At 35.5% G+C, this 72,089-nt stretch overlaps 2 protein-coding genes across 4 annotated transcripts; both read right to left on the bottom strand.

Annotated features, from left to right (window-relative positions):
• Positions 1-54,123: 54,123 nt before the first annotated feature.
• On the bottom strand, positions 54,124-63,451 carry LOC133797583 (ADP-ribosylation factor GTPase-activating protein AGD1-like). Of its 2 annotated transcripts, none has more exons than XM_062235533.1 (21): positions 62,889-63,451; positions 62,592-62,694; positions 62,098-62,174; positions 61,902-62,002; positions 61,511-61,581; positions 61,291-61,353; positions 60,687-60,731; positions 59,965-60,030; positions 59,790-59,837; positions 59,605-59,700; positions 59,476-59,517; positions 58,150-58,365; positions 57,946-58,074; positions 57,640-57,861; positions 57,420-57,509; positions 56,995-57,333; positions 56,430-56,575; positions 56,263-56,356; positions 55,653-55,821; positions 55,397-55,576; positions 54,124-55,006 (listed from the first exon to the last, which is right to left on the bottom strand). In XM_062235533.1, the coding sequence occupies exons 1-21, from the start codon at positions 62,945-62,947 to the stop codon at positions 54,909-54,911; spliced, it is 2,454 nt and encodes an 817-aa protein (XP_062091517.1). In that variant the 5' UTR covers positions 62,948-63,451; the 3' UTR covers positions 54,124-54,908. The 2 variants fall into 2 exon arrangements, with proteins under 2 accessions (XP_062091517.1, XP_062091516.1); XM_062235532.1 differs by having other exon boundaries at positions 55,330-55,576; positions 62,889-63,445.
• An 854-nt stretch (positions 63,452-64,305) lies between these two features.
• On the bottom strand, positions 64,306-71,841 carry LOC133797582 (probable alpha-mannosidase At5g13980). 2 transcript variants are annotated; one of them, XM_062235530.1, is made up of 28 exons: positions 71,525-71,841; positions 71,352-71,435; positions 71,161-71,249; positions 70,879-71,053; positions 70,658-70,777; positions 70,440-70,529; positions 70,271-70,342; positions 69,967-70,080; positions 69,754-69,854; positions 69,585-69,678; positions 69,327-69,494; positions 69,164-69,253; positions 68,760-68,825; positions 68,607-68,663; positions 68,145-68,364; positions 67,905-68,044; positions 67,607-67,732; positions 67,446-67,517; positions 67,315-67,362; positions 67,100-67,219; positions 66,904-66,969; positions 66,319-66,431; positions 65,917-66,001; positions 65,726-65,836; positions 65,553-65,645; positions 65,371-65,418; positions 65,142-65,210; positions 64,306-65,046 (listed from the first exon to the last, which is right to left on the bottom strand). In XM_062235530.1, the coding sequence occupies exons 1-28, from the start codon at positions 71,720-71,722 to the stop codon at positions 64,849-64,851; spliced, it is 3,027 nt and encodes a 1,008-aa protein (XP_062091514.1). In that variant the 5' UTR covers positions 71,723-71,841; the 3' UTR covers positions 64,306-64,848. The 2 variants fall into 2 exon arrangements, with proteins under 2 accessions (XP_062091514.1, XP_062091515.1); XM_062235531.1 differs by lacking the exon at positions 69,967-70,080.
• Between the last annotated feature and the right edge of the window lie 248 nt (positions 71,842-72,089).

Raw genomic sequence — 72,089 nt, 5'->3', positions numbered from 1 at the left:
TTTAAAATAGTGAACCAGTTTTTATTAAAATTATATACAATATTTACAATTTTAAAACTATGCAAACGTGCATTGCACGTTACTTTTACCTAATATATATATATGTATGATATTTCCTTACACTAAAATTTAAAAAATTTAGCTATCATATTTTTTTTCCATTATAATTTTAATACCAAAAATTATACTTAAAAAATATATTCTTTATTATTATATTATTTTGTCTTATATATAAAATAATATAACATATATTTATTATTAAATACTAATATAAAAAACAAAATAATAATGCTTTTTGTTTTTGCCATTGCTACAATAACCCCACCAATACTTGACAGCATAATAATGAAATAAATGAAGTTAGGTTGGATATAATTTTACGACTTTTTAGCATTATATTTACTGTTTTGCAGTTTTGTTGGAGCTGTCCTAAGCCAATCTCCAACGCACCATCATGGACTCCAAATTTTTCTCCCACCAAGCACCATTAATTATACATATCCACTTCCCCATCTCTCTATATATATTTTTATTATTATTATATTATATTTTATAATATTTAAATATATATATTATTATTATATATGTTAATAAAGTTTAAAAATTGGTTTATTTTGAGTGGGTTAAATTATGTATGAAAATGTTGTTAATTTTTTCTTAATTAATTTTTATATAAATTTTAACTTTTTACTTAATATTTATATTTATAGGAAAATGAAAATTAACACTGAAATTAATTAAAGAAACATCTAACAAAATTCAATAAAACATTACAATAAAACCTTACAAACTTTAACATGCATTAAAAGTTAAAATTAAACACACCAAATCTCAAACCGAAAGCAATAACATAATTTTGAAATAAGTGAGATAAACTAAGACAATAATTTAATAATTTGGAAAATTATTTTCAGTTCTGCCGAGATAATCATAATATTAACTATAACTATAATAATGTGGGACATTTTTAGATGTTTGCCCTTGATCTTGAGATGGTTGGTCTTCTTCTTGAGCTCTTTTTCCTTGATATTGAGATGCTTGATATTGAGATCTTTCTCACTGTTCACCATGTTCAGATGTTCTTTATCTGTAAATTCTTTTTTTTACTTTGAATATACTAACAAAACTCTAGATCGGATATAGAATCCATATTCGTAAGTAAAATCTTATCATCAGCCTTTCTTCTATGATGTTCATTTCTATCTGCGTTACCCTTTTCAATAACTTGAACGAGTTCTTGACTTTTTTCCATTAGTTTTTTAAATTATTCATCACCTATTTGTTTTGCTTTTGCTTTTTTCACACCCATAGGTCTTTCAGTTGAATTAGTAGTGATTTCCTCATCATTCATATTAAGATCAAATGAACTCATATCGGTGGATGCTGATGCCGGTGACTCGAAATTGTGAGAAGATGATTTGGACGAAGTAAAATTACGACCTTCTTGTTGCACTCTAGTTGGTGCATTGGTATTGTCATTTGTAAATTTCTCAATATCTTTAAAGATGACCCACACACGATCAAATTTGAAGCTTCGGTTGTATTTTGGATCTTGGGCTAACTACATCTTTGCTTGATTTAACTATTAAAATATAATTGAGAGAATGATGTTAATAAATTTTGAAAACAAGTTAATAACAATAAGTAAACTATAATAATATACACTGACAGTATCTTCTTGTGAAGCACCACTTAGATTTTTGTTTTTAATTTGGTTAACGCATTTTTCTAATTTCGCAACAACATATTTGGTGTTGGTCAACACCAAATTTGGTGATATAGTTGGAGATGGTCTAATATGTCCATTTACAAGTTTTAATTGTATTTTCTCAAGCAATTCAAACAATTTTAAGTTAGTTCGAATTGTATTTGCTCGAGTAATTCGAACAACTTAAGTAAACTTTGATTATTAAAAATTATGAACTAGTTGGATAATGTTTCAAACCACTTAATTTAAGAGGTTTTTTTTTTTTATAAAAATATATATATTTTTTACTTTTTTACAGTTCGTGATTTTTTTTTTCAAACATACTACCATAAGTTTTCAAAAATATGATTTTTAAAGTTTTTTATTTACGAAAAACATGACGTCAAAAAATAATAATTGGACAACAACTAGAAGTTAACGTGTAACGCCCTACTTCCTTAGAGCCGTTACTAAGTGAGTTTTTAAGACAAAACAGTGTGCAATGAACTCGCTAACCGAGGTTTTTGAAACAAAAGTGTGACTAATTAAAAGTTAAGGCTGTAATCTTTGAAAATGCATCGTTTCATCAAAACTTCTATTATTAAACAGTTGGGATCCCAAAATAAGGTTTGAAAACTAATTACATCTTGAAATAAGGTTACAGTTGAGAAATCATAAAATCGTAGATTATTACAGCCATTTTCGAATAAACCCCCAACCAAAGCAGTCGGGCAGACCAAACATGTACACGTCGCTTCACGCTCTCCGTACTCATGGTTGGTTGACTCAGTCATTGCCCTTACCTGCAACACAGAGCACCCGTGAGCCGAAGCCCAGCAAGAAAACTCATGCAGAACATAACATATGCAATGTATACAGTTTTATCATAACAGATAATCCACAAATAGATAAGTCAACCATTTAGACTAAGCAAACACATGTATCCACCGGGCCCCGCCCTGATTATAGCATAACACATGAATCCACCGGGCCCCGCCCTGATTATAGCATCCCATGTGCTAGGTGTTACTTTCGGCCCACGGCCGCCCCGGCTTACGCCGTACTCGGCCCTTGCCGCTCATTTCATCATAATCACACATATAGTACATTTGAAATAATCATTCACACACATCATGGTTCATTTAAGGTTTAAACATTTGCACATTAATACAATCTGGGGCCAAGCCCTAACCTCGGGTGCTATAGTTTTCTTACCTGCATTCCGAGCCTCCTGATGCACTAAAGCCACGAGCACGGTCCTCAAGCACGAGCCTCACCAACAACCTAGTCACAGCACACAAGAAACATCCCTCATTACTAATCAACCCAAAACCACTTCCCGGGACCAATCCCGCACTCTCGGGACTCCCAAATCCCTAAAACAATTCATCGGAAACATCCCCCGAACCCCCGGAGCAAAAGCTGAAAAATGCAAATTTCCAACCCCTGAAAATGGCCTAGCGCCGCGGCACTCCCCTCAAGGGCCGCGGCGCCCAGCGAGATGCCCCTCTCCTGATGCAACCTCGCGCCGCGGCGCCCAAGAACAGGGCCGCGGCGCTCATACGCGAACCTAGAAAATCTGGGTTTTCTCTTGCGTTTTTCCCGAACTTAAACCTTCCAAATCACACCAAACCAATACCCAAACCCCAAAATCAATTTAAAACCTCAAATGAACAACTTAACAACCTATAGGCACTATATACAAGATCAAAACATCAACACACCCAAGAATCCACCCCTTGATTCCTATTTTCAGCCACCCAAACCAAAACTCAAACAACTAACTCAAAACTTCAACAAAACAATTCAAGCTCTAGATTTTACCAATCAAAACAGAAATCAAAACTTAGATGTGTCTAAAAACCTTACCTCAAATGGAGAACCCACACAAAGTCCTTGATCTCCTCCTAGACTCCCACTTCTCCTTCTCTTCTTCTTCTTGCCCTAACCTTCTTTCTCCTTCTCTTCTTCTTCTTCTATTTCTATCAAGCTTCAAGTGGCATAAATGCCCCAAACCGTATACCCCTAAATCCCAGCTGCCATTTATCTATTTCCCAACCAAATGACCATTTTGCCCCTCCTTGCCTACCCTTTCCTACTTAAACCTCAAGGGTACTTAAGTCTTTTCATTTCTATTTCATTTCTACCATTTTCTTTCTAAAACTTGTTACTCTCAGCAGTAACTAATGGTTACCCAGGTTACTAAATCTCCAATAACCATTACCCGCTAAATCTCAACTTAACCATAAAATTCCCGAGGTACCCCTAGGCTCTTCCCGAGCCGGGTATAGAAATCCCGTTGTGACTCTTAAGTTAAATTGCTCACTAGGACCGTCTCGGCACGTGCATCACCATAACAACACCACCCTCACGTGGTACAAATCACGGAATACAATTATCACATATATGCCCTCAGCGGGCTAAAATTACCAGTTTACCCCTATCATGCAAACGGGGTCCACATGCGTAATTATTCACCTAACATGCATACTAACCACGTAGTCATGCATCTCAATGTTCAATTAGTCATATAACATGCTTTAAATCATAACCATGCATTTAACTCATAAAATCACACATAAATCCCATCGTGCCCTCCTGGCACGCTAATCAAGGCCCTTAAGCCTTATTAGCGAATTTGGGTCGTTACATAATGAATTGCATACTAACACATTTTAAAAAAATTAAAATATATTTGAAAATAACTAAACACCAATTAAATATCAACACAACAACAAAACAACTATACATAAACTTAAACAACTAAAAAATAATATGTAAACAACTAAACATAAACTTAAATAACACAAAAACAACTAAAAAAATGAAAAAACAGGCAAAACCGTAAAAATTTATTTAAAATCATAAAATTGAAAAAAAAATTTGTTAGTCTGTAAAAATATAATTTTTCAGCGAAATTAAGTATATTATGTAAATTTCTCTTAATTAACTCAACTTGGTGGTATTAATAATTGTATTTCTTTTATAATCAAGAATTAAAAAAATTATAGATTATATTTTTCTTATTTTTTTTAAAAGAAATATCAAGTTTATTTAATTTATAATGATATTTTTAAAAGAAATATTATAAAAATAGAATGAATCAACTCATTTAATCCGACTTGTCAGATTATTTATTTATTTTTACTTTGGAGGAACTATAGGTTACAAGATAACAACTTGATCATTCAAACCCACTTAAACTAACTCAAGGTCACCTAATACCCAATTTAAGTTAACCTCTTTAATTTTTACCCACCTTTTAAAACTCTTTGATTAATACCAAAACTATTAATGACTCTACCCATTATACAGTGGTCTAGTGGAACTGACAGTAGAATATTATTTAAAAAGGAAAGTAAATGACACGATAGAGGCAAAAATTGAGATTTTTACATTGGACTTCTAGTAGTGTTTTAAGGGTAATATGGGAAATGTGCTTAAAAAAGTGGGTAATATTCAACTAAATATTATTAGTAGCTATTTTTAGTTAACTAATCCTAAAACTGGGTATTTTTCAAGTTATCCCTTTTTTTCTTCCTCTTTTATAAATATCAATAAAGTACTACTCTGTATTGTAATAACTCTCGTGTAGTCATAAAATATTTTAGTCTTATTTTGGGTCCAGTTATAAATAGTAATAAACTCTATATTGTAATAAGTTATAATATTTATTGATCCCACCTTTTGAAAATATATCTCTATAAAGTAATAGTTGTTTTAATATTAAATATATTTAGACTTCTAATACAACTATTATCAATTTACAAATAACTATTGGGACCGTTATTAATTATCAATTTAAACTTCTAAAATAATTTTATATATTTTCAACATTATATAGATATGTACCTTATAGCTATACATTTATATCATTTTTTTTATTATTATACATTGAATTTGATATATTTTATCAATTATTATTTAATTTATATTTAAATGTGTATATTTACAATATTTTTTATAAACATAATTCTATTAATTTATAACCTCCTTATAATAATAAAATATGTTGGTACCAACATTCTTACTAAATATTAAAAATACCTTAAAAAAACTATACTAAAAATATACATTTAACTATATTATAAGTCAATTTTAGAATCCATAAACAAGAAAATGTACAACAACAACAAAAAGTACAATTAGCATTATGATAATATGGGGAAATTTGAGCTTTTACTTAAAAGACATCTTATTATAAAATTATCCCCCCTAAGTCATTTTTAAAAAAATATGCTTGAAATGTTTGTTTTTGACCAAAATATGAATGTCATTTTTCCCACCATTTAATCCATCTTCTTATCATATCTCACAAAATGTTAAACCCTAAACTCGAAACACAAATCTCACATTCATTTCATCAATTTTTTTTCTTCATTTTCTTGCGAAATAACACAAAAATTAAAATATCCACGTAATAACGCAAAGATTCAGCCCCTTAAATCTACAAAAATACTAACATTTTACATTCTTGAAAGAGAAAAATCACAAATAAGTACTTCCAGACCTACTACAGTAATGAGTATAACTTTAAAGTAAACTATATATATTTCCAATAGTTTTGTATAAACTTTTGTGGTCATATTGGCATTTTTTAAAATTTGGATTTTAATTTATTTTTTCAAGAAATCGATGCAATTTAATGATAATTGATGAGTTGTTTGATATTGTCTGATGTACATTCATAAAGACCTAATTTCGATGCTCGTATAAGATTTTAAAATTCGATGAACTTAGATAGTGTTTTCATAGGAGTTCGATGGCTAGCTTAATTTTACAAAAGAAAAATTTGCTTGATTTTAAAAAATATAAATTTGATTGAACTTGGTGAGTTTTTTAATGGTAGGCATAGATTTTTTTTTAATGAATTTTAGTGTATTTTAATGTTAATTCGATACCATTCGATTTATCACTTTAGTTGTTTTCAATGCATTTCCATTCTTTGGACAAATTGCTAATTTTGGTGTCTTTTTTTTTTTTTGCCATCGAAAACTATAGAATCTCATCAAATTTTATACTCCTTCAAGAACATTGATATCTAGGTACTCATCAATCCATCAAACACTATCAAATGTACCATCGATTCACATCTAATTTTTTTTTTTTAAAAAAAAGTGCAACAAAAATATAGATTTGAAAAAGAAAATTGCCAAAATCATAAAAAAAATAAAAGTAGGAACAAAATTGCTCAAGATATATATATTTATTAATGCTTTGAAGTTATACCCATCACTATATAAGGTCGCGGGGAACTTATCTATGAATTTTTATTCTAAAAACGATAAAAAAATAGTATTTTTCTTGAGTTTTAAGGTGCTGAATTTATGAGATTTTAGGTATAATCTTTGAATTTTTGTATTGCTTCATAATAAATATGTAAAAAAGAAAAAGGAAATGAATGTGAGAATTGGGGGTGGGAGGATCTAGGGTTTAGGGTTTTATTTTTGTGAAGAAGAAAGAGAAAAGAGAGTAGATGAGAATTTGGGTCCAAAATAAAATTTCAAGCATAATTTCTATTTTTTGACATAAGGGGTACATTTTTTTACAATAAAGGCGCACTTTAAGCATGATACATCAAATTTCTCTTAATATATTTAGTAAGTTTTTTTTTTTTTTTGGTAGCACTCTTAATATATTTAGTTAAGTGTTGCAATGGCACGAAATAATAGCTATTTGACAAAAATACCAAAATTTGAAGTGCTCATATAAATGTAATAGCAAAATATTTAAAGTGCTTTTATATTGGGTTTATGGCTTTTTAGATTTGTGTTTTGGCTAATTATCTGTTTGGACCCTGTCTTTTCTAAAATAGTTTAAATAAATCCCTAAATCCGATTTTGATCAAAGTTTTTTGAACTAAAATCACAAATAATTCATCAAACTAATAACTCAGAACAAAAAATACAGTCATTTTGCCTAAGAACTATGTTGTTATATTCAATTTTTTATTCATCAAAATCAGGTTTAAGGACCTATTTGAACCATTTTACAAAGCACAGGGTCCAAAAAATAATTTGTCAAAACACAGAGTCCGAACAAGTAATGAGGCAAAACACAGGATCTAAAAAAGTATAAACCCTTTATATAATAATGAAAAAAGTATATACAAATTAATATTAAAAAATGATAATTAACTGTAAAAGATTTTTATTTATTTATTTTTATAAAATATTATTTGTGAATAACTGTAGCTCACCCAATATGGGTGTTTATTGGATCACATCCAATGTTTTTAGACCTATCCAATCCGATCCAATTATCTATTGGATGTTTGATTTTTACAACCAATCTAATCTAATTAACTTGTCTCAATCGATCCGATCTAATTATCTATTAGATGTGTCTCCATGTTTATGTATTTGATTGGATTGGATCCATCAAATATTTTTTAAGACTTTATTTAGTTAAACTTTTTTAAATAATTCATAATATTATAAATAAAAAGACTAATTTGATCGAAATGATACAACGCCGTACAAATACAACATAAATATTAAGCATAATCCTAAATTAATAAATATATTTTATATAAATTAATATATTTATATATATACAATTGGATCAGTTCGGTTGTATTAAATTCTTGCATATATTTTCCACACAACTAATCTGATCCAATTTGGATATAAAATCCAATCTGACCTGATCCAATTATAATTGGATATACAAATTTTGGCAGTTAGTTGTAATTGGATCGGTCGATTCTAATTAGATTGGATAATTTTTGCATACCCTTGTCACTAAGTAACTAAACTAGTTAGGTTAGACAATGAAGACAAATTTAAACAATAATTATTTAATTAATTACACTAGAATGCAATGAGTATTTCGTGGTCCCCTTTATTGATGAAGATTAACCAAAATTAGTGGAAATACTACTCCCACGTACAGGGTATGGCTTCCATTAGAGCAATATGGAACGATTATATAGTGATTATTACATATTTTGTCAAACTAATTAGCATTATAATAATATTATTATAAAAAATAATTATTATTATCATATTTATTTTATTATTTATTCTATCAAAGTGGTAACTAAAGTCATTATTTTGAATATTTGTAATTACATTATTACACAACGCGGCAATTATAATCCATTCAAGTTATTCTAACAAACAATTGAGAGTAGAGAAGTTAGATTACAATTCTTGTCTATACACTTTTTTTTATTGATAAGTCGTATGCACAGGGGTGCTGATTCGATCATATTTTGTTTATCTCTAAACTTAAATTTTAATATTAAAATAATTAACAAATAAAAAAATATAAAAAAAAATCATACAAAATACTAACGATATTTAGTAATAATATTACATTAAGACTTTAAAATTATCACATTAAGTCCTCAAGGTGATGAATTTACAAGTAAAATATTAAGCTGGCACCACAACTATTAAAATTTAAAACTAGTAAGTCTCAAACTAATAACTAAAACACTAATATAACATGAAAATAACAATAATAATATCTTCAAGTGCTAACATAGCATCAAAACAACAACAATAATAGTATATACTAAATGACAACCAATATAAACTAACATAATTAAATATATTTATATTTAATATAATATATATTTTTTAATTAAGGTTGGATTTGATCGGTTCCTAATTGGATTTTCAGAGTGTCATCCAACAACCGATTCGCCAATCCAATTAACATCCAATTTTTCAAATCCAATCCAATCCAATTGTAATTGCATATTCAATATTTTGTAATTGAATTGGTTCAGGGTAATTGGATTGGTTTGGATCCTGAGCTCCTACATATGCATACGCGGAGTTGAATAATTAATTATTCTTTTTGTTTTTTAAAATTAAGTTTTAGTTGTTTATTATATATTTTTTTTTCATCTTTAACATAAATCACATATCATAAAAAAAAAATGCTAAATTGTTGTATTTTGTTTTGTTTCAAGTATTCAATATTTTTATTATATACTAGGTAGAAGCAATGTGCAATGCACGTTTGTTTAGTTTTAAAGTTGTAAACATTGTCTATAATTGTAATAAAAAGTGGTTCACTGTTTTTTTTAAAATCTATATATAATATAATGAATTATAGTTCTATAATATATATAAATATTTATATCAACAATATCTATATATATATGACATCTAAATACAACATTGACATAGATATATATTAACATGGATACATGACATAGATTTAAAATACAATAATATTTAAAAAAAAATTAATAATAGAAATGAAATAAGAATAGAAAAAATCATAGCGTAGACAATAGTATACAAGTATCAACTATTTTTAGTTTCTAATGTATCTCACAATGTCCTTTAGTGAATTTGATGAAGAAAAAAAAAAGCTCAAATCACTTAATAAAAAACAAACTATCACACAAATTTATAAGATAAAAAAATGATATGAATGTCTTTATTATTTTTTAATAAATATGATTTAATTATTTAGATTATTATAAAATATCTTAAAAATATCTCATTTTAATAAATTAATTAATTTATTTTTGTTTAAGTTCATGTTTGTTCTAGTTTTTGAATTTGGCAGCGGCAATAAAAAATTATATATTATATGTTTAATATAATATTAAGTTTAATTAAATTTTATTTAAGTTATAAAATTTACGGTTTTATTATTTTTAAATAATTATCATTATAAAATATCTAAAAAAATATCTTATTTTAATTTGTTTAATTATTTATTTATTTAATTTCAAGTCATATTTACAATCTACAGTTAAATATAAAAATATTCTGTTAAATATAAGAATATTCCGTTAAAGTTAATAGAAAAAAATAAAAAACCGTTAAAATCAAGAATTTTCGTTATTTACACACTTTTTATATTTATTATATATAGTGTGATATATCATTTAAGGATAGATAAAATCAATTATGAAATGAGATATTTAAGGGTTATTTGATATGAATTATTTGATTAATGAGAATATTAAGAATGAGATTATGATTGTCCGAGAACTTATAAATTGTGTTTGGTAATGTGAAAATATTAGTTATACTCTTTTTAAATTAAATTACATTATTTGGTTGAACAATTTTTTTTATTTATTTTTAAAAATTATAAATAAATATTTTTGATTAATAAATATAAAGTTTTATTATATTTCTTGATTAATAAAATATAGTATTAATTTAATTATTTTACAATGAATTTGTACGAGGATCCCACATTATTGTGATTGAGAAGAATATTTGAAACCCACCCATTTCTTAAGATTTTAGATTACTCTCTTATGTAGTAAATTAATTCTCACTACACTAATTAACATTCTCGAGCTTAATGAAAGATAAACATCCCACTAAACATGAGACTATTGAACATTGTCTTTTTCCAAGCAAAGATTACTCTACACCAAATAGCCAATTGTAGTAAAGTAGCTAAGACCCAACAAAGTAGTTTGAATCTAAAGTCTTAAGTTAACAAATAACCCATCCTCCCATGCATCTCAAAAGCTCTCTCCCTAATGTTAAAATTTGGTATTAGAGCACACAAATATCTTCACTTACGAAATGCCATATTTAGTCTCAAATTTTGACCTTTGGTTTGGTTGTTATTTTAGTTGACTTGTTGATTTCAAAATTGCAATAACATTATGTAGAACTAACAATGTGAATGTGACAACAATTATAGTTGAGCATTTTGATATATTTTAGTGCCAAGCATGGCATTGATTTTGACATCTGCCTTATAAGTAGTCTTTATTAACCTACCACATGTGCCTTTAATTATACAAACATAAACCTATTTAACATAAACATAATCATAATTTTATGTTACCATAATCTAACTAATTACCATCCCAAGTGTTCAGTTGGGTGTAGTGATAGACCCAATAATTTTGTTCTATGGGGCCTAAAAGTAAAATTATATGTATTAATTAATATTAATAAACATAAAAATTATAATTGTCTACTTTCAATGAAATTTATAGTTATTTGTAAAAATATATTATGTATTTTGTGGGGCTTAATTAGTGTTAAAAAAATCATTTATAGGATTTTTTATTAATAATTTGTAATAAATAAATAAAATATAATATAATTTTTTTTTATATTTTTCTTTGAGTGCCCAAGTGGGTCCCCGTCCTGGACTTCGGTGACAACAATGATTTAATAATCTTATTATCATTGGTCGTACTACAACTATCTGGCATTAGGCATTTCATTTTTGGTGTCATAAATAAATAATTAAAAATATTAAAAGTAACAAATATTAATGAAAAAGGGTAAATTTTTTAAACCACATGTGCCATGATTATGCTTCTTTTTTTTTTTTTAAAAAAAAGGTAATTTTATTTCAATAATTAATGTTTTCATTAAATTTGTTTGAGAATTTGAATAAATAATAAAATTGTGTTTTAATAATTCTCAAAGTTGTTCTCTTCAAGTCAAGTGCCTCCAAAAACTATAAAATCCCTCTAATACAGAAGTTACTATTGAGTAGGGAATAAATGGAATGGTCAAATTCCAAAGCCACTAACTATCAAAATATGGACATTTTAGTCTCATTATTTCTTGATTTTGTTGGGGGGGTTACACTACAATGCCAATTAAGGGTATTTTTTAGTGGAATCAAACAAAAAGAAGTTGGTGATCAAAATAAGGAAGACATTAGACAAGGGGTTGCATAATTCAAAGGAACAAGTGAAGGACTAAAAGAAAAAAAAAGAAGGGGGTTGGAGGACAAGACAATAACTTAATATGTATTTGGCATTATTCAAAAGAATCATTTTATAATTAAAATTAGGTTTAGTGGAATAAAATATTTTATCCACTTTATATATGAATTAAACTATACTAACAGACAAAAGCTTGCACGTTTAGTGTTTAGTCTAAGTAGTCTAGATTTTGTGGAATTTTTTATATGAATAATTAAAAGTGTATATATAATTACCATAAGGTGTAAATATAGTGATTTGGTATAGTAAATTACCAACAGTCATAATTAATGTTGTTTCTAATAAATAAGAGACACTAGCTATATTTATGCATTTGAAAAATAAAAAATTTATAATATTATATTTTCATAATAAATACACGTTTTTTATCCAGTAATCCTTTCAAATATTTGAAAAAATAAAAAATTATTTTAAAAAATATTAATTAACAACTATAAATATAAATCATTGATTTTAATCCAATATTTAATATTAATGTAACTATTCATGAGTAATAACTATTAAGATTGCACCCAAATAAAATTTGTACCTCCAAAAATAAAAAATAAAATAAAAAAATCCCAATACATATCCCTTTCCCTACTTTTGGTGGGGTGAGTGGGAGTGGGAGTGGGAGAAATTAGAGACAAGGGATGACCAAGTCATAAAGTCCTACAAAATTCCACACCCAATTCTTTGTCTCCCTCTCTTTCCTTTCCTATTGGCCTATCCCAAATGCCCACTCGTGGGGTTTTAAAGCAGATCTCTTTTTTCTTCTACTTCTTTCTTCTCCTCCTTTTAAATTAAAAAAATCAAAAAAGTTCATGTATGTATATTCTAATTGTACAGTTTTAGTTTGTTTGGTTGCATATTCTTCTTTCTACTTTTTTTTTTCTCCCATCAACTCAACTTTCTATGCTTGTTATTCCATTTGGAAAACTATATATATGCATGCTATTAAATTGGTGACTTCTTCTATTTGATAGCATGCGAAAGAGAGAGATAAAATTGAACAAAAAACACAAGTAATCATATAATCAATAGTAATAGTACATTTTTTTTTTTAATATCAAGTTATATACAGATCAATTATACTATAAAGGTCTAAATCAAATTGATGGAATTTGTTCCTAAAATCATGGTAGAAAGAAAAATGCAACCACTAAATGTTAAATTAAATATTTAACTTTTTTTTTATATATATAGATATAATATTTGTGTAATTGGTCTTTCTCTTCTAAATTTTTATGTAAGTCTAGATACTTTGAATTAAGGGTGTAGCGAAATCATTTTGGTAAATTAATTTCCGGAGAAAAATTTACAGTGGGGTTGTTTGTGTTTGTCGACATCTACCACATGTGAAAAGTATCTAAATCGATAAATGAAGCTTTTTGACAAAATGTAGACAAGTGTGATGTGGTGGCCAATTCTTTGCTTCTTTGGCACCCAATAAGTGAGAGAGAGCAAACTTAATTTTTACTTGGCTTGGCTTCATACACATATATATATATAATTATATAAATATATGTATTTGATTGTGACTGTTTTTAAAGCCACACTACAAAGGGTTTCTGGTTCCCCTAATAAATGTAATGTACATAACAAATGCCATAACACTTTTGAAATGTTTGTATAAAATTATTTAAAATCACTATCCTAATTATGGGTATGGGTTGATGAAATGAAACACAAACCCCACTACCTTTTTTTTTTTAATTTTGTTATATATTTTCTACAGCTGGCTGAGAAAATGTCATGTCTATTACAAGTATGTACATTTTTTTTTTGGTTTTAGTTTCATTTCAACTAAATTACAGTGCATGACTAAATGTTAAAACAAATGTGATTTGAAAAGCCATTTTGAGGACAAATTTATAGTCTATATTCGGTGCTTTATGAAATATGGAATGTGTAACACATTTTTGAATACAACATTAAAAAAAAGATACATGCATATTTTGCTTTGACCATTACTAACAATCAAATTAAGCTCTAATCCTACTTTATAATTATTATTAGGGTCAAGTAGCATATGGCATGATAAACAATTAAAATATTAATTAAAATTGTTCACATTGATCAACTGAGTAAACCCTACGGTTACTCGCTTAATAATATAATTTTAGTGCGCTGCAATTATGTCCAACAAATTTTCTTACTTTGAAATTAATTGCACATAATTTGTAGTTAAAAAAAAGCATTTCTTTCTGAAATGGAAAAGTGAAGGAAACAGTATATTGCCCTTTTTATTTAATGGAAATTCATCGTTTTCATTTTTTAGTTTTATTTTTAATGCACAATAACAAATTTTATATGGAATATGAGACATTTTGACATAGCTAGAATTTTAGGGATCCGGTTTTATATAAAATTAAAAGTGAGGGGAGCATTTGCATGTGGCCTACGCCCATGTCTAGGCCGTATGTGTATGTCTATACTATTGATCTCAAAAAAAAAAATTATAGTAATGAGTTGGAGAGATCTAAATAGATAGACCAACATTATGCAAAGCTTACAAATTTTCTCACATAAAGCTCACTCATACTCATGGATATGTCTATTGATGTATGTACATATACAGTAGAATATTATAATAGGTGCTACTTTTGCTTAGCTTGGCAGGACTTCGTTGTTTTCAGTACATGAATAAATTATAACTATGTCGACAACAAATTTAGTTAAAAATACTGAGTCAGATAAACGATCTAAGAGTAGAGAAATTGAACTGAAATAAATAAGAATCATGAATTTTATAGTGATCTGTCCCCAAGATTTGGTAATGACCTACATCCACTTAGACACTTTTATTAATATAGATTATCGCAAACTCATGATCAGATGAATAAGATTCAACTAAGTTTCATAAGTTTGTGAGGATACAAAACTCTGTGTATAAAAATGCACAAATGTCAGCCTGAAAAATAGTGATTCATTAAGGGCACTTACATTGGATGAGTTAAAATGTGTTATTCTTTATAATATAGAGAAAAAAATAGTTAAGTAGCCTTCCATTGGATGATGTAAAGTTATATTTTTTTACCTAAATGAATAGTATTTCTTTATATGTAGTGAAATACTATTCATCAAGCTATAAATATTTTATTATTTTTTTTATAAACTTTTGTATATATATATGAGTGTGATACTATTATGTTTAATTATTTTATTTCTTAAAATGAATAAAATATTTTTAAAAATATAATATATAAATAATGTAAAGAAGCAGATGTATGGTATAATGTAAAAGTTTTGAGGTAAATTATAAAAATGTATGTTTTTGTGATATATTTTATAATACACTTTTTTTTATAATATTTAGCTAAAACTCATAAAAACATCTTCCATCAGCTCTTTTATATATATATTTATAATAGCTATGCACAAACTCCAATTAATTCATCTCTACATTTACATATCCTTTATATAATATTTTAATATTATTATTTTTCTTTATAAGCTTTCTCTCTCCATTTAGTATATATTTATTATTTCTTTTTTATTTTTCAATTATTTTATTTTACTTTAAGTAATAAAATATGTTTAAAGATATAATATTTAAATGATGTAGAGAAATATATAGAGAAGCTGATGTATGGTATAATGTAAAATTTAGAAGTAAAATAGAAAAAGATGTGTTTTGATGAGATATTTTAAATGATGGAGTAGAGCACCCAATGAGAGTGCTCTAAGCCCTATATTTATAGGCTTGAGGATCTTACAAAATGTGTCATGGGTCTTACAAAGCTTGATAGCCACACAATAACAAAATAATGAGTAAATAATTTATTTCAAAATAATAAATATTTACTTGAGCTGGTTGTTCTACGTGTCTTTGCTGATACACCCGGCCAGGTTGTTTTGATCACACCACCGAGCTGAACAAGGTTGAGACCCGACCATAATTGATGATGTCATTTGGTCTTTTTTATTACCACATGTCGATATTGTTAGGAATGGTTCCTAGTGCGTAGCAGAAGTTGCGGTAATGGTATACAACAAAAACTTTCATATAAACAACTTTATATGATGATATTTTAATATGCAATATGTTAATCAATATATATATATAATATGTATTTGAAAAAAAATACGAAATGATTTACCTCTTATAGCTTATCAATAATCATTGAATCTTTTTGTATGTATGATCTTCCTATCCTTAATAAAGTACTCACACCTACATCTTCCAAGACGTTCTCTACACCTCAAGATGTAGGTAGGGACATAGAGAACAATGATTAATTTTGTGAATCAAAAGTATTATCAACATATGAGACTATTAGGCTAGAGAGAAAAAGTTTTTTCTTTTGTGAAAAATATGATAGTTTTTTCATCTCTGTTTACAAATTTGTTATTTCTATTTTTTATCATATAAAATATATATGCATTATTACCATATCCACCATCACCATCTCGGGTCTCAACCTTGTTCAGCTCGGTGGTTTAACCCTAGTTCTCCTGAGAAACCTTGGCTGTAGTGGTCAAGCGGCCGCATATGTACACGTCGCCACCTAAGCTCTCAAACTCCCGCTCCAGACGTCCCAGCCAGTCAGCCCGGGACTCGGATAGATTAAGACGTCCCTCCTCCTGTGATCGGAGGAGAGATATCCACCATCTCTAGAGGTCCGCACATGGCTGGCACGAGCAGAGGCACCCAGAAGAGATACGTGAACGAACTAAAAGCTCACAACGGAGTGGAGTTCGTCCCGGAGCAGCGTCAGTCAAAACAGCAACGATTAGAGAAGCAACCGATCACTTTTACGGAGGAAGATGCAGGCCATGTCCAGCTCCCTCACAATGATCCCTTGGTTGTAACGGTCCAGCTCGCCAATCGGAAAGTGAGAAGGGTGCTGATAGACAACGGGAGTTCGGTGAACCTTTTATTCTGATCCACCTTAGAGAAGATGGGTCTGACTGTCGCCGATCTAAAGGCAACCTCCATGATGCTGTATGGCTTTTCGGAAGAAGGATCGGCAGCGATAGGGACGATCGAGCTGGTGATCCCCCTAGGAGAAGAATCTCGGACAGTCTCTAAACTACTTGAGTTCGTGGTCATTGACTGCTCCGCTGCCTACAACGCCATTTTGGGCCGACCTACGCTCATAGCTTTCGAGGCTATAACTTCCATTCGACACCTCGCCATGAAATTCCCGACGTCAACAGGAATCTGCACCTTCAAGGGCGATCAGCTCGCTGCCAGGGAATGCTACAGCATTTCCATGAAGGGAAAGTCTAAACCCGGGCAATTGGCTATGGCCATTCTAAGTGAAGAGGAATCCCAGGAGCCCTTGGCGGCTCCTGAGATTGAAAAACCTCAAAACGCCAAAGGGGAAAGTGTCGCCCTTAGTGAGGACATTGACCCCCGAATAGGCGAAGACAGGTCCGAGCTCCAGGCTATTGAGGAGCTCGAGGAGGTGAACATCGATCCACAAAATCCATCACGGATGATCAAGCTCGGGAAAAAACTCTGTAACAAGAGGAAGACTGAGTTGATTATATTTCTCCAGGCTAATTTAGATGTATTCGCATGGTCGCACGAAGACATGGTAGGGATCAGCCCGAGTGTCATCATGCACACGCTCCATCTGGACAAAAGTGTTCCTGTCAAGTCTCAGAAGCAAAGACGTCTAGGAACAACCCAAGCTGAAGCCCTAGAAGAAGAAGTGGCCCGACTCAAAAAATGTGGCTTTATCCGTGAAGCCAAATTTCCAATTTGGGTCGCCAATCCCGTGTTAGTTCCAAAGCCCAACAGAAAATGGAGGACCTGCATTGATTTCTCCGATCTGAATAAAGCCTGCCCCAAGGATTGTTTTCCACTACCAAGGATCGATCAGCTGGTGGATGCCACGGCGCGACACGAGCTCATGTCCTTTATGGACGCGTACTCAGGGTACAATCAGATCGCGATGAATCCGGCGGACCAAGAACACACCAGCTTCATGACCTCGACTAATGTCTATTGCTACAAGGTCATGTTGTTCGGCCTGAAGAACGCCGGAGCTACCTACCAAAGGCTAGTAAACAGAATGTTCGCGGACCAGCTTGGAAAAAACATGGAAGTGTATGTCGATGACATGCTCGTCAAGTCAAAGACTGCCGACAACCATGTTTCCGACCTGGAAGAATGTTTTAAAATACTACGAGAATATGGCATGAGGCTCAACCCCCAGAAATGCACTTTTGGTGTCGCATCCGGGAAATTCCTGGGGTTCATAGTTAATACCCGAGGAATCGAAGAAAACCCCGACAAGATTAGGTCACTGCTCGAGCTTCCTTCGCCTAGGTCGCAGAAAGATGTCCAGGGCTTGACAGGAAGAGTGGCCGCACTGAACTGGTTTATTTCCAAGTCAACCGATAAGTGTTTGCCCTTCTACAACCTGCTCCGAGGAAACAAGAAGTTTGACTGGACAGTAGAGTGCGAAAGCGCATTCCTCGACCTGAAGGTGCATCTGGCTGAACCGCCTGTGCTATCCAAGCCCAAGGCCGGCTTGCCCCTTTTTCTCTACCTAGCTGTCACTCAGGATGCAGCTAGCGCCGTACTAGTACGAGAAGAGGACCAAGCTCAGAATCCAGTCTACTACATCAGCAAAAGACTCCTCGGGGCAGAATCCCGATACCCGCTGATGGAAAAACTGGCGTTCTGCCTAATTACGGCCTCGCAAAAGCTCAGGCTGTACTTCCAATCTCACTCGATACACGTCATGACCGATCAACCTCTAAGGCAGGTTTTGCAAAAGCCTGAAGCATCGGGACGTCTGTTAAAGTGGGCGGTCGAACTCAGTCAGTTCGAGATTTTCTATACACCGCGAACTGCCATAAAGAGTCAAGCCTTGGCCGACTTTGTGGTAGAATGCGCGGGATTCCAGGAGAATCCAGCGGAGGACTCGTCCCAGCTCACCTCGCCCCAATCGTTATGGAAGATCTTTGTATACGGTTCATTCAACGAAAACGGCTCCGGGGCCGGAATCATTATGATATCCCCCGAGGGACATCGGTTCCACTTGGCGCTAAGGTTCGGGTTCAAGGCCTCAAACAACGAGGCGGAATACGAAGCTTTGCTGGCCGGTCTAAGGATAGCCAGGGAGTTAAAGGCGGGCTCCGTCCAGTGCTTCAGTGACTCCCAGCTCGTGGTTAACCAGGTTCTGGGCGAATAGCAGGCACGAGGGCCCAAGATGGCCGCCTATCTGTCGAAGGTAAAAGCCGAGCTGTCTGTGTTTGGGCGAGGATCGATCGAACAGATACCCTAAGAACAGAACAATAATGCAGATGCTCTTGCCAAGCTCGCCACCTCGGGAGAAACAGAGACCCTGGGGTTGGTGCCAATAGAATTATTGGAAAAACCAAGTATAGAAGGAGATCGGGCAGAGGTCGAGATGATCGACGCCAAGCCGACCTGGATAACCCCCATTCTTGAATATCTCGTCGAGGGCAAGCTGCCCAAAGGACGTAACGACGTGCGGCGAGTCCTCTATCATGCCTCGAGATATACGGCAATCGATGGAGTGTTGTACCGACGTGGGCACTCTTTACCTCTCCTCCGATGTGTTCTTCCAAATGAAGCGAAGGCCGTCCTGCAGGAAATTCACGAAGGATTCTGCGGAGGCCACACCGGGGGGGCAAAGCTTGGCCTTAAAGGTTCTCAGGCAAGGTTATTACTGGTCGACTCTGTCCAAAGACTCGATCTCATATGTGAAAAAGTGAGACAAGTGCCAGCGATTCGCTGCAGTTGCCCGAGCTCCTCCAGTCGAGTTGAAAATGATCTCGGCCCCTTGGCCGTTCGCCGTTTGGGGGATAGACTTAGTAGGCGCCCTGCCTACCGGAAAGGGCGGGGTCCGTTACGCCGTGGTCGCCATCGACTACTTCACTAAGTGGCCCGAGGCAGGGCCGTTGGCAACGATCACGTCTAAAAAGGTGCTCGACTTCGTGGTTAAAAGCATCATCTGTCGCTTCGGCCTGCCCAAGAAGATAGTCTCCGATAACGGCATTCAGCTCGACAGCGACCTGTTCACGGAATTCTGTGACAGGCATGGGATTGTGAAAAGTTTCTCCTCTGTAGCCTATCCTCAGGCTAACGGCCAGGTCGAGGCTGTCAACAAGACTCTAAATGCGAGCCTCAAGAAAAGATTAGACGAAGCAAAGGGAGTCTGGCCAGAACAGCTCCCCCAGGTCCTATGGGCATCCTGGACCTCGCATCGGACTCCTACGGGTCATACTCCTTTCTCCCTAACCTTCGGGAGTGAAGCAGTCCTCCCCGTGGAAGTTAAGGTTCTGTCGCATAGAGTCCAGTCCTACGACCAAGGTCGGAACCACGAGCTCCTATGCCATTCCCTAGACCTCGTTGATGAAAGGGGAGAGGATTCGCAACTCCAGCTCGCCCATTATCAGCAGAAGATCGCGCGCTATTTCAACTCTAAAGTCAAAAAACGCGCCTTTAGCGTTGGCGACCTGGTCCTAAGGAGAGTTTTCCTGGCCGAAAAAGACCCCAAAGATGGAGTGTTGGGACCAAACTGGGAAGGACCATACCAGGTCATCGAAGTCGTCAAGGAGGGAACTTATAAGTTAGCCCGACTTGATGGAGGAGCCGTACCACGGACTTGGAACGCCATCCACTTAAAGAAATATTATCAATGATCCACTTGTAAGGCCTGGAAGGCCACTTTCTATATATTAATAAAAAATCAGCTTTTTATGCACATTTGCAATTGTAATCTTAAAGTAACCACGAAAGACTCCTTCCCAGTTACTTGGGGGGCATATGGTACCTGGATATAACCAGGTCTCCTTAACGACTTAGATGTTGATCCTTATCTATGGATCATTGCTCTTCTTAAAGAGCTCGAGATATGGATAAGGGTTAACGCTAACTAAGTCCTATCATTGTTTTAACCAGGTCATAAAAAACTTAGAAGTTGATTTAAATCCGTGGATCGTTGTTCTTCTTAAAGAGCCCGAGATATGGATAAAAAAAATTAACACGAACTAAGTTTTCTAAATAAGTTCCTGGTTTTAACCGGGTCATAAAAAACTTAGAAGTTGATTTAAATCCGTTGATCGTTGTTCTTCTTAAAGAGCTCGAGATATGGATAAAAAAAATTAACACGAACTAATTTTTCTAAATAAGTTCCTGGTTTTAACCAGGTCATAAAAAACTTAGAAGTTGATTTAAATCCGTTGATCGTTGTTCTTCTTAAAGAGCTCGAGATATGGATAAAAAATTAACACGAACTAAGTTTTCTAAATAAGGTCCTGGTTTTAACTGGGTCATAAAACTTAGAAGTTGATGTAAATCTATTTATCGCTGTTCTTTTCAAAGAGCCCGAGATATAAATAGCGATTAACACGAACTAAGTTTATCAAAAAGATATATATATTGTAGCCGAAAGCATGAAAAAATATGAGTTAAAAGCGCAAGGCAAATTGTCTCGAGGTAAAAACACCTCATGCAAAGGTTACAAAAAATACTTCAAAATATATAAAGAAAAAAAGAAAAAAGCACCCTAAGCTCCGTCAGTCGGCCCTTTGGAGGTCGCCGTTTCACCCTGCTCCGCCGCACCAGAGGCTTCCCCAGTCTCCGAAGGCGGCGCCTCTTTGTCGAGGCGAGCTTGGAACTTCACCAACAAGCGCGCCCAGAGATTCGGTGGCATGAAAGAGAAGTCAGCCTCCGGATTGTGAAGCCAACAGTGATAGAACAGATCCTGCATGGACTGCTCCGAGATGGTCCTCTCTTCCTCCAGGGCGGCCTGGATTTCTGTCCTCGCTGCCTCAAGGTCCGCCTGCGAAGTGGCAAGGGATGTCTCGAGCTCCTGGACCTTCGAGCGGGTCTTCTCCAAGTCGACCTGGGTCCTCTCCAACTTACCCTTCGAGGTCGTTAGGGCATCCTTAGCCGCCTTAACCTCTTGAAGGGTGGCCTGGTGCTCGGTCCTCATGTCATCGAGCTGAGTTCTGGCCCTGATAATGCTCCGGTGAAGGGCGACGACACCCTATGAGGAATGAAAGATAAACTGTCACAAAGGAAAAACAAGGCAGAGTATAATGGTAAAAGTTTCAAGAGAATAGGGCATCTTACCGTTAGGGTCATGCTCATTGAAAAGTCCATAACGTCAACCGGGCTCATTGACTCAATAGTCAGGAGTTCCTTCTCGGTGAACTTGTAGATGTGGTTAACGGCGTAGCTCGCCGATTCGTACATCTGCCCCCGGAAGGCCTCTGGAATCTTCTCCAGGTCCTGGGGATTGACCGGGATGCGTACATCGGAGGCTGCCACAGACGGAGTCCCGATCTCCATTCCTATGTCCTGGGTGGCAGGCGGAACTCGCTGAGGCGGTGGAGGCATTTGTCCTGCTCCGGCGGCAGGAAGGATCGCCCCCATAACCTGGGCTGACGGGGTTTTCTCCTTCTCCTTTGCCGGAGATTTGGTGGAGACCCCAGCAGTACTCTTGGAACCCCGGAGCCTTTTCAGTCTTGGCCCGGCTGAGGGGTTCCCCCCGAAAACCACGCCCCGCAAGCTATCCTCGGGCTGAGACATCTCTTCTGTAAAACAAAAAACGTGGTTATTACAAGTTAGCAATCATGCAGAGAAAGACAGAAGGTTAAAGCTAAAAAAGTGTACAAACACTAAGGGAAACCTACCCCCGAGCTGGAAGAGCCTAAGACGATTATTTCCCGAATTGGCGCAGGTTCTGGCTCCGGGTCCGATTCTGGGCTAGACTCCCCTACGTACTGCCTAAGCCCCGGAGCATAGATACCCCTTTGGAGTGATGACCATGTTCGTAAGTTTGTCCCATACTCTTGGAAAAGGATCGACCTAAAAGCTAAGGTATTATCTACTACTACGGTACCCCTAGGCCGGCTCTCTTGGTGATCCAGCACGAGCCGATCAACACAATGGAGCAGAAGTGTGTTCAAGTCCGGATCGCTTCTGTGACAATGGACGATCTGCCTAGGATTGAACCTAGCCAGCCGGGGGTCTGCAGCGGCCCTATCTAGACTCCTAAGCAAGTTAGAGTTACCTTGGCCAGAAGGACCCACGGCTGCTCCGGATTGGACCCTCTCCTTGCCCATGCCCTGGGCGACGTCCAAGGCCCTCTTCCTGTTCCTCACGAGCGGAACTTCGGCCACCTCTTCCTCCTCGTCTTCCTCACCCGTGACCTCCTCCACGATGACAGGTCTGGTATCCCGAGCCGGGGGCTGCCCCCGGGGCCTCTTCAGGTTCAAGGTCTGATTTGGAAAAATCAGCTTGCAGAACACAATCGTCTCGTCCGTCACGAGCGCACGATAATCCTTCTCGCTGGGGGGCAAGCCCTCCAGCGTGTCATATTGGCCCCCGAGGGTCACAAACTTTTCGGTCCTCGCGAAGATGGCTGCAAGATTAGTTCGAGTCAGAATGGAATATGGGAGGAACTAAAATAACGCTAAAAGGAGAGCTAAGGACAGGGGCAACTTACGAGGACGATTGAAATAGTGGTGCTCGCAGTTCCGGAAACCAGTCGACATGAAGAACTGGTCCTTGAAATCATTAGGATGGCTAGGCAGCTCGATGACCGCCGCCGTGTTGGGAAAACGAGTTAAATAGTAAAACCCGTCGCCTCGCCCCCGTTGGTCCGGGTTGGCCTTGAGGCAAAAGAAGTATAAAATATCCGCAGGAGTGGGGACCTCCCACTCATGCTTCTGGAATAAGTACCTCAACCCTGCCAGCAAACGGTAAGAGTTGGGAGGGAGCTGAAATGGGGCCAACCCCACAAAGTTCAAGAGATCAGCAAAGTACTGATCTAGGGGAAGGAAGGCCCCTGCCTTGAAGTGTTCACTGCTCCAGGCCGCGAACGACTCTTCGAGCGGCGAGCAGCTCCGCTCGCCCTCCGCAGCAGGTCGGGCAATGAAGGAGGCTTTCCCCAGTGCGATGTTGTGAGTGAGGAAGAGCTTGTTAATCTTCGCCTGATCAGTTATCTTTGAGACGATCCTCTCCGCCTCAAAGAATGCGTCAGGGACCACCTCGACCTCCTTTTCCACTGCCGGCCCGAAACGGGGGATCGGGGAGCTAGGCATCACAACCTTTCCTTTTTCCTGCTGGGAGGACGAGCTTCCAACGTTCTTCTGGGCGAGGTTCTTTTTTGAAGCCATCTGGTCGCCTAGCGAACAAAAGAAAACACTTTAGAAAAGGCGATCCAAGCAGGAGGAGGAAGCAATTATTATTTTCCCGAGCTGAGGTAAGCCCAACTCAAGGAGAGTGGAACCACGCGGTTCAGTGAACACGCGCGTATACTCCCAACAGATCCCAGATTACTCGGAATCCGTGTGTCAGGAGGCTCAGAAGGGAATTTGCCTTGGGGGGGAAATTTCAATAGGCCGAAAATTACAAAACCGCTTATGAGGCGTGTTCCCCAAGCTACCCGGTTTTGCACCCAAAATTCCTAAAACTCCTACCCAGAAATTTTCCCCAGAAAAAGTTTCTTGAAACCTATACTCTAAAGCGATTTCCTACAACAAATATACCCTAACCTAAAAAGGGTTGTCACCCTCCATATCCACAAAACCCAGAAAACCCTTGCATGCGGCTACAGTGAAATTTTTTGCCTAAGCTACAGTAGCATGTTTTCAAAATACGCAGGGTCAGGAGACTTACTGTGTATGACTGGGAAATGAACGAGAGTGTTGTGTTGACAGGAGCTTCGTCAGTGTAGTAGCTTCCAAAGCTTCGGAGAAATCCGCGCGCCTGAGCTTCTTGAACGATGAAAATGGCAGCAACCGAGTCAAGGGTTTCGTTCTTCTGGAATATGGAGAGGAAAGAGGAAAAGAGAATTGAAAATTTTCGAATGAAAGGATGGCCCGTGCGTAGGGTGGCCACCCCCTTTTTATATACATGGAGGATCACGTGTAGAAGGCTCTTGGATTGCCCTGATGAGGGATCCGAGGCCTTCCACTCAAAATACGAAACGACGGCTGGGCTTAGGCTAGGCTATTAAATGCGGTTCTCGTAAGACGTACCGTCACCACCCACGATGTGCCACGTACCAGGCGCCTGCGTAAAGAGTGGAATGCAAAGAGTTGTGGGGAAGTCTAAAAGCCCCTACTATGGTCTTATATATGACGTCATATACCACGAGTAGGAGCTTGGGGGGCAGATGTACGCCCTGATTTTCCCACGGGCTGATTAGCAAGCCGAGCTTCGGACTAATCATGGTTAGTCCATAAACATCCCCCAGGTCGGAGATCCTGTCTTGAGGTCATACCCCCTTAGCTCGAGGAATCCTCAAGGACTCGCCAAGACTCCCAAGACCGGAGCAAGGAATCGAAAGGCCGAAGGTCGGGTCAGGTGCACAACTCATGGTACGAGCTGGATATGTAGGCCATGACCCTTTGTAAAGTCAACACACGCAAGATAAATGTGCATATATCTGACATCACGTGTCCGATATCTCCCTGATTTCTCGAACACGCTGCAGGAACGTGCGTGTTCAGACACCCACGGCTGGGTTGGGCCGTGCGGCCCATTTTCTCCTCATCTATCGATTTGACCATACTTATGTGTCAGGTTTAGGAATTAATCATGAATGTCACAGAGTTGATATGACAAATAAGAAGGTCACGGGATGACCTCCTTACCAACTTCCAAGTGCCTTCTCCTATAAATATGGAGACCCTGGGAGTTGATAAGAGTTGGAAAAAATAGTCTCTGGAGAGATATATCTTGTAACCAAATATCCACAATATATCAGTAATATTGACTAGTGGAGTAGAAGGATTTTAACATTCGAACCACTTAAAAACGTGTCTGGAGTCACCTATTTCATCTTCTAAGATCTTATATCTGTGACGGTTCTACAATTGGCACTAATCCTCTTCTCTCTTTCTCTTAATTACCTATTGCCGAAGAACCGCGTCAACAGTTACATATATACAATAATTCAATTCATTCATTTATTTCATTGAAACCATTGTCTACTACAATTGTTTTAAGGGCACAATTCCCAACATATATTTTGTGTCACGTCATCACGCTTATTTTTAGGATAAACAAACTCAAATTTTCTTAAATGGCAATGTATATTGTAGTTATGGTAGGTATCCCACCAATTTTTTTAGAAAATTCTGAATAATCTTCAGTGCCGAAAACAAGGTACAAAATAGTAAGTTGCACGCATAAAAAAAAAAGTACGCGTGCAATTGACAGTTTGTGTAACGCCCTGGTTAGCCAAGGTCACTACACTGTGTATTTTAAATAGTGCTTAACTCGCTAAACAAGTCATTATGCCATAAACGTGCATCTAAATGTGATTAATGGTCCAGGGTTAAAATTTTTGGTCAAAAGGGATGTATATTCCATTAAAACGTTACACTATACATGGGATCCCATAATAAATGTTTACAAAGTTGTTTTACAGTTCCAAAAGGGTCATTACAACTCAAAAGTTACAACCCGCCGACCTAAGCGGCAAAAATAGGGTTTAACCCTAGTTCTCCTGAGAAACCTTGGCTGTAGTGGTCAAGCTGCCGCATATGTACACATCGCCACCTAAGCTCTCAAACTCATGGCTGATCCATCTTTCCTTTCTCCTTACCTGCACCACATAGAACCCGTGAGTCAAGGCCGAACAAGAAAACTTAAACATGCTCACAAGTAGTTAATAATAAATCATAGAATCATAATAATCATGCCCAGTAGTAATAACCCTACTCATGCATGCATTCTATGCAGATAAGTGACTACTATTATATTTTAATATAATGTTTGGTTGATTAAATAAGTGTTACAAAAAGTGATTATTTACTCTAGTGGAGGAATGTTATATTATTTCATATAATATAATGTTAGATTACATAATGTAACAAAATGTGATTTGCCACACCTTGTAACATATTATTGAGAGTCACAAAATTTAGACACATGTGTGTGGCAAATGTGACATATTTTGGAGTTACTAAAACAATTACAAACTTGTAACTCCCAAATATTACCCAATAATGTGTAGATTTGATATTACACATTTTGATTTGCATTTCTTAAAGCCATAAGAGATATGACTGTTAGAGATGTGATTTTAACTCCCATAATGTGTATGGAAGTTACAAAATCAAGTGGGAATGAATTTGGAACGCTTTGGAAAATTTGGAAAATTGGTTGCTGAAAAAATGTCTTGGGTCGCGGCCCAAGAGGCAGAAAACATCGTGTGCCGCGACCCATGTTTTTCAGGCCATGACCTGAGCGGCTGACAACATTTTCCAAACTTCGGTTTTATCCAATTTTGAACGTTTCCAACAGCCAAGTAACTCCCAAATCTCTATTTTAATTCAATAAACACTCAATTAATCATTGGTAACAGCCATGGGGGTTGGTGGAATTTGAAATTCAAAGGGTGTCTCAAAAACTCTATAAATAGGAGTCTTACTTGTAAGACACACAATTTTCCATCCACAAAGCACTTGGCTGGAAAATACACCAAAGAGGCTTGATAATTCCAGAGAGTTATTTCCTAGAGAGATCCCTTAGTGCTTAGAGAGTGTAACGCCCCACGTCACTATGGCTGCTTCCTGGAATGACGACTGGCCTTACAAACCAATATGAGTCTTTCCAGCGTGCTTTGTCCTCACTCGCACGTTTCCTGAGAAAACTTCCCAGGAGGTCACCCATCTTGAGATTACTCCAGGTCAAGCACGCTTAACTTTGGAGTTCTTAAGTGATGGGCGACCAAAAAGAAGATGCATCTTGTTGATATAGGTAGTACCCATCAATCCATTTAAGTCATCTTCAACTGTGTAGTCCCATACCTACACAGTCTTAGAATCATCACACTTGACCTTCCCCAGGTAGTATGGGATTGCACAGCTTTACCCGGTCTTTCCCCTTACGGATCACGGGATTCTGACTATCACAATCACCCCTCCTTAGGAGTCCGAAGTCCCCGTCGGCCACACATCCGGCTGGGTCAAGGCTCTGATACCATTTGTAACGCCCCACGTCACTATGGCTGCTTCTTGGAATAACGACTGGCCCTACAAACCAACATGAGTCTTTCCAGCGTGTTTTGTCCTCACTCGCACGCTTCCTGAGAAAACTTCCTAGGAGGTCACCCATCTTAAAATTACTCCAGGTCAAGCACGCTTAACTTTGGAGTTCTCAAGTGATGGGCTACCGAAAAGAAGATGCATCTTGTTGATATAGGTAGTACCCATCAATCCATTTAAGCTCTCTTCAACTGTGTAGTCTCATACCTACACAGTCTTAGAATCATCACACTTGACCTTTCCCAGGCTGTGTGAGATTTCACAGCTTTACCCGGTCTTTCCCCTTACGAATCACGGGATTCTGACTGTCACAGAGAGTAGAGGGAAATAAGCTTTTGGACAAAGGTCTTGAACCTTGTTCAAGTTGGTGATCCCCACTTGTAGAGTCCAAGAATTTTACTTAGCTAGTTAGATAGTAGTATAATAGTAATAGTAGTATTATTGTTATGACTGTGGATTTATTGGTTCAGACCGGGATTTATTTGGACACTCATAGTAACACTTGTAGATTTTCTAAGTTTAACCTATAGTCTAGGAATATTAATTTTAACCTAAGGTTTGATTAATATGACTGATATTGAGGGTAATATTTATTATATTATAAGGTTTAGATAAGACCCAATAAGATCATGTGTATGTTTAATAATGATTAAGTATTTTGAGGATTAGATTTATTAAGGTTAAAATTTGAATATCCTAGGGTCAGTCAGCAGCTTTGAAAACGTTAGAGGGCTTAGTCAAGGCTGTTTACTCAATTCAAATTAAGCTAAAAATGTGTAATTTCGTGTTTAAATATTCAGCGTATGCCGATATATCGCAGCTATAGGGGCGATATATCGCAGCAGGAAAAAAAAAACGTCGCACGATTGCCTCGGGCATACTGGCCCAGGCGATATATCGCCTTAAAGGGGCGATATATCGCCTCCTTCAGGGCATTTTGAAACTTTTTGAAAATGTTCTCCATTCAAATCTTCAACCTCTTGATAAGTCCAGCATCTTTCTGAACGAGTCTTCAGCCTCTGCTGAACGATAATTCAAATATTTTTCACTTAAAAAGTCATTATTTTTATTCAAGTTAAATAAAGATCTTTTCATTCCTAAACTCTATAAATAGGACCTAGTGCCCAGCCATTTATTCATTCTTCAAGCTAAGTTCAGAGGCTGCAGATTGCTAGGTTAGTGTGAGAGTGTAAACACTTGGGTTGGGAATTATAAGCTTGATCACTATAAACTTACCAAACACTTGGGAAGTAAGGTTCTATTCACATTTCAGTTCAAGGTTTAGATTGGTCATAGAAGTACTCAATGTATCCCAAACTCTAGTCCATTTCTGTATTATTTTCTTTAAAAGTTCTCATAGTCTTCTACTCAGTATTCTAACCTTATTCCTATTCTTGGTTAGGAAATCTAAGTTCTTGAGCACAAGGTTTTTGGTAAGTATATTTTGATAGTATAGTTCCTTCATCACTTTCATCCTTTTTCTTCAATATACTCACCCTATTATAAATGGTTTTTAGGAGTGTTCCAAGGTCCCAAATCAGTTCTCATATCCCGGTTATTTTGGTAAGGAAAATAGGATAGGATTTATGTGTTATATGATTTTATATGTCATCTTATGAATATGTGTTATGTAAAATGTTATGTTAAGTATGCTTGTAGACTTGGGCATATGACCTATACAACTAACAAGCCCCAAATAGATTATGGGCATATGACTTGCTTAGCTAGCAAGCCCCACTAATCTAATGGGCATATGACTTGTTTAGTTTATGGGACCCCAAGTAATAATGGCCATTATAGTATGTATGTGACATAAGTGTTATTATATGTTTTATGTTTCTTTATGAAATTTATGTATATGGTTATATGTTAGATTTTCCTTGCTGGGCATTAGGCTCACTCCTTTTATGTTTATATGTGCAGGAAAGTAACTTTGGTGGCGGTAAAGGTTCTTGGAAGCTTTGGGGATGTGTATTGAGGCAGAATGGATTCAAAGAGCCGAGAGTTTCGATTCGAGGATGAAGTCTTTACTTATGTTTTTATGTGTATTTTTCCGCACTTATTTATGTAATCTCTTTTAATTATAGTTATGTTATGTTTTGATTTTAAAACAATGGGATCCCATATCCTAACTTAAATTTTATGTAAGTTTAACCTTTATTTTTATAAGTTTTTAATAAAGTTATGATCTTTTCACTTGTAAGTTCTATTAAGGATTAGGGTCTATGTGTAGTTTTCATTAATGGTCCAAAGTCTAGAGTAGTTGGGTCATTACACCACTACTTTACACTTTGGTTGTGTGAGAGTTTGTGTTCTTTTTATTGTTCTTTTCATTCTTTTGATCTTATTGTTCTTATTTACTTGTATTATTATAGTTTTGAGTTTGTAATCTTCTTCTTCTACCTCTTTATATTTACTTGTATTTTGAGCAATTGAGTTGCAATGCTTATTTAATCAATTACCTTGTCTATTGTATTTTTTTGCATAGAGTTGCATTTTGGGTTTTTCCATATTTCCATTGAGTATACAAATATATTCTCTAACAATCAAAAACTTATTTTCCTTTTCAATGGAAGGAGAAACCATAGAGATCTTGTGAGGATCCAACTTTGAAAAGATGGTAAGATAAGGTAATGCTCTTCTTTTGTTTTCTTAGAAGATCTAATAGTTTTCATATAGTGATAGAAATGAGAAGAATAAAATTTTATAAATGAGGTTCATTGTTTTCTAATCTCCTTTGTTTTTTCAAATATAGTGGTTAGATTAGAAGATAATTTAATATCTTGAGTTTTTGTTATATGTGACTAATGTGTAAATAATCTAGTAGATTATTGGGTAATATGATAGCATGTTATAGAATTGTCTTATTATGTGATAATGATAAATTATTAGAATGATGATTTTATGAGTTTTATATGACATGCATAAATATATTAATTTTGTGAATCAATAAAAAATATGAAATCGTATGTGTATGATATTTGTAATTTATGTTTAAATATTAATAAAGAGTCATGTGAGTATGATATAAGTCATATATGTTGACAACTATGTGAAATTATAATCATGCAAACATTTGTGAGATGTTAATAGGTTTTATCCTATATTATTGTTAGCATGTGATTTGTGAATAAAATAATTATTTGAGAATTTAAAATTTTCTCATTTAAAAGACGAGCATCTCATTTTATGAGACAAGAAAAGATGAACCTAAGGGGGTTACTTCTTTTAATGGTTGTGTTTTGCTATTGCAAGAAAAATGGATTAAGGTGGATCCAAAACTTGAGATAGCACATTGCTCAATAGACTTATAGTCTAGAGTGTGGTCAAATAAAATATATTTGAGAATTATTTAGTGACAATAATTCTTAAATATTTAATGAGGAGACATTTCAAAATTGGAGAAACAATTTTGAATTTTTACACCAATGGTGAATAAAAGAGAACCTTATTCATTTTGGTTAAAGATTGTGATATGTTTAAATTAATTTTAACGAGGAGATAATTTTAAACAAAAACATAAGGAATCAAATTGTTTAAATAAATCAATGAGGGTTTATTTTCTTTGATATAAAGTGTTTAAAAATTTGACATTTTCATTTTGATTTTGATGAGAAAATCAATGGATGTAAAATTGGTGTTTTCAAAATAATCTAAAAGACTATTAGAAAATACACAAAAGTTGTTTAAGTGATTTTGAGATTATTTAGACAACTAAAAGTGAAAATGAGTGATTATTTGTTTGAGAAATTTTCACTTGACATTTATGTTCACATATTTTATTTTGTGAAATATATAAAATAATGAAACTAAGTGAAAATTGCCTTCAAAGAAGTGTGTCTTGCTTTAGCAAGTAAATAAATCAAGATAAACATTGAGATTTTTATCTTGATCTATTGAGAGTTTATCATGTAGCCTAGAGGACTCATGATGAACTTTGAGAATCATAAGTCTAGATTTATCTTGGAGGATAAATGACTTAATAAAAATGAAGAAATTTATTCTTAAAAGTGATTATCACTATGAGAGAAATGTGGGGTAATGCTCCAAAAGTTAATCAATTTATTTTGTTGATAATAATTTATTAATTCAGTCATCCTATCAAATATGTGATTTGGAATTCCACATTCTAAATCACATTGGCTATATGTGTATAGAATGAAAAAAATCTAGACATGCTTGGTGTCTTAAGTTATTGTTTGCAATATTTTGATAAGGAGGAATCAATTTAAAACACAAAGGAGAATTATAGAAACAAAGAGGTTTCTAGAATTAATATTCAAACGTTTATCTTGGATATTGAACTATAAAATAGTGGGGGTGTTGACTATGGTCAAAATCACTATTTTAAAGAGGTAACTATTTTAATCAAACCATAGCTAGCAACTAAGTTTGAATAAAAAATAACGAGAGTGTCTAAGTATGCATACATGAGAAAAGAAATGATTCAAATGGAATCATTTCTACATCTCAAGGGATGGGACTTAGACTCTCTAAAGAGATTCACGGTTGATGGTAACCTATCTTAATACTGGTAACCAAGCTAGTATTAGGTTCAATAGGTAATAACAAATCAATCAAGTGAATAGTAGTAGTACTCAAATTTTGTCCCATCTGAGATATGAGTACTAGTGTGTTACCAAAATGAGGGTTAAAACTGAAATGCTTTTTAATAGAACTCAGTCTTGAAAATACAAGTATTTTAGGGTAACAAAATACTGTAAGAGTTCTACCTATATAGACCTAGGGGTGGTGCCGCCCCTCATGAGAATTGTGAGTCATTCTCAAGAAAAGTCTATGAATGGAATGTGCACATGGCCATTAACGGTGCAAAAGCAAGACATTGAGGTCTCAAGTGAACATAGCAAAGGTGTGTGTGTTATCACCGGTTTGTTATCAAGGGATAGTGGTTCAATGCTTCGGCAATCAAAATTTCAACAATCTTTGTGATAATTACATAAAGGTAAAATTCAAGTCGAAGGATATTTTACTTTATGCACCAATGCAAATGTTTCTATAGAGAGTGATTATTTAATCAAGTGGGGGAATATTATATTTTAATATAATGTTTGATTGATTAATAAGTGTTACAAAAAGTGATTATTTACTCTAGTGGGGGAATGTTATATTATTTCATATAATATAATATTAGATTAAATAATGTGGCAAAATGTGATTTGTCACACCTTGTAACATATTATTGAGAGTCACAAAATTTGGACACATGTGTGTGGCAAATGTGACATATTTTGGAGTTACAAAAACAATTACAAACTTGTAACTCTCAAATATTACCCAATAATGTGTAGATTTGATATTACACATTTTGATTTGATTTTCTTAAAGCCATAAGAGATATGACTGTTAGAGATGTGATTTTAACTCTCATAATGTGTATGGAAGTTACAAAATCAAGTGGGAATGAATTTGGAACGTTTTGGTAAATTTGGAAAATTGGTTGCTGAAAAAATGTCTTGGGCGACCTGAGTTTTTCAGGCCGCAGCCCAAGAGGCAGAAAACATCGTGGGCCGCAACCCATGTTTTTCAGGGCGCGGCCTGAGTGGCTGACAACATTTTCCAAACTTTGGTTTTATCCAATTTTGAACGTTTCCAACAGCCAAGTAACTCCCAAATCTCTATTTTAATTCCATAAATATCCAATTAATCATTGGTAACAGCCATGGGGGTTGGTGGAATTTGAAATTCAAAGGGTGTCTCAAAAACTCTATAAATAGGAGCCTAATGCTCATTTGTAAGACACACCATTTTCCATCCACAAAACACTTGGTTGGAAAATACACCAAAGAGGCTTGATAATTCCAGAGAGTTATTTCCTAGAGAGATCCCTTAGTGCTTAGAGAGTAGGGGGAAATAAGATTTTGGACAAAGGTCTTGAATTTTGTTCAAGCTGGTGATCCCCACTACTCTACATTTTGGTTGTGTGAGAGTTTATGTTCTTTTCATTCTTTTGATCTTGTTGTTCTTATTTACTTGTATTATTATAGTTTTGAGTTTGTAATCTTCTTCTTCTACCTCTTTATATTTACTTGTATTTTGAGCAATTGAGTTGTAATGTTTATTTAATCAATTACCTTGTCAATTGTATTTTTTGCATAGAGTTGTATTTTGGGGTTTTCCATATTTCCATTGAGTATAAAAATATATTCTATAACAACTACAATGTCACGCAAGGCCCGCTGCCCTAACTAGATGACTAATAAGTCATCTCGTGGCCATGCCCTAGGATATGGGACTAATAAGTCACCCTGGGGCCCATTGCCCTATCCTCTGTATAACCAACCTTAGAGCTGGCCCAGCGTACCTGGTGCTGAATTTTGCACGACCATTGGGTCGTATAATCGTATAAAGCGCTCCTGATTAGGCCCAGCCAATACGTCCAATGCTCATTTTCGACTAGTGCTCGGCACTATTGTCGACCTTGACTCATAAGTCAATGCTTTTCTCAATTATATAATATAACCGACATTCATCATATATCAAATATCCATCTACAAAGCATTCAACATGCTTAACTAATCATTCACATGCATAATCAGAATCATGCACATTTACAGGGGCCAACGCCCTAATAAAGACTATGTTTAGCATTCGAGCCAAGCCCTAATCATGTACATCACATAATGGGCGTACTTTTATTACCTCAAGTCCAAGTGTAATGTAAAATAAGAATGACCATCGAGCACAATCCTGATCCTGAGCCCTGAGCGATAACCTAGTCACAACCAAGTATAAAATCCCGTCAATAATGAGAAAACACAAGCTTTTGGACTAAGTCCTAGCCTCCAAGACATCGAATTCTACTAATCCGGGTAGTAGGATCGATCCCGAGCCCTAAGGTTTGAGTTCTCGCACTCAAAACCTCCATTTGCACCGCAACTCACCCTATTAGAGCCGCGACGCCCCACGCTAAGAGTCGCGACTCTCACAACTAGAGAGCCCAACCCCCAAACACACAGGACCAGGATCGCGGCGTAGCCTAACAGGCAACGTGGTGCTACCTAACTTCAGGAAACCGCCAAACGGCTGAGTTCATGAAGGCCATGGTGCCCAAGAACAGGGTCGCGGCGCGACCCCGTGAACTCAGATTTCTTAGCCCAAAATCTTCTCAAAATCACCCCAAAATTCGTACCAAACTCACCATTCAATCACTTAACTTCCCTGGAACCTCTCAAGCATCAAAACTCGCGGTTCTTATGGGTCAAAAACTCACCGAACCATGAAATCCGATTCCAAACTTAAGAAAACGGAAACTCAAAAATTCAAAGTTTAATTTACCTCTGATTATATCATTTTCCCGCTAAATCCTCTAGCTATCAAACTTCTAATCTTCCCTAGAATCGTTATGACTCTAACCCTGCTTGAATATGGTCCCTAAAGCTTGAGTTTCCTTCGAAAATGCAACGAGTGGTAAAAAGGAGAACAGAAGAGAGAGAGAAAGTGTTGAACGTACTTTTCTGTTTTCTGTCAGATAACTTCGAACTCAAGTAACCTTAAGTAAACCCCATGGCTTGGGGTCCCAAAAAGGCCCCAAGGGTAAAATAGTCAAAATGTCAAGAATTCCCTCCTGATCTCACTAACTCCAAATTTATTCTCAAATATTCATTCTCACTACCCAATATCATGGTAATGTACTAAATATCCAAAATACCCTTGACTCACCCCGAGTCAAGTATTAATCCCGTAATGAATTTCCAGTAACTTGCTCTCTATGATTGCTTCATGCCGAGTAACTCAAATATATCCACATAATAATGTGGTCTCACACATATATCACATATATGCCAAATATACCCATGACGAGCCAAATTATGAAAATTTCCATTATGATAAGAAACAGGCCCACATGTATATTTAATACACCTAAACATGCATATCAAGTCATATAATAATATAACTCACGTAATCATACAATGATACACATAAATATCACATAAACACATAATTTTTCATATTTTGCCATCCTGGCCCCCTAATCAAGGTCCTAAGCCTTATTAGGTAATTTAGGATGTTACATTGACCCAGCCGAAAGTGTGGCCGACGGGGACGTCGGACCCCTAAGGGGGGGGGGTGATTATGACAGTTAGAATCCCGTGATCTGTAGGGGGAAAGACCGGGTAAAAAGTTGTGCAATCCCACATCGCCTAGGGAAGGTCAAGTGTGATGATTCTAAGACTGTGTAGGTATGAGACTACATAGTTAAAGATGGATTAAATAGATTGATGGGTACTACCCATGCCAACAAGATGCATCTTCTTTTCGGTAGCCCATCACTTGAGTGCTTCAAACTTAAGCGTGCTTGACCTGGACTCGTCTCATGATGAGTGACCTCCTAGGAAGTTTTCCTAGGAAGCGTGCAAGTGAGGACAAAGCACGTTGGAAAGACTCGTGTTGGTTTGCAGGGCTAGTTGTCATTCCAGGTAGCAGTCATAGTGACGTGGGGCGTTACAGTTTGAACTTTGTTTTCAATATTGTAAATTATTTAGAATTTCCTGAAAATTGGTGGAATACTTGATATAACTACAACCTGTACACAGTCATATTAAAAGTATTGGGTTATAATTTCTCCACGTGCCGAATTAGATGCCCCTACCGGTAAGAGCAAAAGTGACACCCCTACTATAGAATTGCCCCTTAAGTAGGTGTTACTATTGACACAGTTTTTCGTCAACTAAAATAAGAAGAGCAATAAAGCAGAAAAATTGTTTAGTAAAATAAAGATGAACAATGATTTTTACGTGGTTCAGTAGTTAAATCTACCTAGTCCAATTTCACAAAATTTAGGTACAATATTTGTGCGTGAAAAATAAATGACCACTCTCTAGGTATTTATAGACTTGGTTTCAGATACTTTTACCCACGATTTTAGGGGAAGTTACATTAATATATTTCTTTAAATTTGAATTACAAATAAATCAACAAACAGTAAAAATATATATATATCTAAACAACTCCCTTGAAAATATGAATGATTTGTTTGAATACTATTTTTTGACGCTTCTTAAACGCGCTTTCGAGCTGGTTTTAGCACTCTTCGAAATGATACATGTCTTGTTTGAGGTAAAATGTCATTTTACTCTCTGATCTGACTCTCTTACTTCGAGCTGAGATACCTTATGTCCAAGCTTGTCATAACGATTAATTCTTCAAGCCTACCCCCTGCTCTCCAAACATAAGTGATACAATGTTGTATAATAGCAATATTGTCAAGATAATAACTGAACCTGAGCTTACCATGATGTTTCCCGAGCTCATCACTTTAGCAAAATGATTTTTCTCGAAATCAGTATATAGCAGTAGGAGTATCACTTTTGCCCATATCGATAAGAGCGTCTCTGTTTTCAGTTGTAACCTTATATGGATGATATAAAATATTTAGTATCACACACTAATATAAGAAGGCTTTGCAATAATAAATTTTGATATATTCTCGTAATTGAATTAGCATGAAGATGAGTACTTATAACGCTTTTAAAAAGATAATTCTAAGAAGATATGAATATAAATTTATAGCTAATTTTTGTATGGGTGCTTCTATTTGTAATTTTTTTCGGCCAATTTCTAAATGAACATTCATAATTTTTAAAATTTCTTTTCAAACATATTTTAATAAATTTAGTACAAAATTATCCATATTAGTAAATTAAAAATAAATTATACTTTTAGTATTTATTATTTAAAAAAAACATTTTAAGACTCTCAATTAAAAAAAATAAAAATAGTAAGAATGCACTCTGGTTTCACATTGGTAAATTTCAGGGATGAATTACTCGGGACCTGATATTGGAAACGGGTGTCATTCATTTTGACAAAAAACCAGTTGTCCTTCGGCCTTGAACAACAGATATGGATTCTGTGAGAATGGTTATGTCTGTTCCGGTGTGGATTCGGTTGAATGGTTTGGGATTGCAATATTGGGGAAAAAATAGTCTCAGTGCTCTGGTGAGTACTATTGGCAAACCGATAATGGTGGACAAGGTGACTCAGAGTAGAGCGATGGTGAAATATGCTCGGGTTTTGGTGGATATGGAGATTTCGGATCACCCTCCTAAAATTATTGCTTATATCGATGAACGGGGACAGTTAGTCGAACAAATGGTTGAGTATGAATGGCTCCCATCTAAGTGTGCTGCTTGTGCTCAATTAGGGCATATAGTGGCTAATTGTAACAAGGGGAAAGGTGTGGTTTGGAAGAAGAAAACCTCTGTTGAAAAAGGAGAGATTTCAAAACAGGAACTAAATGGTCCTGAGATAGATCAACAGCAAGTTTCTGGGTCTGCTATACCAGAAAACAGAGTGCACAATGCTACAATTACTGATGCAGACAAGAGGGGTGAGAGATTGTACACGGGCTTTGAGTCAAAGGAGAGTAATGACAATCAGGGTACTCACATCTCTATTCAGTTAGATGGAACAAGCAGAAATGACAGTGCTGGAAATTGGATTACTCCAAAAAGACGAGGGCCTAAACAGGCAGTGGCAGCTCATCACAAGGCAGCTGTAGCTCCAAGCAAGGCTAATTCGAGTAATGGTTATGCGGTTTTACAAGAAACAGGGGTTGGGCATGTGGTCACCAATTCTAACCCAAATACTTGATGGAAGTTTGTAATATGATAGGGTGGAATGTGAGGGGTATGAATAAAAAAGAGAAGCAAAAAGCTATTCTAGATGTGTGTAAGGAGAATAAGGTCGGTTTTGGAGCTTTATTTGAAACTAAGGTGAAACATGAGAAGATTCAAGAAGTCTTTGGGAATAATTTTCATAATTGGGATTACTTTTCTAGTTCTATCACTTCTGGTAGGATTTTGGTTATTTGGCAAGATAAGTTTGTGAAGGTTGACATATTGTTCGTGGATCCTCAACTTGTTCATTGCAAAATAAAAGTCTGTGGCCAGCAGGAGGTTTTCTTTGCTACAGTAGTTTACGGTAGTAACTCTATGGAGGAGAGGACAATATTATGGGACAAGTTAGCTAACATTGGTCATCTGAATAATCCTTGGATTATATTAAGGGATTTTAATGCTATGTTTAGCTTCCAGGACAGGAATGGTGGGAGACAAATTTTAGCTAAAGATATTGCTGATGCTCAAGACTGGCTGGCTTTAGGCCAAGTGGAAGAATTTAAATGTTCTGGTGCGCACTTTACTTGGTCCAATAAACATGATATAGGTGACCAGATTTTTTCCATGCTTGATCGAGTGTTTACTAATGTTTCGTGGTTGGACTTGTTCCCTAAAACTGAAGCTTGCTTTAAATGGGACTGTGTTTCTGACCATAGCTACTGTATTATTAAAAGTCAGGAGTTGAACAAGGTGGGGATCAAACCTTTTAGATTTTGTAATCACTGGTTGCATTACAGAAGGTTCAAAGAGACTGTTTTGGAAAGCTGGAAATCTACTTCAGGTTCGGGAGGGGGCCTTAATCAGATCGTTCAGAAGCATTTTAGAGTTAAACATGTGTTGAAATGTTTTAACAGGGAAGAGGTTGGTGATGTTGTTTTGGATTACAAGCTGGCTAAGGAGGAGCTCAGTAATGCTCAGGAGGCCTTGGCTACTAATCCTTCTGACCATACCGTGCATCAAACTGTTATTCAAGTTCAGCAGAAGTTTACAGTTATGCAGAATCGTTACTCTAGTTTTCTCAAGCAGCAGAGTAAAGTTAACTGGGTAGTTTTCAGTGATGATAATTCGAAATACTTCCATGCGATTGTGAGGAAAAGAAGAATAGAAAACATAATCACTTCTTTTACTACTGGTGATAAAATTGATGATTATGAGAAAGTTGTAAAGCATTTTCTCTCCCATTTTGAGAACTTTATGGGGAGGAGTAGTTCGGCTACCAAGGAGATGGACTTAGAATGTTTGAACCATGGAAATAGACTGACTGTGGAGCAGCAAGTCCGTTTATTAAGGCCGTTTAGTAAGAGTGATGTGAAGAAGGCACTTTTCAGCATTCATTCTTCTAAAAGTCCTGGGTTGGATGGTTTTGGATCAGGCTTTTTCAAGGGGTTATGGGGGAACATTGGAGCTGAAATATCTCAAGCTGTGTTAGATTTTTTCCAGGATGGTTTTTTTCCGGAAACAATGAATGAAATGGTGATTTCCCTCATTCCTAAGGTAGCAGACCCGAAATCAGCTAGTGATTACAGGCCTATTACTTGTTGTAATACACTTTATAAGTGTATATCGAGGCTGCTTTGTACTAGGCTTTCGGAAGTGCTTCCTTTCCTTGTTCATAGCAACCAAGGGGCCTTCATTAAGAATAGAAGTCTTGCTCATAATATTATGATATTCCAGGATCTCCTAAAAGGGTATACTTGGAAGAATATTTCAGCAAGATGTATAATGAAGATCGATCTTAGCAAAGCCTACAATACAGTTGATTGGCACTTGTGGAGGAGCTGCTTAAGAATCTTTGTTTCCCTTCGAGATTTATTAATTGGATTCTGGTCTGTTTAAAAGGAACGAGCTACAGTCTCCTCATGAATGGAAGAATTCAGGGTTCCTTCAAAGGGGAAAAAGGTCTTCGTCAAGGAGACCCCATGTCTCCCCTCTTATTTGTTATGATTATGGAGTATCTTACCAGACTTTTGGCTCATAATTCTGGTAAAAAAGGATTTGGCTTTCATCCTTTGTGCAAACATCTTAGGTTAATTAACCTTTGCTTTGCAGATGACTTGATTATTTTTTGTAAAGGCAATATCAATTCGGTGAGAGGCATTCAAGAAGCTTTCAATAAGTTCTGTGATTCTACAGGTCTTTCTGCGAATAAAGCGAAATCTCATATCTTTTTTGGAGGAGTTAAAGAAGAAACTAAAATCAAGATTCTTGGCCTGATGCAAATGGAAGAAGGTTCATTTCCTTTGAAGTATTTAGGGGTTCATCTTCGGCCTACTAAATTGAAGGCTTCAGATTGTGGGGTGATTTTGGATAAACTGAACAAGAATCTCAACTGTTGGGCGAGTAGGACTTTATCGTTTGCTGGTCGTGCTCAACTTATTCACTCGGTTATGCTTGGTATTAGGAACTTTTGGATGAGTATTTTCATTCTGCCTTATAAAGTTACAGCTGCCATAGATAAATGCTATCGAGACTTCCTCTGGGGTTCAAAAGGGAATAGGAGTAAGCTTCATCTCCCTTCTTGGGAGAAGGTTTGTCTCCCGAAAAAGTTGGGTGGTATTGGTTTTCGTGAAGGCAAGAAATGGAACATGGCTTTGATGGCCAAGTTCATATGGGCTTCCTCTAGCAAGCAAGACTGCCTTTGGGTTAGATGGATCAACTCCATTTACCTTAAGGATCATAACATTTGGAGTATTCCTATTAAGCAAGATATGAGTTGGTATTTTAAGAAGCTGCTAAGGCTTAGGCAGGTTACTGATGAAGCTGCTTTGAGACAAGCTAAAAAGGGAGGTAAATTTCGAGTTAAGCAATTTTATACTTCTCTTGTTTCTGCTCAAAAAGTAGTGTATGCTGAGACTGTTTGGAATAAACTTCTAGTGCCCAAGCATAGGTTTATCTATTGGCATATTTTTAATTCTCAACTGCTTACCAGAGATCACTTGAGCTGCTTCTTACCTATCCAATCTTCTTTATGCCCTGTTTGTGACTTTGATTTTGAAACTCACAGTCACCTTTTCATGGAATGTATATTCTCAAGGAGGTTATTTGGGGAAGTTAGCAGCTGGCTGGGTGTTTTTATGTGGCCGAAGTCCTTCTTGGAGCTTCAGCATTGGTGTCTTTCAGCTGTTAGAGATTTGAAGTACCAAATTATAAATGCTGTACTTTCTGCAACTTTGTACTTTATTTGGAAAAATAAGAACAAGTGTATCTTTGATTCTGCGTGTAATTCGGCTAGAAGTGTTAGCTTTGAAATTAGGAGAGTTGTTAAATGTACAATCTTGGGTATGGGTCTACATATCTTTAGCAAAAAAGACAGATATTTGCTCAATGTTGTAGAGGGTTGGTAATTGTTTCTTTTTTAGAGCTGTGGCTGTTTCTGCAGGCTGCGGTTTTTTTGTTTAGAAGTTGTTGCTTCTTCCTTGTTTTGTATCTTGGTTGGTTTTTGAATATAAGTTCTTCTCTTGTTCAAAAAAATAAAAAATAAAAAAACACAATCACAATTTTTTTATTTTATTTTTTAACTCAATACATAAATAAATTTAAATTAAAAAATTATCTTATTATAACCATATTCATTAATAAAATCATTGTACACTTATAATATTAAATTTTTATGTTTATAAAAGTTATAATATTAAAAAATATTTCTTAATTAAAAATAGTAAATTAGTAATACATAAGTGCTATATTATATATTTTGGAGGTGTTAAATAATTTTATTTATTTATTAATATCTAATTAAATATTTGTATTAATTCCCTAAATTAATATATATGATAATAATTAAATAATTACAGAAAAAATATGCTAACAATTTGACCGTTATACATATGATTCTAATGTAATTGTCTGTGCACCTAAACATGTGAAAAAAGTTTTCGCTCTCTCTCTCGGTTGTCCTTCTTCTCCTTTGAAGTTCTGTCACCGGTAGTGTTTGAGTTCGAAGTGGTGATTGTGGTCTCTTGGTCGTGCTTCGTTATGGATTCCGATGAGCTAGCCGCACTTCAATACGCTTTAGATGTTGATACGTCTGATGAAACTATTCAAGAAGATCTTGATGTGAACGTTATCTCTAAGGGGTTAGAGAAGGTCGCTCGTTCTCTTGTCGGATGTATCATTTTGGCACGTAATATACCCCGTGAGGCTGTTTTGATTTTAACTAATAATATGTGGAAGTTAAAGGGGACTTTTGAGGTTGATCTTCTCAAACCCAATCTGTTTCTCTTTAAGTTGTTCTTGACGACGATCGTCTTCGTGTTCTGAGAGGCGGACCGTGGATAGTGGAGCACTCCCTATTGGTTTTGGCTGAACCAACTGGGATTGGTAACTACTCGGATCTGTGTTTTAATCACGTTTCTTTCTGGATTCAGTTGTATAACTTACCGATTTGCTGTCTTTCGACTGAGGTTGGATACGAAGTTGGTGCGCTTATTGGCCCTGTGATTGAGGTGGCGTCTGGTTCGTTTGGTAATCATTTGGGTCGTTTTCTCCGAGTACGGATTTCCATTGACATTACTAAACCCCTTCCCCGTGCCGTAAAGGTTGGTTTAGTCTCTGGTATGGATAAAAATCTTGTTGCTTTGAAATTTGAACATCTCCCGAACCTCTGTTTTAATTGCGGTATTATTGGGCACCCGATTAGAGAATGTAAAGCTAAGGTTTTTAGTATGAATAGGAAACCTTGCTTCAAGTATGGAGAATGGATCAAAGCCTTGCCCTCTGCGAAACATTATGCCCCGGTTAAATGTTCTCGTGTGGTCGCTCAGCGTGGTTCTGGTTCGGAGCCCAGTGGTGTGACGGCAAGGGCGGCTGCTGATCCGGTTTGGAAGGAAAAAGCTCTGACTAGTTACGTGCGCCCACCACGCCCTGATTTACGCCAGCACTCTGGGAAGGGGAAGGCTAAGTTTTCGGAACCTGTTGTCACAGCTGTTGCTATCCCGAAAACTTCTCCTTCTAACAGCATTGTTATTGATGAGGATAGTGTACCCGTGATTGACATTGGAAAAAAATCTATTACTGGAAATGATAATATTAATGGGAATAATACTGATTTTGTGGCTCTTAAAAAAGTTATTCCTGAAGAGGAATCTTTTATGCATGGGTCTGTTCCCATTGAGAAGATAGATGGTGTTCCTATTATTAATTCTCTTAATAATAGTGATGTTGTTTTGGACTTGAACAGGGACCCTTCCTCACGTGCTAGTAGATTGCATGAAGAACACTCTTACGTGCATGAGACTACCACCTTCGTGAAGTCAAACAGTGCAGTCATTTTTGGCTCTACATCACAGACCAGCTCTCTTCCTCCTCCTCCCTTTGCCGCTGGAAGCAAGAGACGTATACTCCCTGCCTCTTTTGGAGTTGTCACTGCTTCGCTTAGTCGCCGGGGACGCAAAGCTGGTATCCATACGGGATCCCGTGGTGATCTTTTAGCTGTCCAAAAACCATCTCGTGTGGTCAAAAGAAAATTAAAGAGCCAAGCGGAACCTCAATTCTTGAGCTCTCTGGTTGATGAGGTTTTGGTCCCTCTTTCTGTTGCTTCAGATGTTTTACCGGGAGTGGTTGACGATGAAGCTATTGACACTACCTCAACGGCGGACCTAGCGGTGGAGCTAGGCCGCCGAGCATTATGAATTGCCTCGTGTAGAACGTTCAAGGTCTAGGCCAGGATCGGACGTTCCAAGCTTTGAGTGGCCACGTTAAGAGTTTGAAGCCAGACTTTATTTTTTTGTCCGAAACTCTTAGTTCACAGTCTCAATTGGAAGCTCTTCGAGTTCGCCTTGGTTTTTGTGGTAAGATTGTTGTTGAGAAAATTGGTCATAGCGGTGGTCTCTGTCTGATGTGGGGGGACTCCGTTGATGTTGAGCTTATCCAATTCTCTAAGTTTCATATTGACGTGTTTATCCATGTTGTTGGTTCCCCTTCTTGGCGTTTTACGGGGTTGTATGGTCAACCTGATGCTAGCCTTAGGAAGGATTTCTGGCGTTTCTTGGGTATGTTGGCTTCATCTTATGACGGTCCTTGGTTGTGCGGGGGTAATTTGAACGAAATTATTATTGCTAGTGAGAAAGATGGTGCGACATCTAGGCCCAATTACCTCATGAGAAACTTCAAACAAGCTTTATCTGATTGTGATCTTGTTGATTTGGGCTTCTCGGGGCCGAAGTTCACTTGGTGTAATCGGCACAAAGATAGCACGTTCACTCAGGTACGTCTTGACCGCATGCTTAGTAACCCGAAATGGTTCGATTTGTTCCCTAATTTTTTTGTGTCTCATCTTAGCTTTTGGGGTTCTGATCATCGACCTCTTCATGTCCACTTTAATCATACTAATGACGGCTTTAAGGGGAATGTGTTGCTTAAGTCTCGGTTTCATTATGAGACTACTTGGGAGGAGGATGAGGAATGTGGGAATATTATTTCTTCGGCATGGAATAGTGGTGTGGGGTATAGCTTTGAGACTTTGGCTACTAAAATTGCTAATGTTGCCACTAATCTTGGTCGTTGGAATAGTACTGTGTTTAAAAGGCATCATAATAATATTATGAAGAAGCAAAAACAATTAAAAAGTTTGGATGCTTCTCTCTCGGCTGCTAATTTGAAAGATTATGTGTCTCTTGAAAAGGAATTGGATGTGCTTCATTACAAAGAAGAAAAATATTGGGCACCCCGCTCCAAGCAGAATTGGCTCAAGCTGGGTGACTGCAACACTGCGTATTTTCATAAGAGTGCCACTGCTCAGAAAAAAAGAAACTTTATTGGCTCTCTTTTTGATAAGAATGATACTGAAGTGTTCGGACAAGATAACCTCGCGGGTGTCTTTCAAGACTATTTCCAGTCTATCTTTGAGTCTGATTCTCCTACATGTGCTGATATGGATCCTGTTCTTAATGCTATGGTTCCCAAGGTCACTTCTCGTATGAACGATCAACTGACTAGACCCTATACTGGCGAGGATGTGAGGAAGGCTCTTTTCCAAATGAGCCCTTCTAAAAGTCCTGGCAAGGATGGTATGTCTGCAGGCTTCTATCAGAAGTATTGGGATACTGTTGGTCCTGAAGTTAGCGCTGTTTGTCTCCGTTTTTTGAATGAGGGTGGGCATATTAAAGGTATCAATTCTACTCTTATCACTCTTATCCCAAAAATTGATGATCCTAAACGTGCTTCAGATTTTCGTCCTATTAGTTTGTGTAATGTGCTTTACAAGATTATTGCAAAAACTATGACTAATCGATTACGTGAGATTCTGGGTTCAGTGATTTCTGATGAGCAGAGTGTCTTCCTCCCTGGACGACTTATCACTGATAATGCTATGATTGGCTTTGAGTGTGTCAACCATCTAAAACGGCGTGTTAAAAGTAAAACAGGTGCTTTTGCTCTCAAGCTTGACTTGTCTAAAGCCTATGATCGTGTTGAATGGAGGTTCTTATGTAGCCTTATGAGGAAACTGGGCTTTCATGAGAAATGGATTAGTTTAGTTCTGGCTTGTATCTCTTCGGTTGACTATGCTTTTAATCTGAATGGTGAAATATTGGGTAATATTATTCCTGGCAGAGGTCTTCGACAAGGTGATCCTCTGTCACCCTTTCTATTTCTGATCTGTGCTGAAGGTTTGTCTGCTCTAGTTCAGCGTGATTGTGTGAATGGCTCACTCTCGGGTCTTTCTTATGGGCGTACTGGTCCCTAGGTCTCCCATCTCCTTTTTGCTGATGATAGCCTTTTCTTTTTCAAAGCATCAATGTTTGCTTGTCACCGTTTTAAGCAACTTCTGGATTGGTATGGTAAGGCTTCTGGTCAACTTGTGAATTTTTCTAAGTCTGCCATGTGTTTTAGTTCTCAGATTTCTTCTAGTGATGCTGCTGACATGGCCGCTATTCTGGGTGTCCCTGTGGTTGTTTGCCATGAGAAGTACCTTGGTTTACCCTGTTATGATGGGCAGAGTAAGAAAGGTCTTTTTCAATCTCTCAAAGACCGTATTTGGAAAAAATTGTTTAGTTGGAAATCTCGGTCCTTCTCTGCTGCTGGGAAAGAGGTGCTTATTAAATCAGTCATCCAATCTATCCCTGCTTATTCTATGAACTTGTTTAAGCTACCTGCCAGCTTCATTAAAGAAATTCATCGACTCTGTGCTAGATTGTGGTGGGGTGGTAATGTGGAAAAACAGAAGTTACACTGGTGTACTTGGGAGAGACTTTGTTGGCACAAGTCGGATGGAGGAATGGGGTTCAGAGATCTTGCCTTGTTTAATCAAGCTTTGTTAGCTAAGCAGGCCGCAAGAATTTATTCTAATCCGGATTCTCTCGTTGCAAAGGTTATGAAAGCACTCTATTATCCTACTTCCTCAGTGCTTACTGCCACTAGCTCAAAAAAATCCTCTTTCATCTGGAGATCAATTTTATGGGGTAGAGAGCTTTTTCTTTCTAGGGCTAGGTGGCTTATCAAAGATGGAAATAATGTCTCTGTGTATCATGACCGCTGGATTCCCCGCCTGAATGGTGACAGGTCTTGTTCGGATCATTTTCTTCCTGAAGATGCAATGGTCTCTAGCCTTCTTCTTCCTGATGGTAATTGGAACTCTGTTTTGATCAATGAGGCTTTTAATGTGCAAGAGGCGACTGCTATTCTTTCTATCCCTCGCAATCATCTTCCTGTTAATGATTGTGTTATATGGCATTTTGAGTCTTCAGGTTTTTATACCGTCAAAAGTGGATATTGGCAGGCCATTCACTTGTTGGGGATGGGCCAGGCTTCAGGCTCTAATGGAGTTTCGGTGTTATGGACTAAAATCTGGCAATTAAATATTCCTGGGAAAGTGAGGCATTTTTTGTGGAAAGGTGCTAATAACTGGTTGCCTACCTTTTCTAATCTTTGCAATCGTGGTATTCCTGTTGCTTCTTTATGCCCTTTTTGCCTGAAGGGTCCTGAGACTGCAATCCATGCTTTATGGAATTGTGATAGACTGAGTAACTGTAGACACGATTGGTAATATTATGCTTGTTCCTCCTTACACTGGTATGGACATTTATGAGTTTTTGTTGAACTGCTTAGATTATTTATCTGTAGCTGACTTTGGAAAACTCATTGTGTGTTTATGGCGCATTTGGTATCGCCGTAATATTTTTGTTAATGAGAAGACTACGCTCCCTGACCAGATGATTATTGAATGGAGCTTGGCCTTTCTAGATCGTTTCTTGAATGCCAATGGTGGTTCTCTCCCCGCCAGTGAGTCCTTGAGGGAAGCTCCGAAAATGCATCGATGGGAAAAACCAGTGGAGGGTGTTGTCAAAATCAATTGTGATGCTGGTCTTGACCATGTTGCGAAGAAGGCTGGCGCTGGGGCGGTTTTCCGTGAATTTCATGGCATGGTCCTTGCCTCTAGTACGTGGTCATGGGATCATTTATTGGACCCTACTATTGCTGAAGCCTTGGCGGTTTACCACAGTATTTTGTTGTGCTCTAGACTTGGGTACCATACGGTGGTCATTGAATCTGATTGTGCCAATGTGATCCGTGCTATTAATAGTCACAAGATCGAGCATTCTTATCTATGATATATTATTAGGGATATTCTTGCTTATTGTAATTCCTTTCATAGTATCTCCTTTACTTTTTGTCCTAGGATGGCCAATAGTGTTGTTCACTCTTTGGCTAAGTTTGCTTTATCTCTTTCTAATGACTTTGTTTGGTGGCCCTGGATACCCTGAATGTATCAATGTTGTAATTCAAGATGACATTACTTGATCAATATATTTTATAGGTACTCTTTTTCCTCTTGAGGTTTATCCCATTGGGTTTACTCTTGAGGTTTTAATGATGCATTTTTTCTCAAAAAAAAAAATACATATGATTCTAATCTTTCGTTCCATTTAAATTTTTTTTTTTTATTCCAATTAAATTATTATCACAATTAGGGCCGTTAAAGTTGTTTAGGATCTAGGTGTAATAATAATAAAAAATATATTTTTTAATTTTTCATTGGGAATGTAAGATATCTCATTTTTGTCTCACAAATATATTACTATTATGACTACGAGAAAAAGATAATTTATTTTGAATATTATAACAAATATATAAAAATTTATTAGAATATTAACATGCTATAGATTTTATTAATAATACAAAGATTTTTTTAAAAAAGAATTCATTCATAAAGATTGATAATTCTCATCGATAATATGAGTAATAAATTCATCGTTCAATCACATCATAGGATAAATGATCATAATCGTCCGTAGATTAAGTTTTGCTAATGAGTGAGCTACTTTGTTCGCCTCACGAGGAACAAAGTTGCAAGAACCAATTTGGCAAAGATACACAAAATGTTGGATATCCCCAGCAATAATTACATCTAAAGAATAGCCACCATCTCCCTGAATAATCTGGATAGCAATAAGACAATCACATCCGAAATAATGGATAGTGAGCTTCTCCTGATAGCACCACTTCAATACTTCTAGGCACGCAAGTAGCTCGACCATGAAAGGAGGTTGGTTAGACCGCATTTGATGGGTAAACAATCGTGTAGCCACTCCTCTATCATTTTGTATCACCACCCCAAAGCCAAGCAACCCTCGACTATTACATATTGCGGCATTGACGTTCATTTTGAATTACAAATGCTCTGGTGGTTTCCAAACAGAAGACTGTCCTCCCTCCTCTATCACCATAGGTAGTTGATGAGCTCGTTCCTCAACCAAGGTGGATGTACCAACTTCATTGTTGCCATCAATCAACTAAGATGTAATCTGTACTCTCCTGAAACTCATAAACAAAATACCCAGATGCCTCACACACTTTGTTAGACTCATGAACCTTCTCGCCATGCTTAGCCTTGTTTCTTTCAAACCAAATCATCCAGATAATACTTGCACATGCCTCAATCTCTTCCTTAGGCAGTTGAAAAACACACTTTGAAATGATCTCTTCAAGTATGTACCTGTTCCAATCCACTAACTTACCACCTCAAGAAGATTGTTGCACATGCCACTGAGAAAGGGCATTCAAAGAGGGCATGTTTAATTATTCCAGTAGCTACCCCATATTGAAAACATCTCGGGTTGACATTGATTCATTTTTTATGAAGCACCTTTAATATATTAGATTTAAAAATAAAATTATTAAGAGATCACAATGACATCCTAACTGTTAATCATTTGAAAGATAGTTAGAAGAGTGCTAAGGTTTCTTTTGGAAAGCAAAACTCTTGAAAAAAATAGTAAGGTGCTATAAGCTTAAATAATTTATTAACAAAATTCCGAATTTTTAATTAAAAGTGATGAACCAGCTTGCAAACATATTGTAAGTTGTCTATATCTCAAATCGCCACGAAGACAATTATTTAAAAGTTTTTTAGATATTTTTTTTGGAAATATTTATAGTGTGTATATATTTTGAATCTCTTTCTTATTTAATATATAAAAAATATCTTAGAAACCATAAAATATAACTCTTGAATTTTCTAAAATTAAATTGTTATTTTTTGTTTGAATCCAAACAAAAATAAGTAAAAATAATCTATTTTTTCATTGAAATCCAAAATTATAACAGATTTATGCATAGACAAAACAAATTATGGATGATTCTAGCCTAGGTTAGCTAAATAGTTTTCTAAGCTTGCAAAATGCCACAAACCGGGTGTCACATTTTACATGTTTTTTTTCTTCTTCATCTTCATTTATATATTTTAATTTTATAATTTTTCAAGTGGGCATATATTTAAATTAAATTAGACAACGGGTGGTTGAGAAACTTGTACAGACCAAGAAAAAACACAAGAGAAAATTATAATCTATAAATATAGAAATAAAACATTAAAAAAAGAGGCCATTTCCTTAGTTGTACTCAAGATTAGGAGACTGTTGTTTAATAATGTTTTTGGGCAATTAAATCAGTTTTGGGGAGCCAAACGATAAGCTTGATAGAATACAATAATAAAAAAATTAAATTGAATGGAATATGTCATCTCCTCACCCCCCCCCCCCCCCCCCCCCCCCCCAATCTTATTTTTATTAATTTAATAAATATATATAAAAAAAAATGGAATCCAGGTGTTTGCAATTTTGTGAGTAATCTAAAGTAGTCAAATCTATCCAGCCACCCAAATCCTCATCATGATCAGTTTTAGCCGACAAAATCCAAATAATATTAGCATCTGGTTTAATTAACTTAATATTTTTTAATCGTGGCTGGCTTCAACTAATTATTTTATTACTATTACCATAAGCTATGTTTAACAAAATAGCATCATTTCCAATAGAGTGCAAGAAAGGTCATACATTGTTGTCTTTTGCACATTTTAACAAAATTATCACTTTAACGATGTTCTAAAAGTGTGCCAAATTTAGCGTATGTTAAAAGTTGTGTCAAATTTGACCCAACAATAAATGCTACATTTTTATTTACTATATTATAATTAATTTATTAGTAAATAAATTACAACAAATATGATATTTTTTATTAAATTTTGAAAAATATGACAGTTTTTTTCCTTAAGTTTTTTATGACATATTTTTTAACTTACATTTTTATGGGAGTTTTTCCCCATATATTTGTAAAATTTTATTTGTATACTATATTTTATCTTTTATACATCTTTAGTAGCTAATTTTGATATGTTTTTAGATTATTTTTATAATTTTAATCTATTTGTATTATTTTTTATCATTCATATTTTATAAAATATCTTTTTTACATAATTCTTTGAAAAAAAACTAAGATCTTCTTCACCATAATTTTTATTCTCATTTATTATTCTTTTCTTCCATTTTTTATCTTCTTCAATCAACATTTTATCCGTAGTAACTGATTTTTCACTATCAAAAGAATTTTGATTTTTTTTTTGTGATAGTAATCGTATGCTACTGTCAATTTTTTTAGTGATGTGTGGTAACTGGTTACAACTATAAAAATCAATTTTATTTTTTAAGTGGTGTTGTTGTAACTGGTGACAACTATAAAAATAATTTTGATTTTTTTGGTAATGAACCATTATCAAAATATCTACTGAACTGTAACTGGTTACCTAGTGAGATTTGAAAAAAAAAATTGATATGAAAAAAATAAATCAAATTGACCGTGAAGGTAACTGGTTACAACTAAGTCTAACAAAAAAACAGAACCAGTTGCGATGGTAACTGGTTACTTAGCCTGATCTGAAAAAAAAAAAAGATCCAAACAAAAAATCTAAACTAATCATAATCGTAACTGGTTATAGCTAGGTTTGAAAAAAAAAATCAGACTTAAAAAAAAAAAGAACCAGTCGTTATGGTACCTGGTTACTTAGTAGTGTGAAAACAAAATCAAATATAAACAAAAAAAATCTAAATTAATCGTGATCGTAACTGATTACAACTAGGTCTTAAAAAAAATCAGATATGAATAAAATGAATAAGACGTCATGGTACTTGGTTACTTAAACATATTTGAAAAAAAAATCCAGAAAAATCAAATATGGTGCAAAATCAGATTTGAAATGGAAAAATTAGATGTGAAGAAGAAGAAGAAAACCAGATTTGCAGAAGAAGAAGAAGAAGAAGAAGAAGAAGAACTAGAGGGGTGAGGTGCGTTGTCGTCGAGAGCAGCAACAAAGGTGATATTGTCGACGAAGATCTGAGATGAAGGAATCGAATGGGGGAGGAGAGATGAAGGAAAGAGAAAAGAAAGAGAGATTTTGTGAGGGAGAGATGAGAGAGTGAGAGAGAGTTGTGTAATTAGGTTTATGGTAATTTATTTTTTATATTTTATGGAATTAACATATTTAGTTTTTTTCTTCAAAACTTACCATAATTTGTATAATTATATTTTTCCCATAAATATGGAAACTATATTTATTTTCCCCATATTTATGTAAACTTCTGTTTAATAGTTAACAATTAATGACTAGCCATATTACTTTTTTTATTCATTTTTTTACAATAAAAATGAAAAAAATAATTTTTGTATATTATCAATAAATATTAATTGATTTGTTGGCTTTTTTTTGTTAATTTGCATGTTGTACATTGTACCATAGTTGCAAATATTGAGCCAAATATATCATTGACTTATTTACCGGTCTAACTTCTCCTCCATACACTCGATAATCTGTCAAAAATTCTTATTACCGAAAATATACATGTTCTTAACGAAAAATATAATTTTTTACACAAACATTAAAAAAAAGTGTTTATTACTTTATTTTTACAAAATAAAGTAAGAACTCCATTAACTAAGAGGTGAACCTCTACTAACCAAACAATGACATACATTCAGGAATATCAATTTGTTCAATTTGCAAAAAAGACACAACTCACCTCAGAGCCTAAAAAGCCTAATTTTGTAATTATATTGGGCCACTAAAATCTTCTTACAGAGTAGAGTGACAAGGACAAGATAGACGGCAATCAAAGTAGTTCACAACTCCCACATAGTAGACTTTATTAAAAAAAAAAAAAATAGAAGATGAAGAAAACAATAAAAACCACAAAACAACGACACAATCCGAGAACCACCATGCTGCACATCAAGATCTCGACCCACCACGAACCAACCCCACATTTCCAACCATCAACTAAACTAAATTATGCACACAAACACACATATACTTTGGTTTGAGCCTTTCATATCACACAAAGCTATTCCATAAATTATGTAACGAGGTCCCATAACATAGGGTGATGATTATTTGATTAATTTATAGTTTGGTTCTTTTGGTATGCATTATTTCATACAAACATATAAAAGTGTAGCTTGTTCGGTCAGCTGCAACAATAACATGACATGTTAATAGTGGTTACTATAGTAACTTTTATTATTTTTTAATAGATGAATCTTGATGTGTAGTAGGATTCGTGGCTTAAATATTGGACACTTTCTCGAGTGGAAGTTGTTAAATAATACCGGCCTAGATTAGATTATGATACCATGAAAGATTAGATTAGATTAGATTATGATAACTAATTAAAATGAAAGAAAAAGCCGAATGAGGTAGGTACCGTGCCATGCCATGCCATGCCGGGCTTGGCATCTTTTCTATTTTACCATTATTATTTTCAATCAAAAGCAATATTCCTTTGGCATGGTTGTTAAATTTATTTATTATATATATATATATATATATTATAGAACTAGTTTTAATAGCAAATAATAATTAAGAAAAATGGTCAGTCAGGTTGAGCAGTCTCCAATTGATAATGTTCATGCACAATCTAGTTATGTGTGGCTATAAACTTCTTTCTGAAGTTGCTTCTTTAGTCCCAGAAAATAAGAAAAATACTTGTTAGGAGCTGAAAGCAAAATCTACGAAGGAATATATCATCTCAGTATACTATATATGGAGATGGAGATGTTACAAACAACTTGAACATGATCATAGCCATTTTTCTTCTTCTTCACAGAAACCAACTCATATAATGTGGTTTTATTGGAGAAGAAAAGGGGAAAAAATTAAGATGAAAGAAGCAAAACCAATACACTGTAGCATTTCAGCCTGATGCCCTTGTATTTTTTTCAAGTCAAAATTCAAGCCTCTGAGTTGCCAATAATTGAAGGGAATTTTTTTTTTCTTATATTGGTGAATATGCACACTTGAGAAGTATCTTTGCCAGACTTACTAAAGCTCCTTAACATAGAATGAGGAATTATCTTTCAAGAGGGAAAAAGTACATTGATGAATACACATCACCTATTATCGTACAGGCCTAACAACAATGCCTACTAGTATCCCTCCCCATAGTCCAAAGGACTAAAATGGTGTAAACTTGCGCGGACCTAAAGAAGCTCATGACCGAGCAAGCGAACTCTCCAAGTCTCCTACTGCTAAGGTTGAAGAAGCTGGTAAACCAGTTTTCATGAATGGTGTTATATTTACATGTTATCATCCCATCTTTGAATACATTCTTTTTTATTTACCTTTCATCATCACGTTGTCATCTGTCTATTTCTGCTAAAAGAGCAAGTAGCTCGTTGTCATTGAAGTTTGATTTTTTGAAGAGCTTAAGAGGAGTATTACCTTCTCTGTCAATGACTTTCCTATTAGCTCCCCTGCAATTAGAAGTTGGTAAAAAATACTTGGGATGTGCCTTATGACAGAAACAACATTTAACATTTGATAAGCAAACAGATGGAATCAAAATCAACTGGGTACAACAAATATAGAAACTAATTTGGATAAGTACCATGGAACAACTGCTAAAAGAGTTCCAAGTCCACTTAATCATGTATTTCATTGCATAATTCATATGTTAGAAGAAATAATGAAGAGATATGTGTAGATGGTGAGTGCAGAATCAAGTGTTATTTTCCAAATCAGGATGAAAATGCATTCTGATGCAGGCATTATAATTTGAGGCAGACAAGACACACACCTTGTAATAAGAAATTTCGCAATTGCAGATTTTCTCCTGATAATGCAATAATGAAGTGGGGTCTGACCTCTTGTATCAGTTACGTTTATGTTTGCACCGTATTGTAAGAGTAGTTCTACCATGCCAATGTCAGCAGTTATGCAGGCCAGGTGAAGTAAAGAACAGCCTTCGGGGATGTCCTCTATAAGTTTTTCATTTTTATCCAATGGATTCAAATTAGTTGTGGAAGACTTTTCCCAAGAATTATCTGCAAAGCAATAAGTTAGTGATAACGACTTTCTTGCTTTGCTAAATGCTCAACATTGCAGGCTTTAAGGATGTACATTTTAGTGCTTGTCCACCGGTTGTATTATTCACATCTACGTCACTGCAAACAATATATCGGTAAACAGCTTTCTTGTCATTAACACAGACACCTTTCCACACCTGTTGCTCCGCTGGATAATTATTTTTATTATCTTTGGCTTGGCGAACAAAAGCTTTTTCTGAGTACTGCAATGACAGAGAAACTTGCAATGAATCCAAGTTACAAACTAACAAATCCTATCAACCAGTTATCATTTTCATATCATATTATCTGCTTATGAAGAAAAAAATTCATAGACAGGATTTGGCTAACTTGTTGCTGTATTTATCAAAGAAATTAGATTGGCCAAATTGATTTTACTGGATATCTCATCATCATATATACATTAAATTTTCTGTGTTTTTTTCCCCTTTTTTCCTAACACATATCTGAATAAGCCCCAAGTTCTAGAGTTGGAGGAACATGTAAGAAACCAAACCAAATTGTACATCCATGAACCATGTGGAATATTAACAATAGTGTATTCAAAAAAGAAGAAACATTAACAACAGTTTCTCCATGCACCATTGTTTCTTAATATAAGTGAAAATTTCAAATAAAAATACCTTGAGGAAGAAAGCTCATACCTTAGCATGAATGAATCTCTCCTTTGACGAAATGGGATCGTCATGACATGGCTTTCTCATGAAAAATGGCTTGTTTCTATCAGATTTGGAGGGGCTACAACACAAAAATAAATTAAGAAACTTAAAAAGCAAAGCACAAATTTATATTCAGAATGAGTCAAACATACCCAGAAAGTATGCCATCAGCCTGATATCTACTTTTCGAATACAACAGCTCCTCCCAAATTGAATTCGTATATATATTGCCGAGTGATTCAAATAAAGTTAAGACAGCATTGTGCCAGGCTTTCACATCAAGAGTTAGTGATCTAACCTGCAAAACAAGTAGTTTAGAAAAAAATGTGTATATAAACAAAAGTGAGAGCAATTAAGGCTCACCAATTATTAACTAAAAAATTTACCTTGGTTTTTTATTTTACCTGCTGAAAAAATTATACAATTACCAATAATGTGGAAAACCTTGAATTGGGAACCCTTATATATGGATTTCATTCTTAATCTACCTTGTAACTTCTCAACTATCTCACTGTATATCATTTCAAGTTTTAAAGGAAATATGTTTAATACTTCTGTTATATTCAAATTAAATTTCCAGTTTGGATAGCTCTGACAACTTAGTGGGAAATTGTGCAACAGTGAGGCAACTGAGAACAGTTTCTTGATATCCATTACAAAACAAGCTGTGACACATATGACAATTAGGTGACATGAATGCAAATTAGCATTGCTTACTTTTGATATATGAACACCAAGGTTGCGATGAACACCGGAGCATTCAATGCAAATAAGAATTCCGAGGTTTAAGGATGCCCAATCTGGTTCAGGTGCACCACAATCAGCACAGTTTTCATTCCCACTGACTCTTTTTAGTATGTCAAGTGGCTTCTCATTTTTCCAACCATCCTTGTATGATTGGAAAATTCTAGAGACACCTGAGTGATTGCTTGTGTTATACATCTTTGAAGAATGATCTTCAGCAGCTTTGTGATCAACGTCAGGAGAACTTCTGAATGAACTACTATCACTAGCAGAGTAAAATTCATCACTTCCTGTGGGGCTTTCAGAGAGATTCTGACACAATAATTGGATTTTATCATTACCACACATAGAAACTCCCATAGAAGCTTCACAATAAATGAAAAATTCTTTGTATGTACCCTCTCAGGTCCTCCTTGGAAGCTCAACAATGAAGCAATTACTCCAGTTATTTTTTCTACCCAATCCATCCGGTCAATGGCATTTTCTGCCTGCATCATCAAACAAAATAGACATAAAGATCTAAGTAATGGAAAAGTATCTTCTTCCCACATTACAACCAGACAAACAAAAATAATAATGACAGGAGGAGGGTCAACATTCCAAACACTCATGCCATACCTGGAGCGTGTAGGTTTTGGAGGGTGAAATAATCCTGAAGCAGAACCTTAAATCTGTTTGATCTGCATCAATCTTTATTGTTGATGTCAGCAGGTTTACTGTGTGATGGGCAGATCTTTCATCATGCACACCACCGTGATGGTGAGATGAAAGCAACCTACTCAAAAGCCCATGACCATTTTCGAAGGAGCCTTTTCTCTGTGGTGTAGACTGACTTCCAGACTGAAATTTATAGTCAACATCCACATAAGCAGAAAAGAAAAGACATAATCATTTAAAAGTACCTTCTTTTAGTAAGTAACTCACTGGCCAGCCCCATTGTTTTCGATAGTAGAACAACATCCCTCTACTATCAAGAACAAAAAATCTTCTTTTCCAATCACCCCTCAAATTGGAGGACCGTTTTGAAAGATATCCTTGTCGAATTGTTTGTACCTTAAATAGAGGTAATTATTAGCAAAAGCAATGCGAATTAAAACTGCTCTTAAGTAAAAAGAGAACAATAAACACCTTTCCCTTTGCAGCAGATTGCATCACTGCCTCTATCTCTTTGTGTGATCGCCAAGCAAAAGGCTGCATACTGTCTCCATTTGTAGAATTATGAGAGCCATTTAATGATTCTCTAGTTTCAAGATCAAACTGCTTTTTGTTCTCTAGCATCCTTTCAATGAGAGATACCTGCTCATGGTTGGAAATTTCTCTCGACTGTTGAGCATAAGTCAAAATCTGTAACAGAAGACCTGAAGTTAAAAAGTTTGACACAAATAAACCATAAACTGAGAAGACATTAATTCTGCTAACTAGTTGTTGAGTGGCATTTGAGTTGTCATAAAAAACAATTGCTGAAGAAGAAGATAATCAGATGCATATTACATTTGATGTGATGTTGGGTAGGTTACTTAGGGACTAATACATTACTGACAAGCTAGCTCCAAATATAATTTAAAACTTAACATCGATGATGGGAGTCAGAAAGGGATGGCATCTGAATTCTAACAATAGAAATAAGTTCCATTTCTTTGCAAAACCTGGGTAATTTTTTACCTACTCTTTTTCAGGACAGGTCAGGGACATTCTAAACTATGTTTTCTGAGTTCAGAAGAATAAAGAGAAACATCCTGGAGAATTAGTTATTTTGTAATTTATATCTCTTTATGCTTCCTGTGATCATTTTATGATTTTTCTATTCTTACCATTATATATGCTATTCTGAAATGATAAAAAAACTACTGATGTTCTCTCCAGTACAGAGCTACTGCAGTGACCATTGCATGCGGTGCATCCACCTCCCTAACACAATCTTATGGGTTGCAAATCTTTACGTGGACCATTATATCAAATAAAATTAAAATAAAAAACAACGCAGTCCCAAAGGAATGATGCTTGAGAAGCACAAAGCTATATCTGCTTACACGAAACACAGAGAGAATTATGCAACATGGTATTTTCAAGTAATGTTTTGTTGTTTTAATGAGATGGTTAAAAAAGATGAATGCTACATGCCAATGCAGACTGCTAGGGGAATGAACATCATCTAATTCTACTTATAGATGAATGAATGAAGCTGTGTTTTATATTGGGATCCAATACATGGTAGTTTTCTACGTTTAACTTGGAGATAGAGTTGGCTGTATAAGTGATTCAGAAGATTGTATTCCGAGATACTAGTGAATAAGAAGGGGGTCTGTTCTAGCTACTCGATCCCTCCCATATTCTTAGAAACAAAGTTTTACTTCACAAAGAGATCTTTTTGTTCCTACCCCAGAGCAATCAAACACTGTACAACCAAGTCAAGAATTAAAAATATAATAAAGTAAAATAGAGCAAGCTATAGACCTGATTAATGTAAGGCTCCATTTCATGTAATAGCTCATAGCCCTGAAATAAGAGACCAAGCGACCGAATAAGAGACAGCCTATATCTGTGATACCACATTGGGAGAAGCATCATTTTGGTTGTATATACCTGTTTGAAGTAACGAAGATGAGCGTCCATCATTCCACTGACAGCCTCCAAAAATTCGAATCTCTTCTTGGCCTCAATGTCAGAGAGAGCACCAACCTGTATGCGGAGTTAAACTATTAGAGGCATAAGTGTTGCCATGTGGAACTTTCTAATCAAATAATATATTTTTGTAAAACTTAGTTTACCAGATTAAAACGAGCTTCATCAAATGAAGACCTTGCATTATTCAGTTCCTGGAATGCCTCTCTACCAAATTAGATATAAATGGATAAATGTAAAAGTATCTGAAGTGATTGTATGCAGAAAGATTCAGTAGCATGTTAATTTAAAGATAACCTACTAGCCTACTATTGGGTATACCTGCTCAATAACAGCAGCAACGTCGGTCTTGGTGCTCTTCTTCACTGAAAGAAACTTCTCACGTGCCTGTGTCACACAATAGGCATTGATATTACACAACACATCAACAGGACATGTTTAAACAGCACAAAGCTGGAAAACTGACAATTTCCATAGAGCTTGGCTCTTAATCTTATTTACAAAATAAATTACAGCTTCCATAGAACCCTGCATGATACTGATAGACACTAAAGCTTAGCAAGAAAAGTGGAAATCAAGTTAACTCAGTCAGTTGGAAATTGTAAGGAATTTTGATATGTTTTTCTCCTATATCAACTCTATTTCTCAGGTGTCTTTCCACCACTAACTGCATTAAACGTGTCTTTACACCACTAACTGCATTAAACGTGTCTTTCAAGTTTCAACTGCTGACCTACTATGTTAAAATGCAATTTTAAACATCATCTTACATTATCAATTACAGGGCTTATAGCACAATCAGTAGAATCTAAAATAATGATCCTACAATCAATTTAAAATAGTCTGGTTCATGGTACCATCTAGCACGAACACACATAAATATATATACTGACAAAAAAAATATGTAGATTATGAAGTATGGCAAATCTAGCCAAACTACATAGCAAAAGGGTAAATCCCATGAAATGTCCTCAGATAAAATAGTACAGTACCACACAACCTTCTAAGTCACTTCTGATAAGATATTGAGAATGGAAACCCACCTGATCATGTGTAACTGAAGCCTTCTCAAAGCGCTTTCGGGCTTCCTGCAACCATGATATTTACTTTAGTGAAAAGATAAATTTTTCTAAAAAAACAGTAGAGGGAACTGGTTACACCAGTTGATGATGATAGTTAGCCAACATCGTGTATTGAAGATACAAAGTAGTAAATGTATCCTATCATGTGTGTACCTATTACTCTGGAAGCACCATTCTAGACCCTTTTTTGGTATGCTACCAATAAATTGTAGGTTAGGTTGAAAATGCCACTGTTGTTATGAGACTGAGCACACATGTAACGACCTGGCAGTCATTGATACTTTATTCCCAGCAGTTCATGTGGAGTATTTAAAAGGTTTGTTCGAGTTAAATTCTCTTTCCATAACTTTTTAATCCACTTCACTTGGGAAATGTAAGGAATCATCACAAGTGTTTGACAGTCCTAGTCTATGAGATTTGTTACCCTTTTGCTACAGCACTGTGATTTGTTCATGACTTTCGGTTTTATAAACAATAAAGAGAATATTTCTGCAATTTTTTTTTTAAAGATATGGGTATTCCTACAATCTATGTGCAATCAAAGTAAGTACCTTAAACATTATACCTTTACATCATGGAGGTAAACATTCACGAACTGTAGGAGCCTGTCATTTAGCACATGCTCTACCTGAGAAAGTCAGTTAAACAGAAAAAAGAATTGACAAATAGCAAAATCAATCAGAACTGTCTTTTTTTGACCAGCTAGATTGTTGATGACTGCTATGGATCACATGGGATTGATTGGAAGGTCAAGTTGAAGAAAATGTTGCAATAAGATATCTTACCTGGGATTGAAGAACTTCCTTGTAAACTCCAATCTCTTTCAAGGCACTTGCGAATCTGCTCAAAACTGGGCCTGAGAGTAGCATGGATTTGATGAGTATATGTATATGTAAATTATGTAAACATATACGTATATGTGTATATAATTACCATATTATATGAAGTTAAGTTAATGCCATTTTTATTATGCCAATAAATTTTAAAAGTAGAGAATTTCACATTTATATGATGTTGTTAAAACCATAGAGACTGACAACTTTGACATTGCCCATGAAGAGGCCTGGCCAAGTAAGGTTATTTGTCATTATTGTAACAAGAATATAAAACTGTCACCACCCTTTAGAAGAAGATGAAGTGAATATTGACACAGCAACATAGAGATGGAATAGTTACCTCCTAAAGCCATAAAATCAGGGTCATTAGTCTCTCCTCCAAAAGTTTCAAGCGCACTTGCAAAAGCAATGTCGCCATCATAACCGTCTTCAAGGCCTTCTCTGAGAATAAAATTACGAAAGAGAAACTAAGCACAAAGGACCATTGATTTTGCAAATCATATTATTAAAAAAATTATACAGTTAAACCTACGTACGTATACTTGCGACATCCTTTGTAAAACTTGTGACATCTTCCCCTTAGTGACTCTGAACTTTCTTCCAAGCACTGTATCTGTTTCAAGAACCATTAAATACATGTTACATTGTTTAGTAAGCTTGATCATATGCTCTACAAATTGCTTATCAAGATCAACACACAAGAATTAACATTAAAAAGAAATACACCCATCTACAATGCTTTCCCAAGTTTCTTGATACTTATTAGAAAAAAATCACGAACTTATTCATCAAGAAACCATTACCACTGATCTATATTCTATAACAAAAGCATAAGCTGGTTACAATATAGACCTCTCTCTCATGTCCCTAAAAGCTGACATACAAACCAATACATGCCAAAATCACAATTCACAAATGGGTTATATTTCTTCTCAAGCCAAAAGAAAGAAAAGGGTATGTTTGTTTAGGAAAATTTGATCAAACCATGCAAATTGAACATAATGTTGATGAAGAATGAATTGACTGTAACCTGTTGACGGAACATAGGAGAATCATCAAGCTTTTCGAAATGCATAATTGCGTTTGCCAATGAGCTTCTTCTTCTTTCTTTCTTTCCTTCTTTCTTTCTTGTTCTGTTACAGCGCAGAGAAGAGAAAGAGAGAAGAGTTAGATTTTGGAGAATAATTTATGAGTTTTAGCGAATTTGAAGGAGCCTCGCACGTCTTCATGAGTTTCTTTATCTATTTCTTTATTTATTTGCCTACAAAACAAAACAATTTTTTTTTTAAAAAATAAAATAAAATGGATGGCAAACTCAGCTTCGTACCCGCGTTTCACTCTCTGTGTCTTTCTAAGTTTGACTTTTTCTTCAACTGCCATATCCATGTCTCTCTAAACTCTGCTCCGACACTCGTTTTAATTTTCTATTTCCCCCAAAAATTTGATGATCACTTATCGACCAATGAAGCCGGAGCATTCATTCTTCATCACCCAAAAGAAGTAATTTTTATTTATACACCCACAATATATAGGCGTATATACACAATTCAGTGCTGGGCACGAGTGATTTCCTATTATTTCAGGGAAAACCTTGCTGGGCATTCTTGCAATTTTTTGGGAAAAGTTGTACGTGTTTGCTTGGCGAGAAAAAAAGTTGGAAATTTTTTAAAAGATACGGGTTTTATATGTAATTTTTTAAATTTAGACCGCTTTGAATTCTAGTCCTTGAAGCGTCGATGTAAGCTTAACAATTTAGGGTCATTTGCTTGGGTGACAAGTAACAGGTTAAATGAAGATGTATTACAATTTACAAGCTCTTCAAGAAGCTGAAATGTTTAACAAAGTGAAGAAGCTTTGTTCTGAAACCATTGCCACTGATCGAATTGGCTCATTGTTGACTGGTTTTGGTATTCAAGGGGGAATGTATTGGGTTGTTCATGCTATGTCTTCATCCACATTTTCTTCTCTTTCAGTTTCAGGTCACTGCAAAGTTTTATTTTCTGTGCTTTCTGATACCGAAAAACGATCGAGATTAGAGTTGGAGAGAAATTCAGATGGGTGTAGAAAAATCCACTACGTAAAAGAGTACTACTTTTCTAGAAAACCCCCTTTTCTTTCATGGAAGGATTTGATCAGAAACAACCATGTCTGGACTACAACTTTTGAATGAGAGAATATCTGGACTCATTGAGGCAGGTCAGATTTGGGCTGTTCATTTCAGAAGAAGTTTGCATCAAAATTATTGGTATGCTTGAGTTTTTCTCAACACAACAAAAGAAGCAGTTTGTGTTGGATGGTTGAAACCAACACCTGTTTCTGAGAGTGAGAAAAGATGGTGTGATGATGTAGACTTGCCTGTGTCATGGCATGTGGTTCTTTTGATCTGATTTGTGTAGTTCCAACAGCAACAAGATGATGGTTTGATTTGATTTGTGTAGTTTCAAAGCAACAAGATGATATCCCTGAAAATGCTTGGCATTTGGAACCAATTTGCTTTACCTCCATAAGAGGAGTTCAATTTCAGGTAAAACCTCATGGTATGTGATTTTTCAAATTCACTTCATCCATATGTTTTCATTTAATACAGACTATCTTATTTCCTTTCAATTTAAGACATTAAGATTACCAATTATTTTTTTGGTTTCCCTAATAAAGAATTGGCAAGGATAAGTGAAAAAAAAAAAAAAAAACCAATAAAAACTGGAAAATTAATTGTACTGAAATCTTTATGCATCAATAGAGGATTGGAATTAATCTGTTAGAATCTTTCATTATTAGCAAAAAGTAAAACAAAACTTCTTCTCTGCAAACAAAGTGATTCTTGGAGACACAAAGAAGGAACTAGGAAGCTTTTGTAAAATGTCTAATTTTCTTTTTGATCATCACACCTAATAAGTTCTCTTAAAAGCTTAGAAGTTTTGAAAAAGATGAAGCATGGTGGAGGAAAATTACTCATCTAACAAAGGAAAACTCAAATGCCGCTAAATGCCATCAACTGATTTTGGTTGGCATAATCATTCCTCCCAAAATAGCATTCTAAATTGACTTCTTATTCATAATGAAACTTAACAAAAGGAAATCATTGACTACTCATTTGTTCTTATGTATGTACATTTGATGACCGCTGAAATAAGCTTCAATAGTTTAACTAGCCTTGCATGAACCCTAATAAAAGCATTGCCAATTTCTTGCATGGAATCAGTTAACCTGCAAAGTGAAACCCAACCATATAGATCGCTTCCCTGATTTTCGATTTTTTTTTTCTTGTACCTTTCAGTTGTTGATCATCAAGAGTAGAAGCTAATAATGAAGGTTCTGACTTCCATTGGCGCAAGTTCCACAACTAGCTTTGTTGGATCAACTGGTCTTCCCCTTGACACCTTTGGCTCTTCATAAGAGCCTTCTACTTTCCAGACTAGTCTCTTTTTCTCCATTTCTGCTCTTTTTTGGTTAGCAGACAAACTGGTCTCTTCTAAGCTATTTATCTGAATATTAAGGAAAAGAAGAATATCACTACAAATGATTAAGTGATGGATAAGTGGATACCAAGTTATTTACATTACTCATATTTTCGACTTACCTTCTTATTGTTGAACACCTTTTTCAATTCTACACTTGCCATAATGGAAAGATCTTTATCCTCTCCAACCTTTCAAAGAAGCACCATGATAAATCAGTCTTAGAAGTCACAGTCATTGACACAATGAAAGTAGGATTTAGACAGTTCATTCAACTAAACAAGTCTTTTAAGATCAAAGATGAAAAATGGAAACTTCAATTAGCAATTGGTCAAAAGAGAGAAATCAGACCTCGTACAAGTGCGCCAATCTAAGGAGGACTTCTCCACTTTCCAGCTCCTGTAGAGGTCAACAACATGAGATGATGAGTAAGCAATACAACTATGGTAAAGATCTGTCTTAATACAAAGGAAAACAGTTGATCTTAGAGATTAAGTTACTGTTTGATAAATTTAACTATTTGAGGCATAAACCTGAAGAGTCAGTATTGCAACATTATCAGGTAAAGCATAGGAGGGGCTCATGGCATAAAAGGTTGAAACATGAGAGTTCCAGTTGTGTCCATCCTGCAAAAAGATAAGTGGTCATTATACATATTATAAATTAACAATTTTGTCTGCCAAATACTTCAAGGTCCTCATTTCACCTGTTCTGTGAATGCTAATAGAAATGGAGAATATAATTCCTGGCCATAAGATCGACGCCATTTGGCACCTTCTCCTAGTGGATCAATTCTGAGATAGTACTTTCCTACGATCTGCAAGTACGAGAAAAGAAACCAGATTTGAATATTGTGATCTTCTTGAAAACCAAGAACAAGATTGATTATGCTCTTACAGTTAGGCCTTGACAGTTATCAGAAATGCAAACTGTTTCATTTAGTGCCTCTGCAACTCCTCGACCATCATCTCGCAGCAACCTCCTACACAAAGAAGTAAATCCAGCATAATTTTGAAATTGTACCTTATTTGAAAATTGTGTCATTGTAACATTATATTGCGGACTATAACTAAAACCAATGCATAAAAGTCTTTGAGCAAGTGCATTGGTATGTCCTCAGAATATGCTCATTGGTGAAGATAATGGCACATCCAGAGAACTAAAATAGGTTCAAAACATAGCTTTGAATCTTAACCCCTTTGAATCCAAACCACAACACACTCTTTATATCACAAAAACCAAGTAACTTTTTGATCCCTTATCAGTTCATGCAAGGACAAAAAAGGAGAAAATTTAAACCTGTGAAGCATAAGTTCTAATTGCCCATCCACAATGCTGGATCCACCCACTGCTCTATCTACCAACAATGAGAGCTCAGAGCTCTTATCCTTTGTATAGATCCCAAGATTAATCTGAAAGAAAGACAAACCAAACTTCATCATTCGCGCTTCGATAAAGTGCACTGAAAGGACAATAGACCGGACTTTGTCATGCATGCTGTGAGAAAGTGATCACTTTTGTGCTAGAAACTTAGAATTTTCAAGTAATCTAGTGTAACAGTTTCAGATTCTCTAGTCAATAACATATATTATCCACATCCTCACATCTCCACAAATTCCTTGTTGTGGAATGAAATGAGCATCATATCATATAGTGCATAGTCATATACTAGATTGTTAAAAGAAACAAATAGTAGTAATGATATTATCTGGTATGACTAACAAAATTTACTGCCTGGCCTGATCTTCACGTTGCATCTAATAATGAACAATACTAGAGTCATAAATCAATCATAATTTGATAAAAAAAAACTTAAGTATATACAATCTCCAAGTGACGACAAATAGAGACAAGTTGATTAGTTTAATTATCAAATGATCATACTGGGTAATAGTTTCCTGCAACAGGTTGATTCACTTCCAGCTTCCAGTCTTTTCTGTAATCTCGAATCTGAAATGCAACAATTTATTAAAGAAAAATTACGACAACACTTCTGCTATACATCTTTGAAGCAACTTGAAGAAATTGAACATGAAATCAATGCATTATCAACTTTACAAGCTAATTGAAGACAGCATACCCTTTCGATAAAATCACGCCCATTAGTATCTGTATAGAATTTTTTGTTGCTTTTCAAACTGCTTGAAATTTTAGTTACTATCTCTTTTCCAATTCCATCATCGATTGGTATTGGTCCAATCTGAAAATGAAAAAAACCACCACATCAAAATTGTCACACATTTAAACGAAACAAGAATTATGTTCTAAAATTTACAATCCACAAGTATAACTTACAGCAAACTCAAATTCGGCATGTTCTTTTTGCTTGAACACTCTAGTGATCTGCTCAGACAGTGCAACAACAAACTATGTCAAAATATATATTAATAAAAAAAAATCATGGCATGAGAGACAGGAATAAGCACCTGATATATCCATGGATTGATTTTCTGATGTACTTCATCCAATATTGGTCCTCGGAAAACAGTAAGAGGAACCTGAAATTTGCAATAATAGATTCTAGATATTCTATTGATCACATGCAAGTCATTTAATTAAAGAGCTTTAAAAGCATAGCAATACCTACCTTCTTTTCATATTTAATAGGATAAGTGACATTAGGACGAAAGATATATGCTCCTGAGGCCTGAAAATCCACACTTCCATCATCTCCAGAGTAATAGCCAAAGGATTGCTCTACCGACTCTTCAACCTTGAATTGCACAAGAAAATCAAGCCAAGTACTTCAATGATGTAACCATAAAGAAAAAAATAACATATTTTATTAGAACAATCATCAAAACCATGCATACTGCATTTGAGACAATTAAAGAGACAAGTCATTTGAAAATGAATTAGAGTTGAGTCAAAAGACAACAGCATACCATGCTTCTTTTGTTAATGTATTTGGTAAGCTCTCCATTCTTTTCAGAATAAACAAGTTTTAAGTTTCCTGAACCCACTTGTATTTTCTGATCTTCATTTCTATCTGACACATACACTGATTCTCTCTCAGAACCACCAGCTGCAAATATGGAACAAAAAAGTCTTAAGCAAATATATATGGAAACTCTAATCTATTTTTTATAAGCTCTATGAGTGTTATAGATGCAAGAGTTCAATACCTGTCCGTTTGGCACTTGAGACAGTGTAAGAACTGAAACCAAGAGGTGGTACAGTGGCTGAAAATGCGAGCCAATAGCGAGGGGTCACTTTCGGATATTTTCCCAAATAGGCCTTTGCATGGTATTTTCTTATGGCCACAGAAACATGAGACAGAGGTATGACCTGTGATTCGATTTCCTTTCCTCTAAAATCCTTAACAACCACATTCTCATCCACAATCTGTCATAAGGTTGATAAAGTCAGATCATGGCAGAAGTAAACCAAGAAAGTATTCAAGGGAGTGCTTTTAACACTAAATTATGTATATGTTCAAACATGAAATATTCACAGAATAATAGATTGCTAATTTTGGGTTACAACCAGAAATGTGAGAGAGTACAAAAATGACATTTTTTTTTATGGATGCTTCTTCTTTATGAGAAAATGAAACAAGAGAAAGTGCATGGTTAAGGAATTACTACTGGAATCTTAACAACATCCTCTCTTTTCCATCCCAGGGGGTTATATACTACAATAACCTACAGAAGGAGAAACAAAAGAAAATGATTAAGAATATTCAAACTTCTCAAGACTTGCATCTTACTTGTTATTTATTACCACATTACTATCCTCACCAGATCCTTTCCCTTTGATAGATCAACCTCTGATGGAGGACAATAGCTGATATTCAAAAGTGGACACTGAACAAAAAGAAAGAAAGAAAGGAAAGACAATAAATACATAGAATTAGTATGCTGAATAATCTTAATAAACACACAGGAAACTATTGCTTGTACACCAAGGAAGCCTACAGATGATGTAAATGAGTGATAACTACAATTCTAGAAATAAATTAGCAGAATCTAAAGTTAATGGGGGTGATGAGAACATCTAATTGAAAGTTCACCTTCAAATTTTCTAAAGCAATAATGCAAAAATAATAATGTACTACCAGCTATACTATAAAAAGTGAAACAATTAAGCTTAGTAAGTTCTTGAAAAGAGCATAAAATTAAGGCAAGGAGTAAGATCAATTTGCCTGTTGATACTTCATAGAAGAGCGGTTGTAACCAGTTTTTGATGTCGAATCTGTTAATTGTGATAGCGATTCTGCAACAACCTCCTTGGCCTAAAACCAAAAATCATATAGAAAAGATTAAAAATTACAAACCAATGGAGGAATGAGTGACATGAAGTCTTACCTCATTGTAACCAATTGCAATTCTTTTTGCATAATCATCTGCAACATGCTGTTTCGATGTACCACTGACTGCGTCATGATGCTGAGCAATTGCTAAAGCATCAGCAAGATAGTCTGTGTTCGGCCCCACTTTACTCCTTCCCCTAAAAAACTCTAGTTGCCTTGCTGCCTGTTAATGGTTATTACAAGGCAATGAGCACCACAACCTTGATATCCTATTATAATTGGTAGTTAATAACCAAATAGATCAAAAGTTTACCAAATAGTAGCCGCTTGTCACTCTAACATAGCCTTTAAGTGCTGGTCTGCTAGTAAAATAACCAGTCCAATATGCATTTACTCGGTCTGCATAGCTGAGTCATTGACATGAAAAGGGTCAGGGAAACATAGGCATAAAATGATTTTGAGCTTTGTTCATATGGACTTACGGAAAGTAGTCTTCGTTCTTTAATGGCCAGGACTCATCTGCTGCATGTTTTGCATCAGTGTATATTGATGGGGTTGAGTATAGGGCATTTACACGCCCATCCTATAAGCATTCACGTAATAAATAGTCTCAATTAACATGAAAACACAAGGACATAAAACTTGAATACCGCTAAAGATGCTTGTATTGGAATGAGTTTTAAAAAATAACTAACTTGATTGACATAATGAATAAACTTGTCCATCTGCCGAAACCAAGTTTTTGCATACTGGTACTGGAAATCTGTCCCCATTGTCCACATTACATGATTTGTACGAGTAATATTGGCCTGAAAAGAGAACAAGAATGTTTTGTCTAAGATTCAACACAATTCGACCAAAGACTGTGTGTAAAGAGCTTGAAACAAAAATTTCATAACAGTATCCTGTTCAAGAATAATGAAGTAAAGATTGACAGAATTGAATTGTTATTTTGAATGTGTACTAATACTGTAAGATAAGTAACTCCTTGAATCTTACTTGTGATATAGCAGCAGCCACAAACTCATTCACACGCTCCATCACATTGTAGTCAAACAAATTGGGATTATCCTTCAAGTGAAACAACAAAGTAGAAATATATTTATACCAAAAAAAAAACAATCTATTATGCTCAACAAGCTACAACAATAATTGACCGTTGACTTACCTGGACAATAGGATCATCCGTACCACTATTAACTTCATAGTAGAATCTGCTAGGAGGTTCATAATTCTCAGGAAAAGCCCCAGCAAAGATCTACAGAAAACAGCAATATGATATGAGAATCAAGCCTTAGGAGCCTTCCAAGAAAAAAAGTTGAAAGAGCTTTACAGCTTAGATCACTTCAGTTACAGTTTCAATGGAAAAAAAAAAGTGAAAATAACCTGTGAAGATGAGCCAAGACTCTTGGATCCTCGCCAGACAACCTCAAGGGCCTTCTCATTTTTTCGCTTAGTTCTATCTTGGTAGTCAATTCTTCCAAAGAAAAAAGAGTCAAATCCAACCTAAGAAACCCAAGAAAAAATCCTGATCATTTTTTGTCAACAGCATGATCCAGTTTATGGGGTCCCTTTTTTAACATCCAAAAGGTGAAACAAAACCATACCTCAGCTCCTAATAGGTAGGCCTGTACGGCAGAATGGCCAAATGGATCAATCTGCCAGCCAATTCTAGGAGTGATGTTAAACTCTGCCTTTATGAAGCGATGGCCAAGAGTAGTCTGATCAATCATATCAATGTAATGAGTTGCAGCCTCATCGTGCATGCACATACCCCCATTTCTTGACAGCCAAAAAAAAAAACCAAAACTCACACATCAAATAACAAAAACAAAGGAGAATGAGAATAAGAGAGATACATTGATTATCTTAGTTTGTTTAGCAAGTACATGAGCTCTAGTTGACCATAGCTGACTAGTTTCTTGACTATGCTTTTAACCACCTCGCTCTGTTCATCCCACCAACGCTGGAAAAATGCCTGCCATTTACTAAAACTCATTTAGAAACAAAAGACTTACAATCCCATTTCACACACACACACACATAGATATATTTTTGTGTCAAATATGGATTGGCTTGCCTGCTCTACGTAAATGAACTTGCGGTTCTTATCAGCCAGTAGCGCGGGAATTAATGAATCCAACACGTTTTGAACACAAGCATCCTGTTTTTATTTCATTAATATCAATGTTATTGCATCTTTAAAAGAAGAAGAAGAAGAAGAAGAAGAAGAAGAAGAAAGAAATATATGACCTGAATGGAGTTGTTGGAACCAACATAGTACTGATCAATGGTCTTCAACCATCCAACATCATCGTGAGTATGAGGAACCAAATGAACATTGATCTTTCCGCTAACAATGGCGGAAGTAGTGTTGTAAGCAATGTACTTGGAATCTCCACATGAAAGCAGAGCCGCCATGAACACCAGGAACCAAGCTTTGATCGCCATGGAAGAAGTAAGTAACAAGCTAGCTAAGCTCAGATCAGATCAGACCCCAGATGGGTTTTCATTACTATTGCTTCACGAGTGACTCACTATCTTATGAATGGAAGTGGCCAAGCGAGAATTTCGATAACAATGTACCATTCAAACCTTTTTTATTTTGTTCAATATTGTTGTCACCTAGTGCTTGTTCGATTCCAAGTGTGAGAATAGACAAAGCATACAAAATCAACGCATGAATGATCGATACAAGTGGCTGAAGGATAAGACTGAAACATGGGTTTTCTTTATATTTTTGTGTGGATGCAAACAAAAGGTGTTGTGTTGGTCCTGAGTTTTGTCCCTTACTTTGATTCGTAGGCTGTCTATTTTC

This window comes from Humulus lupulus, chromosome 8 (assembly GCF_963169125.1).
Source record: "Humulus lupulus chromosome 8, drHumLupu1.1, whole genome shotgun sequence".
In the NCBI taxonomy this organism is placed as follows: Eukaryota; Viridiplantae; Streptophyta; class Magnoliopsida; order Rosales; family Cannabaceae; genus Humulus; species Humulus lupulus.
This window is presented reverse-complemented; position numbering and strand designations above follow the sequence as displayed.

Bases quoted from the DNA above. Each gene is read 5' to 3' on its own strand.
- LOC133797583 (XM_062235532.1), bottom strand. From the start codon at position 62,947: ATGGATATGGCAGTTGAAGAAAAAGTCAAACTTAGAAAGACACAGAGA. The intron at 61,354-61,510 runs GTAAGATATCTT...TGACTTTCTCAG, and splicing joins AGGAAGTTCTTCAATCCCAG to GTAGAGCATGTGCTAAATGA. The intron at 56,357-56,429 runs GTATGTTTGACT...TTTGTGTTGTAG, and splicing joins GCTGATGGCATACTTTCTGG to CCCCTCCAAATCTGATAGAA.
- LOC133797582 (XM_062235530.1), bottom strand. From the start codon at position 71,722: ATGGCGATCAAAGCTTGGTTCCTGGTGTTCATGGCGGCTCTGCTTTCA. The intron at 68,365-68,606 runs GTAGTAATTCCT...ACCTTATGACAG, and splicing joins AGGATGTTGTTAAGATTCCA to ATTGTGGATGAGAATGTGGT. The intron at 67,363-67,445 runs GTGCTTATTCCT...CTGTCTGAGCAG, and splicing joins TCAATCCATGGATATATCAG to ATCACTAGAGTGTTCAAGCA.